The 64,650-nt window shown below is 33.9% G+C and overlaps 1 protein-coding gene and 1 long non-coding RNA gene across 2 annotated transcripts in view; one reads left to right on the top strand and one right to left on the bottom strand.

Annotated features, from left to right (window-relative positions):
• The window catches only part of LOC143238197 (uncharacterized), a 1,332-nt gene extending 2 nt beyond the window's left edge, over positions 1–1,330 (bottom strand). Inside the window, exons 1-2 of the long non-coding RNA XR_013020452.1 lie at positions 865–1,330; positions 1–269 (exon numbers count right to left, since the gene is read on the bottom strand). The exon at positions 1–269 is cut by the window's left edge and continues 2 nt beyond it. This is a non-coding gene — a long non-coding RNA (uncharacterized LOC143238197). The remainder of the gene's footprint in view (positions 270–864) is intronic.
• Positions 1,331–21,262: 19,932 nt separating this feature from the next.
• On the top strand, positions 21,263–46,159 carry LOC143240454 (leucine carboxyl methyltransferase 1-like). The gene is given in 7 exon segments (XM_076482896.1): positions 21,263–21,890; positions 27,461–27,539; positions 27,542–27,640; positions 37,590–37,834; positions 40,194–40,303; positions 42,785–42,868; positions 45,001–46,159. Coding segments are annotated over 7 exon segments (939 nt in total). The 5' UTR covers positions 21,263–21,692; the 3' UTR covers positions 45,125–46,159.
• Positions 46,160–64,650: the final 18,491 nt, after the last annotated feature.

The raw sequence follows: 64,650 nt of genomic DNA, 5'->3' as shown, positions 1-64,650 counted from the left end.
GATGATATATTACGTTTATTAAATCAGCATAACCAGGAAATACAAAAAGGCAGAGTTAAAATTAGATGTAATTAAAGTGAAGGTTTTCGAAAGTGTACAATTCAAAGTTAAATGAATGTTCATATTGAAAGCCCCAAAAACTATAAGGAACTAGTCGAGTAGGGTATCAACAAAACTTCACAATGCCCAAGTCCTCGCCATTCATTACTTTTCCAGCAGTTCTGAAGTTAGGTAAGTGGTGGTGGTGCTTACGATGGTGGCTACCTCTTCTGAAAATTAAAAATAAGAGCTCAGAAGATTTTATTTGTGGCGTTATCTCTAATACTTCATATTTTTATACTGCTTTGATATTACTTAATGTGCTACACGTTTCCGTTATAAATTCAACCCTAAATGGAACAGTTTCAAGTAGATTTCATAGAAGCATTACGCTTATCAAACAATACATTCATTAATAGGTGATAATTATTTAATTATTTAAAAAATATAAGATTTCTTGAAGTACAATGATTGAGTAGTACCTTTATTATTAATTTGGTTCTCCCACAGTTCGTATTTACGTATATACATTACGTTAAGTTGATATTTTACCTTTATAACAATAACTCCTTTCCGTTATTAAATATATTATTGAAAACGTTATTTCAAAAAGAGCCTTATTCTTTATAATTTCTAATGAATTTTATTTTATTAATCATCAGGTTTCTTAAATCAGAGTACTAAATGATATCCGCTTCCTTAGCGGATAATGAGAACGACGAAATTATTGGCTGTATGTTGTTCACATTCAATAAATATTCTTATCCTAAATACATCGACTATTATTTCTACACTAGGTCTAATGGCTCAAAAGTAAAATTTTACCTGTAACCATGATGTTTGCCTCTACGATAATGTCCACCATGTCCAGTACCACAATGGTGAGATCTGATTGTTTCCACTTCGGGAACAACCATTGCACCAAGCAAAAAGCACATGCACAGAAACACGAGGAAGGCTTTCCTCATAAATACTGATAAATATAAACCAGGAAATATAAAATAAGTCTGAAAATATATTCAAATGGTTATTATTCTGGAATATACAGAAATCAAGATCATTCAATCAAGACTATAAGACTATAATTTGAGAACTTCCTTTTACCCGTTAAATTCTTGTAAATGACAAATGCCAACCTTGTTTGGCTTTGAAACGACGTTATAAAAATCACATTGCCCTAACGGATAATCTCAAAATTCATTTTGCTTATGTTTTTGTCCTGAAACTAAAATTTACGTATATCTTAATCTAAAACTGAATAAGCACTAAATAGAATTAATGCCAGCACTACGATGTTTATTAATTGTACTTATTTACTGAACTACAATTATTTATACAGCACAGAAGTTTTTTTTGTTTAATTTAGCAGTGTAAGTAAGACTAGAGGGAAAGCAGCTAGTCATCACCACCTACCGACAACTCTTGGGCTATTTTTTTACCAACGAATAGTAAGACTGACGGAAACATTATAACGCTTCAACGGCTGAAAGGGTGAGCATGTTGGGTGTGACGGGGATTCGAAGCCGCGACCTTCGGAGAATTTTGTGTTTGTTTTATGGTCAACAATCAAAGTTAAAGTTTAGAAATTTACGCGTATTTATCATATTATGGGAACTACTGCTGAAAATTAAAATGAAAATGTTATTTGTAATTTTATTTCCATAAATATGAACAAGTGGAAGTATATTGAAGCAAATGTGAAGGAAGAAGTAAACAAACTAACGTTATCGTTACGTGAACTGGACTTGGCCTTGTTTTTACCAAAATAATCTACCAAGCGATAGAATTTGTTACAACAATAACTTGTGATTAATGTCTAGGAAGAACTGCATGGGGCCCGGCATGGCCAAGCGTGTTAAGGCGTGCGACTCGTTATCTGAGGGTCGCGGGTTCGCATCCCCTGTCGCGCCAAACATGCTCGCCCTTTCAGCCGTGGGGGCGTTATAATGTACGGTCAATCCCACTATTCGTTGGTAAAAGAGTAGCCCAAGAGTTGGCGGTGGTTGGTGATGACTACCTGCCTTCCCTCTAGTCTTACACTACTAAATTAGGAACGGCTAGCGCAGATAATTCTCGAGTAGCTTTGTGCAAAATTCAAAAAACAAAATCAAACAAACATAACTGCATGGTTTTCATAACTTTACGGAATATAGACGTTATGAATTACTTCAGTTTTACAACAATTAAAAAAATTATAACCTGTATGTTTCAAGAGGTGGACCCATAATTGATTGTTTTAACCCTTGTGTTTTTTTAATATTTTTAAAGTCAGTTTAGTAATTTAGAGTATGTCATGTTAATGTTATGTTTCAAGTAAAATGGTGACGAGACTATTAATTAATATATAAAAATATCATAAATAATTTCAATAATCTGAAATAACAAAAGATAATAGAACTGTTCAAAGTTAAAGAACTGAAACAAAAAACAGATTTGGAATTGCAGGTTTTTCTTTGTGTCATATTATAATGGAACTTTTGCTTACATGATACTGGAAAGCACTTTCATTATTACGATGGGAAACCCCCAACTTTGCGAATTTTTTATTCTGTGTACATGTAAATTTCCAATAGGGGTAACGATTTTTCCGTTTCCTGTCACGGAGAACTTTATTTTTCTCCATTCCCAGATTGCAGATATGACATTATGAATACGTCACACGCGGATCTAATGCATTGGCGCCATCTATATAAATGTATTTGTTTGTTTGTTTGTTTTGAATTTCGCACAAAGCTACTCGAGGGCTATCTGTGCTAGCCGTCCCTAATTTAGTAGTGTAAGACTAGAGGGAAGGCAGCTAGTCATCACCACCTACCGCCAACTCTTGGGCTACTCTTTTACCAACAAATAGTGGTATTGACCGTAACATTATAACGCCCCCACGGCTGGGAGGGCGAGCATGTTTGGCGCGACGCGGATGCGAACCCGCGACCCTCAGATTACGAGTCGCACGCCTTAACACGCTTGATCATGCCGGGCCGTATAAATGTAATAATACTGTCTGTTGTATGTCCATATAGATACTTCGCAGGGTGTGGATGGATCTTCACCCAAATTTCACATGAAGGTATGTTGGGTCCATGATGAGATACATGCAAAGTTACAGTTTCACATTTTCTCTTTTGCTGTTTTTATGGACGTTTTGAGTGTGTTTTTTTTAAATTACACATAAAGAAAACAAATTTTCATGACCTAAGATAACCTTTCATCAATCATGAATTTACATAACTTTCTTCCAGTGTACGGATACCCCAGCTAGTACGTGATAATAAAATTATAAAATAATTCTATGCACATAAAGACCATTGCAACATTTTAAACATGCTAGTATATTTAAGTATACATGTATATTTTGTGGTACGACTGATTTAGAGACTTGATGATTGCATCAATGATGTTAGTATATGATTGTTGCTTGTTGGTGTTTCAGCACAAAACTACACAACCGGCCGGATTAATTGCGCTTAGTTAATCGTGAACTCTTGAACTTTGGACTCTGCGTTGTAATACAGTAAACTTACTGTTAGTATACCGGCGGACCTACAGTTGCTGTCTGTCAGTGTGGCAACACATGATGGGTGAAGTACTACTGTTTCGGGTAAACACACGAGCATACTACACACGCCTCTTGGACCTATTGTCGTATATTTGATATCGACGTAGGTATGCAATAATACCCAGTCGGGATAAATTTATGTTTAACAAAACGTATGTGTTTGTTTATTTTGTTTGTGAATTTCGCGCAAAGCTACACGAGAGATATCTATGGTAGCCATCCCTAAATTACCATTGTAAGGCTAGAGAGAAAGCAGCTGGTCATCACAACCCATCGCCAACTACCATTTAATCAAAGAGTAGTGGGATTGATCATGACATATATAACGCCCCCACAGCCGGAAGGTCAAACATGTTTGGTGTGATGGGGATTCGAACTGGCAACTCTCAATTACTAGTTGAGTGCCCTAACCATTAGCCATGGAGGGCCTCAAACCTATATATAATACATTTTGGAAAAAAAAATGTAATTCAAAATAGACTTGAGTTCTGTTAGGTAACCACAAAACGATTTAAACTGGATACCAGATAAGCCTTTCACAGCGCCACTATAATGCAAATTTAATGCTCGGACTACTTACTATTTTACAGTTCTTCAGCTGAATGATCATTGCTGTTATAACGCAAGTTTAATTTCTTTCACCATGTTACCAACGATTATTAGAACAACTAATAAATATTTATGAACTCTAATGGAATGTTAATGTCAAATTTCGGGTTCGCTTTATTGAAATCGTTGCGAAAGCGTTTTCGTAGAAATTTTACCTGTTTTAAACTTCGGAACCGAGATTATTCGTTTGACACCATTTAAAAGTCGATGCGACAACCGGTATGGTACGTTACATACATACTAAGCCTTATTAAAAAGCAACAGCGACAAAGTCGTGCAATATTTTGTGCAGTCAAAGCAGCGTTCGCTTTCATATCACTATACGTTGCACAATTTTCTGTCATCCAAAGCTGACTAATAACACTTGAATTCTAGGAATCAAGATATGATATTTTGTTTATTTGCTAAGTAACTGCTGTAAAATAGCTTCGTCCAAAAGAAAAGTTTCTGTTAACTTATAATAACACAGCACATAAAAAATCCCTTGCTCGAACGCTGTCATAAAATAATCCCTAAGGGCTAAGTCATCAATACAACTTTCACCGAGTGAGTTTGTTTTTGTCTAAATTTTGCACAAAGCTACTATATCCCTAATTTTGAAATGAAGAATTAGAGAAATCGTTCTCAACTGGATGAATGGTTCACTCCGAAGTTTTGTTTATTTTATGTTGCATTTATTCTAGTTGTAGTTTGACGAATACATTTTTTGTTTCGTTATTTTGCTTTCTACTCATTCTAGTTATAGGTTGATGTATATTTAAGTCACAATAAAAAAATACTGCATCGGGCTATCTGCTGAGTCCACCGAAGAGAATCGAAACCCTGATTTTAGCGTTGTAAATCCGTAGGCTTGCCGCTGCACCAGAGAGGGACTTTGTGGCTGTAATAGGGGCGAACTTCGGAGCCAATCTATTTTCCTACACGCACATCAACCGGCAGCATTATGTCTTATTCGCCGAATTTTACTTATTTTTGTTTAGAACTCATCAAAATGGAAAATATTTCAACCATCATTACAGAAGGGCTCAATATAAGATAACTCTGGACCACAAAAATAAAGTATTTCTCTATTTATTGTCTGTTAATTTTTTCTACCTATTATTATTTGTTTCTTTTTGCTTTTGGTTTGGTTTGTTTATTTGTTATTAAAAGCAGAGCAATATAATGGGCTATCTATGCTGTGCTCACCACGGATATTGAAACGTATTACAGCGTTTTGATTCTTCAGCCTTACCACTGAGCCACTGATTTTTATAATTCTTCGTTTAAAATACAAAAAAAATTATTTTCAACTCAAGTTGAGATTATTTTTTTTTAATTTTATTTAGTTAGAATATTTATTCATATTAATTTTATTCCTTTCAAGTAAGCTATTATTTTCCACTAATTTTGATAATTAATTATTTTTCCCAAGGCAAAATAAATCTTCTATTGTTATCGAATTGTTACTGTCTTAAGGCACAACGATAAACAATGGACTGTCTGTGTTATATCTACAACAGGTATCAAAACCGGATTTTTTACATTATGAAGGTTCATACTTGCCGCTAAATCACGAGGAGATAAGAAAACGTTTTATTTGTTTTGTGAATTTCGCACAATGCTAGATAGATACAAAGATAGTCAAAAACAACAAGTATCGTGTTACTATTTTCAAATCGAATAGTGGAAATTCACTGTCACTCTTATAACGCATCCCAAACATCAAAGAGCGATTTATTTTTGGTAATATAGTGCAAATCACTGGACTTTACATCAACAGTCTGGATTTCTGACCACGGGACTATGTTATGCCCCAACTCAAGAAGAAAAGTGCTCCAAGTAATTTCTGTTTTTGTCTTAATTAAGTAGCTACTAATTTAACTTAGACAAAAAGAAATAATCAATACACGCAAAATACTCAAGTAAATAAACAGAATGGAAAAGTAATTGAAAACCATCAAAGTAAGAATCAATGAAAACAACAGGGCTATTATGTAAAAACAACCTCACACAAAAATATATTAATTCTATAATCAACTTAAAACAAGACAACATCAAAATTCTAAAAGCAGATAAGGGCAATGCTATAGTTATAATGAGCACAAATGAATAATTCAAAAAATGAACAACATCTTGTCAGATAAAAACAAATTTAAGCTACTAAAAATAAATCCAACAAAAACACATGAAAACCAGTTAAACAAAATACTACTACAAATAAAAACAACAACACAGTCTCAAAAAACATTTATTCTTACCCACGAAAGACCGAGGAAAGGCAGTTAGTCATCACCGCCCACCGCCAACTCTTGGGATACTCTTTTACCAAGGAATAGTGGGATTGACTGTCACATTATAACGCCCCCACGGTTGAAAGGGCAAGCATGTTTGGTGCAACCGAGATTCGAACTCGTGAGCCTCGGATTTCGAGTCGAACGCCTTAACACGCTTGGCCATACCGGGCCCTTTATTTATTGAAAATAACATTTAAGAATGTTAAAAGCAATACACAATAGCGTGTGTGTTTTCTTATAGCAAAGCCACGTTGGGCTATCTGCTGAGCCCACCGAGGGGAATCGAACCCCTGATTTTAGCGTTGTAAATCCGTAGACATAACACAATAGCAATATCAGTTTAAAATACGATAAGTATAATCACATTATATGCTGAAAATGTGTGTCGATGCTATGTTCTAAAATTTCATCATGATATTAACTTTTGTTACAAAACTCATGCTTGACTTGTACAATTTCTGTATGTTTTCAGTTTCACGCTCTATGAACCAACAGTAATCTCCCATCATCGTAGGATTCCATCTTACTTAATAGAGCCATTCCATTTCAGAAATACCTTCTTGTAAGCGCACATCACGGTCATCGTTCATTGGACTTACATAATTCAGAAAGAAGTATAAATGAGCGAGTGACATTCTACATCTCAGTTTCCTGTAGTTCTTGAGCGTATTATCAATCATCACAGCCTAGGTTTCAGTTCTGTAATTTCCTATGAAAGTTTTGGCAACCAGTTTGAATGAATTTCACGTAATAAATTCTTTCTAACTGAGTACAGTTAAATACTTATCATCCATCAGCACTTCCTAAATCTGTGGCGTAAAAGAGATAGGCCTGGCATGGCACGTACGACTCGTAATCCGAGGGTCGCGGGTTCGCGCGCGCGTCGCGCTAAACATGCTCGCCCTCCCAGCCGTGGGGGCGTTATAATGTTACTGTCAATCCCACTATTCGTTGGTAAAAGAGTAGCCCGAGAGTTGGCGGTGGGTGGTGATGACTAGCTGCCTTCCCTCTAGTCTTAGACTACTAAATTAGGGACGGCTCGGTGCAGTGGGCTAACAACCTACTCACTTAAATACCTTTTGAAGAATCCGCAAGTGATTGCGGCCCTATGTTCCTTGATGGAATCTAATGGTGATAACTAACTAAAAGAAACACTTACTTTCATTTTTGTTGCAAAATTTTTTTAAAACTTGTCAGACAGATATTTACAACTATTGTCATCTTTGTTCATTCGTTTTACAAAATTCTTCATGAGTCCCACTTTAATATAAAATAGATGCAGAAATACATTTTGAGAATTCGCTAAAGAGATACGCGATAACCTGTTTTCCTGGCATGTTATTCTCTCACACTGGCTATTCTTTCTTTCATATAATTTTTATGTCAGCTGTACTAATGACACAAAATACAACAGTGTTTGGTATACCGACTTTACAGGCCTAGTAAAGTTATGAGAGCTATAACTTTTAGATCATCACGTACAGTCATGTGAAAAAGTTAGGACACACTATGAAAGCCTGTGTATATTTGTAATATTTTTGGATATATTGATATTTAATCTCAATTTTAACAATACTGACAGATTATAGGAATATAACTAAACAATTAAAACTGAAGAAAAGACTTTTTAAGATCTTCTGTAAATGTAATTCTTCAAAAATGCATATTATGAGGAAAAAGTTATGACACCCCCACATTTATTCCCACTTAAAATGGCTCAACTCACACACAGGTGTATATACACCAGGTGCACATAATTAGAATGTCGTTACTCAGCATTGTGAATTAGGCTTGCCCTATTTAAACTTCAGACATTTAGTTTGGTGTACTCCTGACTCTTGAAGTGAGAGTGATCAGCATGGTGAAAGCAAAAGAGCTGTCTGAGGCCTTCAGAAAGAAAATTGTAGCAGTTTATAAGTCTGGTAAGGGATTTAAAAAGATCCCAAGAGATTTTGAAATCAGCTATTCCACTGTCCGGAAAATAATCAACAAGTGGAGGGTTTTCAAAACAACTGCCAACATGCCCACCCCGAGAGCAGACCGCAAGATGCTAAAAGAGGTCTCCAAACACCCTAACGTGTCATCACGGAACCTACGGCAAGCTCTAGCTACTGTTGATGTGAAAGTGCATGTCTCTACAATCAGAAAGAGACTGCACAAGTTTAACTTACATGGGAGGTGCGCAAGGAGGAAAGCTTTGCTCTCTAAGAGGAACATCAAGTCGAAATTGAAGTTTGCCAGAGTGAACGTAGACAAAGACCAGGACTTCTGGAATAACGTTCTTTGGACAGATGAGTCCAAGTTTGAATTATTTGGATACCAGAACAGAGGACATGTTTGGCGTAAACCAAATACAGTATTCCAGGAAAAGAACCTCATATCAACTGTGAAGCATGGAAGTGGAAGTGTCATGGTTTGGGGCTGCTTTGCTGCAGCAGGACCTGGACAGCTCACGATCATAGAATCCACCATGCATTCTACTGTGTATCAGAAGGTACTTGAGGAACATGTGAGTCCATCTGTAAGAAAATTAAAGCTGAAGCGGAACCTGTCCCTGCAACACGACAATGACCCAAAACATACCAGTAAATCCACCAAGGACTGGCTGAAAACTAAGAAATGGTGAGTCCTGGAATGGCCGAGTCAAAGCCCAGATCTTAATCCCATTGAGATGTTGTGGGGTGACTTGAAACGGGCTGTACATGCAAGAAACCCCTCAAACATCTCACAGCTGACAGAATTCTGCATTGAGGAGTGGGGCAAACTTTCTTTAGACCGATGTCAGAGACTGGTAGATGGCTACAAGAAGCGTCTCACTGCAGTTATTTCAGCCAAAGGGGTAACACTAGCTATTAAGGGGTTGGGTGTCTTAACGTTTTCCTCAGTTAGAATATGCATTTTTGTAGAATTACATTTACGGAAGATCTTAAAAGTCTTTTCTTCAGTTTTTTTTTGTATAGGTATATTTCTATAATCTCTCAGTATTGTTAAAATTGAGATTAAATATCTATATATCCAAAAATTTTACAAAAATACATAGGCTTTCATAGGGTGTCCTAACTTTTTCACATGACTGTATGTACGTGTGGTGATCATATTTTATCACTTCAAGCATAATCTGCATATTTTAAAAAGTTTCCTTCATGTTTATAACATGAAAAACAGGAAATGATTTAGTGTTCCAACTGTGCAAAAGTACAGCTTTCAGACTGGCTTTGATCAGTTGACAAAAAGTCTCCATTATTGAAGATAATGTTCAGTACTTCATTCTTCAATTAGAATATCAACATTTGTACAAAAATTCCATGTATCTTTCAAGCTGTAGTGAGAAGGAATACTTTGAGGGAGACTTCAGTAAATCGAAACTCTTGTTACTAGAGCTTATAAATGTCATTGCTGCAAACGAAAGTCAAGAAGTTTTCCGTATTGCTTTGACAAGTCATGAGTCAGATCATATGAGGCAGATTATGTCGAGGTGTCACAAAAATAGAATTACTGAATGAAGAGGTTGAAGGTGCTTCATTGTCTTCTTTGCAGGATAACTCTTCTGTTTCCCAGATCTCTGGTGGATGTGGCAATGAAGGCCATGTCCATGAGATACTGGTTTTGTTACAAATGTAGTATTTGGATATTTAATGTATTGTTTAATTTTGCTTAAATATTCAGAAATATTGGTATTGTAAAAGTAATTGTCACTTAGATTATCTCTCGGATCACGCTATATCATGGGAATTGCAAATGGCATACTTGTTCTTTTCTTATTTTGTGTCAAACGAGATGTGCAAACTGTGCAGCAAACATGTGGAACTTAATGTTTTTCTTGGTCTCCAGATTTAACACAACATAGTGGTAGTAAGCTACCTTTAAATTGTGTATGTTTTTCCTTCGTGAAACTGTAAAATATTTTCAATATCTGTAGTAGAAACTATTTGAATGATATTTGCACTTTTGGACATTACCTGAACTGAAGGCAGCCACCATTTCAAATTATTTTCTAAAAAAATATATAAAATAATTTATGTTTAAAGAACTAGGGTTTAAACTATTTTAAAAACAAAGTTTTGCAGAAGTTTTATTTATATAACGGGTCTTCAACAAGGAAGAATATCGGACTCTTTCAGTTTTGACTGGGTCTCGGACGAGGCTAAGTGACCAATTGAGTCAGTGAGTGTGTGTTTTCTTACAGCAAAGCAATATCAGGCTATTTGCTATGTGTCCACTAAACCTCTGATTTTATAGTTGTGAATCAAAATACTTTTGTCTTGAAAAGCATTTCGATTTAAATCATTTGGTTCTGAACTCATGAACAATTTAAACAAAGGAAACCGGGGATGTTCAGAGAATTATTTCTCTTTATCCCACTCTTGTGTGAAAATTACAGAAAGGGGCCTTGTAAGGAAGACAGAGGAACTGAAAGTACGTTTTAATGAGAATAATAATAGTGGTTTTAAGCTCAACGGGAGGAAAGTTTCGTCAAACAAAACCTATAAAACCACAGAAAGATAGATAACAAGCTTTTCTTTCATGTTACATTTGACTGGAGAGTATGGCAAAAACATTGGGTGGGAATCTGTAGATCCAATATCCGTAATTTTGATGTGGGAGTAAAACGGGAGTACCCCGAGAAAAACTCACTATTTACTTTTTTTGTCCTCGTTGTTTTCCATTACTATTTGTACTTGATATGTAATAAACAGCGCATACAGATGCACTTTGACAATATTTCCATTTATAACGGTACACATACATTCATTACAAATACAAATAATTATTTTTAGAATAAAAATTAGAATATTGAATTTTTATTTTTTGTTATTATTGTTAATTATACAGAGAAAACTGAAGCTGCTATGACTATTTAAATGTCTTCTAATTCGAACTTAACTAGTCCAGCAAAGCAATGTAGACTTTATTAGAACCTACTTCACGATAATGGGATGATCACTAGTTGTGTGTTAGTTTTGCTTGTAGTAATTTAACTTTTTTTTATTCCAACCGAAGTAAAGGGTTAATCAAACAGAGCGATTAAATTACTTAGCTTTTTATAATATTGGATTTGTAGATTGTTTAACTATTTTCTCATCCATAATTTCTGCTGTACAAGTAAATCTAATGACTCAACTTATTAGACGATGCTGGATTTATGTATTGTTTTATACTCTTCTCATTGCAAATTTCTTCTGGCCAAGTAAACCTAATTACTCAATTTGTTAGACGATGCTGGATTTCGTCATTTTTAATTTTTTCTCAGATCGATATTTTTTCCTGGACGATTTAAATCTAATGACTCAAGTTGTTTACGATGTTTGCTTTTGCAAACTGTTTAATACCTACCCTAACTGGCTCAGCATGGTCGCGGATTCGAATCCCAGTTGCAACAGACATGCTTGTTCTTTCAATCGTGGGGGTGTTATAACCTCCCGGCCAACCTCACTATTCGTTGGTATAGTAGTAGCCCAAGAGTTGGCAGTGAGTGGTGATGACTAGCTGCCTTCCCTCTCGTTTTACACTGCTAATTTAGAGACGGCTAGCTTAAATAGCCCTCTTGTAATCTTTCGCGAAATTCAAAACAATTTAAAATGCCGTAAGCACAACGATTTTGATGTGTTCAATATGTACATTTTATAATCCTTTTTCTACGAAGACATATTTATGTACAGATGGTTTTTAAGATGCTTATTTTAGACAAATAAAATCTTTTACGACAAACAACTAAAGTCTTTTATATCCCGGATATATGTTCGAATTCTAGAGGTGTAAGCGATTATCATTCAAATAGAGAACATTCGTTATACAATGCCTAATCAAGAACATCTTAGGTGCGAAAAAAGGTGCGGCCATTAAAAGGCCCGAGAGTATTGCTTCTAGATACCATTAATAAGAACCTTATAGTAAATACTCATTCATTAGTTAAATATGTATTCTGTTGTACCCACTATCATACCCAGGTTGAACACCTTTTCTTCACACTGCCAAGTATGAAAGTGGCACTCGATAGTAACCAACAACAGATTTAGGATTGCAACCCTGTTATTCGAAACAGATCTACAGTTTATAGAACTAACCAGATTCTTTAAAAAATATAGTGGTAATTTTTACTCTTAAAAATAGTGTTAATAACTTCCTTTAATGTAAACGCCATGGAATTTAGACTAACAGTTTCTTGTCATTATCTACATGCACTCGGCACAGCCGTATTAAGAATCATTATTTTTGCCGATTGCTTAAGCTAATGTCAGGTGACGCTAAACGCTCTTTAAGTAGACGAATTTCATAATATTTAGCAAGTTTGTGCTTAAACGTTGGTAGTGAATAACAACCATTCGCTCGTACAATTATTTTGAAAACTTGATGTAGAAACAGCTACTCTAGTTTGTTTGGCCTTAATCAATACTTGTGTATCTGCAGGTGCTTTCACCCAATAGGTTTTCTGCTCTAAATCAGCCGTTGTTGATCTGAAGGATTAAAACTAACAATGAACCATATTTACTCTTAGATAAAGGTGTAATAATAACTTCAGCTCACGTAACGTTTTGTCTAGGCGGACTTAAAAGTTTCCGAAGGATTAAAACTAACAATGAACCATATTTACTATCAGGTAAAGGTGTAATAATAACTTCAGCTCACGTAATGTCTAGGCGGACTTAAAAGTTTCCGAAGGATTAAAACTGACAATGAACCATATTTACTCTTAGATAAAGGTGTAATAATAACTTCAGCTCACTTAACTTTTTGTCTAGTCGGGCTTAAAAGTTTCAGCAAAAGCAAATTTTGTTGAGTAACTATACTCATGTGGCTTATATCTAGACTTACTCCTCTTTGGGCGCTTCACAGCGACTCTTCCGCCAAATTTTCTTTAACAAAAGAAATGGCCAAGTTTCTGGACAACTAGTGTGTCAAAAAAAAGAAATGGTGTCTCTCTGTCTTCTGAAAAGGCCCGGCATGGCCAAGCGCGTAAGGCGCGCAACTCGTAATCCGTGGGTTCGCGCCCGCGTCGCGCTAAACATGCTCGCCCTCCCAGCCGTGGAGGCGTTATAATGTGACGGTCAATCCCACTATTCGTTGGTAAAAGAGTAGCCCAAGAGTTGGCGGTGGGTGGTGATGACTAGCTGCCTTCCCTCTAGTCTTACACTGCTAAATTAGGGACGGCTATCACAGATAGCCCTCGAGTAGCTTTGTGCGAAATTCAAAAAAAAAAAAAAGTCTTCTGAAAAAAAAACGTTATATCATTTCTGCTGGAGTTCAGTCACATATTTATTGGTTTTAAACTTTGCCCGGTATGGCCAGGTGGTTAAGGCACTCGACTCGTAATTCCCGCAATTTTACGCAAAGCCTACACGAGGGCTATCTGCGCTAGCCGTCCCTAATTTAGCAGTGTAAGACGAGAGGGAAGGCAGCTAGTCATCACCACTTCAACTCTGTGAAGCTCTAGATAGCTGAAAAGTAACAAATACACCAGATATACAGCAACTATTCCAGGTAGTTTTTCATATCTAGCTTCTGAAGTCCTATAGAGAAAAAATCCAAATGTCTTTGTACTCCTTTGATACGGGTGTTTGTGCTATCCTCACAAAGAGAGGGTTAACGAACTATACGATCTAAATGAGAAATATATTGCGTATTTCATTCGTGAGTAACTATTAATAGAACATAAATTTATTTTTTAATGTATAAGAACATTAAGAAACAGGCATCGAGCAATAACTACACTAAATTACGTGAGCTGTACTAAGCTTATGGACAACGTCACTGGTCCAGTTGTCAGTATGAATTCACTGACAATGTTAGTTTGTATGTTTTTAGCAAAAATCTACGTAATGGGTTACATTATCTGTACTTTGTCCATCGAGGAGGATCTAAACCTTTGATTTTGCATTGTAAGTTCATAAACTTACTGCTAACTTACCGAGGAACCAATAATTGTTCTTTCAGGTAAATAATCGACTTGCCAATCTGATTTATCGATGTTGCATTTCATATCTCTTTGTGACAGTCAGTATACTACAATAACATATTTAAACTTACGTATAACGTATTTTCGCCACAAGTAAGATATACAACAGTCTGAAAAATTCAGACATGTACAATTTTCATAATGCAGGATTTTGCTTTTTAAAACCATATTGCATATGTTAAACAATCAAAGTCTTTCGAACCTAAGAATGTGACTAAACTACACTTTGTTTGTTTGTTTGTTTGTTTTGAATTTCGCACAAAGCTACTCGAGGGCTATCTGTGCTAGCCGTCCCTAATTTAGCAATGTAAGACTAGAGGGAAGGCAACTAGTCATCACCACCCACCGCTAACTCTTGGGCTACTCTTTTACCAATGAATAGTGGGATTGACCGTCACATTATACGCCCCCACGGCTGGGAGGGCGAGAATGTTTAGCGCGACGCGGGCGCGAACCCGCGACCTTCGGATTACGAGTCGCACGCCTTACGCGCTTGGCCATGCCAGGCCTAACTGCACTGTGAGAGGGACAAAAATAATAGTATTAAATATTAATAGACTATCATGTTTTGATACACGTGAAGGACACTAAGCACATTGTATACCTTTGTGAATAATTAAAAACAAACATATGAGTCTAATTTAAAGGGAATTAATAGGAAATTGTCTAAGAACACTAATAATAAGTTGAATTTGTTTCCGAAATAAGTTTGAGCGTTAAATAAAAGCTAACCATATTACACGCAGAAGGCGAATATAAATAAAAGTAAACTTAAATAAAAAAAACACTTCAAACCGAAAAATCAGTCAAAGTAACACATCTGTGATACTCAAATGACACACTCACAGTTGTTGGTGGTGTTTCTGAAATTATACTATCCAGTGTAAATTGTTATTAAATGAAGTTATCTTAATGCAAATTAAATTTGAATATAATAATTAACTGTACTTTAAAAGAAAACTGGAACTGTATTTAAATAAACGTACTTTTTATACGATAATAATATATTCGAATTTAAAACTTAGGAACTGCGTTAGCCGTCCCTAGTTTAGCAATGCTATATTATAGGGAACAAAAATTGTCTTTTGTTTTTTGTTTGTTTTTGAATTTCGCACAAAGCTACTCGAGGGCTATCTGTGCTAGCCGCCCCTAAGTTAGCAGTGTAAGACTAGAGAGAAGGCAGCTAGTCATCACCACCCACCGCCAACTCTTAGGCTGCTCTTTTTACCAACGAATAGTGGGATTGACCATCACATTATAACGCCCCCACGGCTGGGAGGGCGAGCATGTTTGGCGCAGCAGGGATGCGAACCCGCGACCCTCAGATTACGAGTCGCACGCCTTAACACGTTTGGCCATGCTGGGCCACACAAATTGTCAACATCAGTCATCGCCCACTCTTGGGTTACTCTTTTAACAACAAAGAGAGATATTGACCGTCACGTACAGCATTCCCACTGTTAAAAGGGTGAGCTTGTTCAGTGATAGAGATTCTAACCAGTGAGTGCCACCAAATGGAAAAAAATCGAAACAGTATGACTCGGAAAGTAAAAAAAAAAGAAGCAAAAAACAGTTATTTGTGCGAGGTTTTAGTAAAGTCAAATCAACATTTTCTCTCAGTCCACCAAAACTCATTAACAGTTTACATTCTTTGTAAATCTGACTAGGAATCGAGAGTCTTTTTTTTTTTTTTCATATGCCTGCTATGAAAGTAGCCTTGCTACTGAGACAACTATTTCATGACACAACAGACTTTTGCTATCAAGTGAACCCTTAGGACTAATTCGCGAACCGGATTTTTCTTCTTCCTGTTTTTTTACCTTCAATTCTGGCAGTTATTTTGAAATTAGACTGCTTTCTAAACAACTATTGACGCTAAGGATGTTCGAAGATTAACCAGTCTTCCTCCACATGCCTTGTTTTTATCTAGAACTCTTCAGAACTTAAAGTTAATCAGTGATGTCGAGAAAACCCACTTGTAGAGAAATATATATGCAAAAACGGCTCGTTTGGATTGAGAAAATATTTTACATAGAAGAGCGAACAACGTTTCGATCTTCTTTGGTCATCGTGAACCTTCTATGTAAAAACCTTCTCTTCTATGTAAAATATTTTCTCAACCCAAACGAGCTGTTTTTGCATATATAGAACTTAAAGTTGTTTTACTTAACTCAACTATTCTCTGCTGTAAAAGCAGAAAATGCACGGCATCTCCCTTACGTGCTACAGAAACAAAGTTTTGAGTCATTTGTTATCTTGAAGTTTTTTATTCTGTTGTTTTTCTTGTTTTTTTAATTGTCACTTATTTGGTAATGTCTTCGATGAAAAGATTTATTTTGAATTAAATTCAAATTAATTTCATTTTTATTAATATTCTTAATGTATTTTTAATTAATGCGTTACTTTGAAATAAACTATAATTTTACACTAAATGTGAGAAATAAGTACTTTTTCAATTCAAAATAATTATTCTGTTATTCATTGTACTGTTTGGTTGTTGTTGTTTTTTAAAGCACAAAGCTGACCAATGGGTAATCTGTACTCTAACCGCGGGTATCAAAACTGTTATTTTGGTCTTATCAACTTTTATAATTACCACTGAACTATGGAAAAACAAGAAGAAAATTTATTTGATTGCAGGTTACAGCTTTTATAGTAAGTAAGATTAGTTTTTAGAACAGATATGACATTTCGATTAGTTTTTCTCGGTATCAACAGATGACAAAGATACTTTTACAAATTGGTATGAGTTTAGGTTTCTCTCCTCTGTACATGCTATTGAATTACCTGATCCGCTTCGGATAAGTATGTGTTTGTTCCTAAAATTACTTGCTGAAATTTACGAAAACCACTCGATGATATCTGCGCTAGTCATCCCCAGTTTTGAAGTGATAAGCTAGATGGAAGACAACTGGTCAACAACACCCACCGTTAACTCTTAGATTATTGTATAACAACGAACACTGGGACGACCAGAACCTTAGAACACCCCATGGCTGAAGGGCAAAGATGTTTTGTGAAAAGGTTCGATCCTATATATTGTGAGTTGAGTGCTGTAACGGATTTACTATTATATATTCATTATAATATCAACGTTTGTGTAAGTTAAATTTATATCCAGAAATACGTGTAACTTATATTGTTAAATATGTACTGTGAAATTCTCGCCTACTCACTAAATTTGTAGAAAATTCTCGAGCGGAGCGTAAGAATCAATAATGTACAATGTGTTTATGAAAATACAAGTATCATTGCCAATTGAAATTTCGAGAACTTCTCTTCATATTTATAAATTGACGCACAAAGAGAAAGTTTTCACAATACTGTTGATTTGCTGCAGTCAGTGTACGATAAACCTCGAAAGCTATAACTGTGATTAACCCTTATGAATTGGACAGCTACAAATATTTGACCAGGAACATTTATAGATTGCGAATGATAGAAACCGCTTAACTCCAGTGAATTAAATTCGGACGTTATTATTTGTATGAGAACACTAAATATTTTTATTGTTGTTATTTCGGCGAAAAAGCTCACATGTGAAGAAGCTAGCTAGCCTCCCGTCAAATGAAGTATACCTATGTATCAAAATAGATTTAATTCGCTCATCTTGAACTGTCGATAAAATATTCAGTTCCAGAGCAGATAGAAGAACCAGCAATGTTTGTAAATTCGTGAAACATTTGTGTATATAAATCATTATTTGTAACAACCAGTATTATAAATTGAATTGTTATTTTTATATAAAAAATATTGGTGTTAAGAAAGAAAATTGTGTGTATCAATCTTTTTGACGAGCATCGCAAATGTGATGTATAACTACATTCAATTAACTTCTAAATTAAAATTTTCCGGCTCTTTGAAATCGTAACACGTAGCCAGGCCTGACGAGAGGGTGGGGGTCAGGGGGTTTACAGTCCTGTGGCCCGGGGTCAATTAGGGAAATATGGGATAAAGAATAATGTATTTTCATTTTCATAATATGCTTAAGTAAAAATTGCAGTACTGCGGGAAAATACCTTTTTGTCAAAAAAATTTAAATTTTCAACACATTTGACTTCCGCCCACCAGAAAAATTCTTCATACGCTCATGAATGTACCATGAATTTATGAATACTTCAAAAAGGAGCCCGATGACATAACTGTCCCCGAGGCCCGACCTGCCTATCGACGCCCCTGTACATAACATAATAAATAGAAACCTGTCCGGGATAAATTATAATACTTAACAGTGCCCTATCCACTAGGCCATGCTAGGGCTAATTATTTTAGCATATATTGCACTCTTTATTTAGACTCGTCCAGGAATTCTTGAATTTAGGCTTATAATTCCTTGCATGATCAATAATTTTTCAACACTAGCATTAGGAATTATAAAATATTAAATTCATAATCTGAGGGCTGCGGGTTCGAATCCCGTCGCACTACACATGCTCGCCCTTTCAGCCGTGGGGGCGTTATAATGTGACGATTAATCTCACTGTTCGTTGGTAAAAGAGTAGCCCAAGAGTTGGTGGTAGGTGGTGATGACTAGCTATCTTCCCTCTAGTCTTTCACTGCTAAATTTGGGACAGTTAGCGCAGATAGCCCTCGAGAAGCTTTGCGCGAAAATTCAAAAATAAAACAAAAAACAGTAAGTTGCAAATTTTATTTTTCAATTAATGCGTATCAATAAAACCCTGTTTTTTGTGGGGTTTTTTTAAATGGTGGAAAGTGAAGAACTCAGAGTAGTCCTTCAGGGCGAAAAAGCGAAGGCGCTTGAATTAATTTTAAAACCATCGTATTAGTATTTTATTTCCCCGTCGCGCCAAACATGCTCGCCTTTTCAGCTGTGGGGGCGTTATAATGTGACGGTCAATCCCACTATTCGTTGGTAAAAGAGTAGCCCAAGAGTTGGCGGTGGGTGGTGATGACTAGCTGCCTTCCCTCTGGCCTTACACTGCTAAATTAGGGACGGCTAGCACAGATAGCCCTCGAGTAGCTTTGTGAGAAATTCAAAAAATAACAAACCAACAATATTTTATTCATTTCTATTGTCCAGCTTTCAGTAAAATATTCTTAGCTGTTTTCTCTATAGCGGCTTGTAAAACTATAATAAATAATAATAAGGCTTGAGAGATTGTTATAAGCATGCACATTGTTTACTCTGATAAAAGCAAGTGTTTCTAACTGGTATGAATCTGCTTACATTTTTTCTAAATTTCTGTGTTAGTTGAAATGTTTCGAAGAGCTTATGTGTGTAATAAAGAAGAACTTCGAAAATTTTAGAGGGTGGAAATCTCTACTTTAAAGAATTAAATAAAAATGGCTCTTCACTTTTTCACAAAGTTCATGTAGTAGCTGTAAGTAAAATTTGGCGCACATACCTAGCCGTTTTTGCTTTAGGCTTCAGTGGTTGAATCGTTTTGAAGAAATATTTGTCTAGTAGCGATGAAGAAACTTCTAAAATCAATACTTAATTCCTTTTCAAGTTTGATTGTTTTTTAAATTTCGCGTAAACCTAATCGATGGCTATCTGCGCTAACCGTCTCTAATTTAGCGGTGTAAGACTAAAGAGAAGGCAGCTAGTCATCACCACCCACCGCCAACTCTTGGGCTTACTCTTTTACCAACGAATAGCGGGATTGACTGTAACATTATAACGCCCCCCACGGCTGAAAGGGTGAGTATGTTTGGTGCAATCGGGATTCGAACCCGCGACTCTCGGCTTACGGGTTGGACGCCTTAACACACTTGGCCATGCCGGGCCGACCTTTTCAACAATCAACATAAAAATAGTTCTGTGACCTGTGCAGGAGTTGTGTTAGTAGATTTACCTAGATTTGAATGAAATTTTCATAGCTGTTTTTCTGTAGCTTGTGAAACAATAATAATATGAATAATAATGATATGAAGAACAAATGGATGAATTTAGAATTTTATCTAACAATCGGAAAATCAACTTTTTCTATCATCAATATCTTAGCAGCCTTAGCCATTGAAATGGATGGTTTTAAGTACTATTTCAAGAATAAGTCTGTTTTTCAGATGTTTTTTTTTACCTATGTTTTATTAGAATTTTTTTGAAATTCCTAGACGAACCCTGTTATGAACCATTATCATGGTTCCTGATTATATTTAAACTCAAATCGTTTTATTTTTTAATTAGGATTTGGTTTGAATTTCGCACAAAACTAAACAATGGTTGTCTGTGCTAGCCATCCCTAATTTAGCAGTGATAGACTAGACGGAAGACACTGCCAACTCTTAGACTACTCTTTTACTAACGACCTATCGGATTAACTGTCACATTATAACGTCCCATAGTTGTAAAAGCGAACATATTCGGTGAAGGAGATTCGAACATGCAACCCTTAGATTACGAGTCAAGTACCCTAATCACCAAGCTATATCAAATTAGGGGATTTTTTGTTGCCACAAGTTTAGTTTAGAGGGACTTCAATCATAATATTTAAAATTCATAGTTAAAGGATCTTATTCAACAGTTGGGATATTTGCTGTAAATATTTACCAAAGTTTATAAGTTTCAATTTGTTTTAATCATGCAAATAATTTAGTTTATTACTAGTTTAACCTTGATGATTTTTTCGATAAACCAAATGTTACTGTTAAAAGTTTTAATTAAAGTCTTTTGTTAAAGTCCCTGATATATTTGTTGATTAATTGGTATGTTGTGAAACGTATGTAACGCATTGAGCTATCAGTATTCAATCTACCACAAGTGTTGAAACTAGATTTTTAACACTGTAAGCACGAAGACATACCGCTTAACCACTGTGAAGCGAATACATTTATAAATATTATTACAAAGCATGAATAGAAATGCACAGCAATATAGTAACCTGTTTTCGATTATTTAAACTTTTTAGCAACAAAACATTTCTTTTTTATGTGAATGTTTTATTATGATCGGTAGAGGGAGTTTATTTTGTTGTAATTTTTTAATAGTGAAGAGTTCTAAAACTTAAGCAAAAGAAAAGTGTGGAAGAGAAATATGAAGTTAAACTTATTGCGTAGTTCACCACTTTTAAGTATTAAGACCCTGTTATAAGAATAATATTGATTTCCAAAAATAATTATAAAAAATGAGCAATTTATTGCAAAAATGTAAATGTATCACTAAGCACAGACTTTAAAGGCCAATGAAAGAAAAATAGTGAACGGGTAAACCAGTAAAGTCTAAACTAAAGGCGAAAGCTAGGCTGTAAATTACATTGAACCCGGTCGGTGTTGAAATCGATAGTTTCAAATCTTCACGATGCTTCAAGATGATGCCGTTATGGGAACCAATGACGATGCGTCAATATGTAAAAGGTTTGCTGTACAGATGGGATATTGGAAAGACAAATATCTTCAATATTTTATGCGCTCTCCGGAGAGAAAGGCACCAGAAATAAGTCGAGGTTACTTTGCACGAGTTGCTGGCATGAAAGCCATTTTAGACCAGGCTGTGAAGGTTTAGTATACATACCCATAAAATGTATGAGATTGATCAAGGTTTATTTTTGGCAGAAGCACTGGGCACTGTATAATTTTTCCATTTCTGGAATTTTACCTATATATTTGTATTTTTTTATAGTATTACAATTTACATTTATAACCTACAAGATTCATAATTGGATTGTGATAGTGTTAATGCTATGTACTAGTGGAAAAGTACAATAAAAAAATCCAGTGTCTTGCATTGCTTACTTAAGGTTCATATTTATTTTTATCATTAATATTGTAATAAATTAATATGCACGTTTTTGAAGTGTGAGTAATGTTAATTTATGTGTTGTTGAATTTTGGTCAGTTGTGTGAAATGTATAGTTACTGCTATTTCTTTCCTCTAGGCTGCTCTAGGTCTTTACAAGCTAAAATTGCCCAATTTTTCTAGAATAAGACTTATAGATAACAGTTTTTAACATTCAGTAGAACTAGATTGTAATATTTTGCTAAACTAAGAAGTATTACCTGGAGATTATGCACTAATTAGATAAGTGAAACAGGTTTTAAATGCAAGTTTCATGCTATGGTAATTCAGCAGTGATAAGTTGTAGAATAAATATATTTATTGAAATTTAATAAAAAAAGACATTAGAAAAGGCAAGGTAACAAAATTTCACCTATCACTGAACAAAAGAAAAAAAATCCAACTTAAAAAATAACAATTGAATGTAGTGTTTTTTTGTTTTTTTTTCAAATATAAGGTACATGGGTATTTATATGTTACATTTCTCCATACTGAGTGACTGACTGACTAGGGTTCATGCATCTTACAATATAACTATAAAGTCTATTATTAAGGAACTTTGGGAACACACAAGATCCATTGTAGATGTCATACATGTGTGCTGATCATGTTTTCATGTTTAGAATAGATAAATGAAAGATGAAGCCCACTACTGTAATCCAAATTATTGGTGTTTTTGGAAAGTATAACTGGAATTTACTCATACATTTTTATTTTACTGAATCATCAATTAGTAATTGAAGATAAAGACAGTTTGGAAGTATAAAATTATTACATGGCTCTTTTTACACTTATACACACATCCATGTTCTTTACATGCAGGAAATGTGACAACCTTTACACATTGAAACATCATACATTCAAACATGAGTTAAATTATAAGAAACTAATTACACAGACACATCACTAGGCAAACTGTTTCATAAAATTTTAACAGTAGCTATAAAGTTAATTATTTGAAAACAGGTGTGCATATAGATTTCTAGAGCTTAAGCATATTACCTGTAATGCTCATGTTGATAGTTTGAACACTCTCATTACAGTTTACAAACAGACAGGTTGTAGGAAGACTTTATTTAAATCTGGACTGCAATGTTGCCCAGTTACAGAATTATCTCAAATTTAAGGCAACTTCCATTTTTATATGATCTAGAAAAGAAAAAAAATTGAGTGTCAGAACATCCTTTTTTAGGTCCACAGAATTAGCAATGACCATTGAGCAAACATCTGGTGCATATATGGATGCTGTCTGAACATTCAGGAATTTAACAGGCTAGTGTAGGGGAAAGGGGCCTGTGATTGGCCACAATTGTAAGGTTATTGTGAATTTTACAGCCTAATTATTTATATAAAACATTGCCTTATGTTTGGGCCAATATGATATTTCAAATATATGAAGGCCCAGCATGGCCAAGCGTGTTATGGTGTGCGACTCGTAATCTGAAGGTCACGGGTTTGCATCCCTGTCGTGCCAAACATGCTTGCTCTTTCAGCCATGGGGGTGTTATAATGTCACGGTCAATCCCACTGTTCATTGATGAAAGAGTAGCCTAAGAGTTGGTGGTGGGTGGTGATGACTAGCTGCCTTCCCTCTAGTCTTACACTACTAAATTAGGGACGGCTAGCACAGATAGCTCTCGAGTAGCTTTGTGCAAAATTCAAACACAACCAACAACCAAAACAAATATGTGAAATAAGTTTCTTCCCCATTCCTTTGCATTTTAAAGAAAACAAATATAATTTAATGACTTAAACAGGTATCATTTTAGCACTCTTTACATGAATTTGATAATATTATAATAGTAAGAAGAAAACTATAAATTATCACAATTTCTTTTTATTTAACTAAAATGATATTATAATTGATCTGAAAATACACAGGATAATTTAAGTGTTTGAGTTTTCACATCTATATCCTTCTTTCTTTCTCTCTTTTTTTTTAACCACATTACAAATTAGGTTTTTACAAGGATTTTAGCCCTTTCTAGATAGTTTTAACTCTAATATTGAATCATTATTGATCTCTTTTCAAACGATAGTGCATTCAACTCTTACTAGCATCTTAATACTGTTAGCAAATTTAAGATATCAAATAATCTGGCAAGATGTGTATGTATAATTTAAAATATGTTCCACATAAATTTCAGAATTACCTAACATTTCTAATGTTATTCCTGTCAGTAGCTAATAGGAAAAACTAGAGAATTATTATAAATGGAGTGTGGTCACTGGTTTAATTTCACAAGTAGGATTCTTTGGGGCTCAGTGTTAAAACCTTTGCTCTTTTTTAATTTACATCAATGATATAACTAAAGGAACAATCAGTAGATTATTTAAATTTGCTGATGAGAAAGGTTTGGATGTTGCTACTTTACAAAAAAGATTTGTATTTGGTGATGTTGGTGAATAAATGTAATGTAGCTTTTAATTATAATATATGCAAAGTAATGTATGTGGGTTATCATATATAGTAAGATTTTGATGGGAATAACCTGTGTTAGGGAAGAAAATGATCTAGGTTGTGTGCATGCTTGATCAGTCTCTTAAGCCATCCAAGCAATGTGCTGTTGCTAGTGGTAAAACAAACATGGTTTTAGACAAAAATAATTTATATAATTTAAGGAAATTATAATTTAATTGTATATGTTACTAATTAGGTCACATTTGGAGCACTGTGTCTAGCCTTAGCTATTTTACTTTAGAAAGGACATGTAATTGTTGGAAAGAGCTGAGAGGAGGGCTACTAGTAGTAGGATAATTTATGGGATATAAATGTTGTATGAGGACAGGATTTTTTTTTTAATGTGTATGTACCTAGTTTGAGTATCATTGTACCACTTAATTAATCAAATGCAATCAGTTAATGGGGTCATCAATTAAGTTGGTTTGCAAATACCATATTGCTAAGTTCTATTTATTAATTCTTATAAATTTTGATATTTTCATTGGTTTACTGGTAAAGAGCAACTCGGCCAATTTTAACTACTGGAAAGCCTTTGATAGTGTGTTCCAAATAAAATTATTTAGTGAGTTGGATATTCATGTATAAGAAATTGAACATTTTTCCAGCTGAGAGTGTGTATTTATTGTGGTTTGTCGTAAGTGTATTTTGAAATCTTTGTGGGTTTTTTTTATTATTATTTATATCGATGATTTGTGTAATATTTTGGACAGAAACAGTTCCAAATATACTGATGACAACAAGATTCTGGAAAGAGCTAAATCTGTTGAAAATTATTTTCTTATTTAAAAGGGCCTTTCCAAATGTACTGTCATAATACTAAACTAAAAAATGGAAAATTAGTTTTTGTTTTTTAGGAATGTAAAGTTGTACACTTAGGTTATGGAAATTTCAAAAATAACTTTTATTCTGAATGTATCATTGATGTGCAAAAATAAAAGTGGATTTAGCTGAGATTGTAAATAACACTATAAAGCCCTGTGTATTTAGTTATAAGGAAAAGAAGAAATAATGTCTTAGTTTTTTTTTATTTTGTTTTTTAAGAAAGGAGTTTATTGTAACCTTGTATAGGATTATTGTGTAAGGTTTGTAATCCCGAAGATGTTTCTAAATTCTGGGATTTCTAGCTTTTAGTAGCTTAGATTTTATTATCCTAGCAGGAGTTTTATATTTTTTATTGGAGAATATATTAGCACTATGTATGGATGGCACAGGTGCCTGTATTAAAGCGATACAAAAGTCATCTGGATTTTTTTCTCTATAGGTCATCAGAAACTAGATATGAAGAGCTACTTAGCATAATCATACTGTCTTGCTTCTTTTCAATTGTACAGTGTGTCCCAAAGTTGAAAAACCAGCAAATAACCAAAGCTGGGATTTATTATTATCATTCATCATCAGTCTTCTTCAACAAGTCTTGTGCATACCTAGTTCTGATAATAACTATAATTTTATCATAACTTGATAGAGCAAAACAATCTTCACAATCTTTGAGTACCTGTTTGATTAGTATCCTATGCAAAATTTAGGGAAGGGGAATCAGTTCTGGTGTAAATGATGTTATAACCCTCAAAATTAACTTTCTTATAGTAATCTGATGTTCCTTTAAAAGGCTTAAGTACCGAGTGTAATAGGAATTACCAGCTATTAATAGACAAACATTGAATGACTAGCATGTAGAACACCCAGTGCTTTGTACACTATACAATCAATGTTTTAAGGGATTTGACTCTCCATATAAAGCTGAGACAGCTCAGTCTGGTATGTGTTTATTAGCTAGATCAATTGATATGTTTATTTCCATCCCAGGCTTGTTTATTTATTTCTTTTTTTTTCAAATTCAATATCCAGTCCTACATAATTTTGTTTAGCAATAAATGTTTTTCATAATACTTGATTAATTACATTCCATTTTGTCTTAATCAAAAGTAATTAAACTATCTATGTATTTCTTATTTAACTTATGATAAATGTTTGCTATATTTTTAACAATTTATAGTTGGAAGTTATTGTAATTGGCTAAAGTATCAAAAGAAGTATGTTGATTAAAACCAGTTGAGTTGAAACTGACTCGATATGTAAAATGAAATTTTCTGATCATCAATAAAAAAAAACTTCCAAAATGAAAATAAGTATTTAAATGTTTTAGAAAGCATGGTCTTAGAACAACATTTTTGAATTTCATAATCTAAAAATATTATAATACTGAATTAAATTATACAGTTTATTAAGCACAAACTAAGTACTATTTAGTACGTTTGTCAGAAATTTTATGTAATTTGATTTATTATCACCACTGTGAAAAGAAAAATTCTGGAAATATGTTTGACACCCATCCAGTCTGAAAAGGTTACTATTGCCATGGAATCATCTATACATCTCAGGATTAGGATTGCAACCCTTTATTTTATGGAATAACTTTTGTTAAATAAAGTTTAGAAACAAAATTTTCGGAATTCAATCCAATTAATTTCAGCTGTCATTTTTCAAATGTTTCTTGGTACAGTAGGGTGATTGAATAAAAGTTGTAATTTGCTCCAAAATCAAACTTAACAGTATCTTATAAGAAGGCAACTAAGACTGAAAATGATAATTTAGATGAGGCTTAACCAAATTATTGTTTCATAAATTAATAAATTTTGTAATTATTTTTTGAATTTGAGACTTTGTAAATCACATCATTTTATTATAGTTTTACAAGCAACTATTTGTAATTCAGCAAAAAAAAATTAAATTAAAAAAGAGCTCTTCTATTCCAGATTGAAGGTTAATATGTTTTCAGTATATAAAGTATGGAAACATGTCAGTTTTATTTACTTGTTATGGCTAGTTGTTTGCAGACTGTCAGATTGTTAACCTGGGTGCAGGGTTTGACACACTCTACTGGAGATTGGAGGATGAGGGGATTCATGTTCAAGTTTTACAGAGGTAGATCTTCCTGGTGTAACTTCTAAAAAATGTCATGCTATCAGAAGTAGGAAACCACTTTTAGAGCAACTAGCTGCAAATGGTAAATACTTTAAATGATGTCTGTGTGTTTGTGTATATGTATATATAATATTACTTAGGCAAAATATTAAGCAACTTGCTCTCTTCTTTTAAGTTTTAAGAAGAAAGTAGAACATATTTGGTTATTAAAAATATTTATGTATTGACATCAGAAACCTTTTTTATTAGAATTTTTGTATTATTTATATTATTGTTAAATACAGCTGATATTTTGTTTTTGTTGCTAAGATTTAATTAAATGATCTAATGCAGATGCTGCAGCTTTAGTTTGATTAGCAATATTAATACCCATGATAGTTTAAATACTGTTTACCTTTGTGGTATGAGAAAACATTAAACATTGAGGTCTTTTAACAAGTCATATGTAAAGAGTTTTCTCCCATGGTAATACCGTGTTTCTCCGATAATAAGACCTAGTGTGATTTTTGGGGATAATTTTAATATAAGCCCTACCCTTAAAATAAGCCCTAGTTAAGAGTGGCAGGAAGAGAAAGAAATAAAAAAAAATTAATTTATTAATTAGTTTAATAGTTAGTTAATTAGTTTGTTTAAGTATTAATCAGTTAGTTTAATAGTTTAATAATAGTTTATTTTAAATGGTTAGTTTAATAGTTTGCAACATTAAATAGAATATAACTTTTTTAGTCATTTTCACTCTAGAACAAGATGAATGTAAGAAAAAGTTATTCGATCGAGTATAAAAGAAGCATAGTGGAGGAATCACAGGGCAAGAATCTTACTGCTTTCTGTAAAGAAATGTTTTTCGTAATTTCTATTTATTTAGAGGTCTTATAATTTTTACTTTGAAACTTCATTTTTTTAATATATCAAAATAAGACATCCCCCGAAAATAAGCCCTAGTGTCATATTTTGGAGTGAAAATTAATATAAGCCCTGTCTTATTTTCGGAGAAACACGGTATGGAGCTTGAACCTGATTTAGCTTTTTTGATGACATATAGCAATGTAAAATTACAAAGGAAAATAAGAAACAATGAAACTAACTTCTTTTGACTAATGTGTATTTCTGACATGGTCTTACATCCACTCTCACAAAGGTATCTGTCTTTTTTTCCCACTAAGCATTACTAAAAAGTTTGATGCTCAGTACACCCACTGGTCTGTATAACCTCAAAATTTTGTGTAACTTTTGAACATGAAAGCATGTTACCATCCTCCATTAATAGTATTGTACCACTTATTTTGGCACAGATAGCTTCATTTGTTTCTCCCATTCAATCCTCATTTTCTCAGTTGGCAGAGCATTATTTATGTGTGTGTTTTTTGGACGTTACTATTATTTGTGATTGTACTTCACTGATATTTCATTACCTTTTTCAACAGATTCTTGTATTGTGTTTACATTCAATTCCTTCTTGTTTTGTTTTTTTAATTCATTTATTGTTACTAAATTAGTAACTTAGAATTACTTTGTGATTTAATATATCGACACTGGATGTTCTTATTATGGTAGACAGTGCTTCTGGTAAAACTACCCAGACATTGGGTCCAACTTTATTTGCTGAGGTGGTGCAGACCTATATTTCTACATTTGGCTGGTTATTTCTTTTTATTTTCAACTTAAGAATGTTTGTGAGGATGAGTACAGTAAAGGAGAATAAAAATGGATTTTTTCTGCCATTTTCTTATATTTGGTCTGTAACATTCTTCATCTTCAAAGAATATCTCACCTTCCATTCCTTTTTTATTTTACAGTTGGTTAATCAGGTGTATGGTATATCACATGCCTTTTCCTCCTAGCTTATGGAGGTCCTTCATAAAATATTTATACTGCTAATGTACCAGAATCCTCTACCATTCAACTTATGTTATCCTATATCCACTCCGTTTCTCACTCCCTGAGACCTCTATTCCTTGAGAAGGCTATTTGGCTTTCACACTCATTTCTTCAACTTCAATCTCCCATCTATTCTCCCATTCTAATTCTGATCACCTTTTTCGTAAGTTTCATTAAAGTGTTACATGTGTGCACTTACTACCTTCTTTTGAGGTTCATGTTCCCAACCTTTTATTTCCTGGAACCCTTGTTTTCCGTTATCTATCTCCTGTAATACTAACACTAAATGATTGGGTTTGTCAACTTTTTAGGATGGTGTATTCAGTTTTATCCATGGAAGGTCACCATTTCCTCAGTATTTCTTTTCATCAAATTTTTCATAGCACTATAACTTTGGCTGCTTGTCAGTGCTGTTTGTTAGAAGAAATCTTTCAGGTCAGAATGTGGACTACTCCATATTCCTTCATAACTCATTATCTATCTAGCTGTATCTGTCTCAGATGGATGTCATCTTTCTTCCAGCAGTTATTTTACAAATTTTCATTCACCTTTGACTTGAGTATGTCTTTTCATATCATTTATGTTTTTTTTTAGAGACCCTTTTTACCATTACTAATAAGATCCACTTTGTGGGGAATGTTGCCTAGTCAGATAGGGCAGCCCTCCCAATAGCACATTGGTACATCTGAGGACTTGTGCTGCTAGAAATATAACAAACAAACAGATTGGGTGTTCCACAAGACCACTAGTGGCATTCCTTGTGGTATATATTTATGTGTCTCTAAGTATCTGTAAGTTTAACTAATTGGTTGACCTTCACTCATGAACTATCATGAGTAAAGCAAAAATGGATTTCTACTGACTCTTTGAATGGATAAATCAGGGATGATCTGTTTATCAAAATAAGGAATCACAGACACTGATTGCATTTTCTCCAGTATGACAGTCCATTAGAATCCACACAACATTTCCTTCTCTCCTTTTTTTCTCTTAAGTGGAGTATGGGATCTCTTACCAGTTCTCATTCACTGGAGTGGTGGTTCCAGGAGGCTTCCTCCTGCATGTGAAGTAGAAATTTACCTTACAGTACAACTGCACATTTATCCACTCACTGAGAAGAAGACAAAGCTGGGTTATTTCCTAGCCTTATCTTTGCAGGCTTGTTCTCAGGTGGACCAATGTTTCATAATACTGCTCATTCTGAAGGTATTTTTGATTTGTATTTCATCAATTTTCTAACACTACTTTCCTTAGTTGTCCTTATCTACACTCCAGTATAGAGCCTGACCATCTGATAGGGATGCTTCTTACACTAGTTTCATCATTTACTTTTACTCCCACTTTAATATCCCACAGTTACAGGTAAACTTATGAATTAGGTGGATTATTTATTAGAAAATAAGATCAGCATATTAACATTATTATTATTGTATTTGTTTTTAATTAAACTCTGATTTTATAACTTGTGATGCAACAGAAAGTACCTTCAGACAATTTATAGTATTTTATTAATAAAGATTCAATAAAATAATAATGTCTTACTTCCACAAATGTTGAGTTACCTTAAATGTTGCTTTAAAATTCTTTAATCCCCAATATAATCTACAAAACAAAACATTAAGAATTTCCACTGGATACGTTAATAAAAACTGTGTCAGTATTGAAAAGCTTTTATATTTTTACATCCTATTATGTAGTATGGAAACACATTTCACTTATGTCACTTAGTTCACTCTATAAAAACTGTAAACTGCCATACTCATTTACAACTTGCTGCTAATGTTACATGTGCCTACCCTGTGGCATTGTGGTTAAAGTATGTGTTTATAATTCACAAGCTGCTACTTTAAAGTATTCTTAGTAGTAAGTGTTCATGATATCTTTAAAAACAGTGAATTGCTTTCTTATTCACACACAGCAGTAGTAATAAAGAGTAGATCTGAATGTTATGAAATAAAATAACTTGATTAGATTTTCCAATAGAATGTGTTTGTTTTGTTAAACCATCTGTAAAAGGTATTGCCTCCTCTCACATAAATAGCTATTCTCATTCATTGCTGTCCTCTGTATGCAAAATATTTTTGAACATGTCACAAACCGATTATCTCCCTTGCATTAGAATTAACTGATTCCAATACATCTCTCATACAAATCGTCATTTATCAACCTTCCACCAATGAGAGTGTAATATACTCTCATGATGCATGTAGCTTCCTCTGTTCAATTCTACTGAAATATCATTTCTTATGCTGTAGTACTTGTGTTCAGATGTTTTTTATTTTAAGACTCTGTGTGTGAATCATAATTTTGAAAGTTTAATTGTTCCAATGTTCATTATTATATTTGTCTTTTACATTGAATAAATCTTTTAATTTAACTTAATTTTTCAGTTTTTACTTTTTTCTCACACTTGCACATTTTCAGTCAAACACCTGTTTGATTTATATATTTCTATAATGGATTCTGAGGTTCATGTCCCAAATTCAGATTTATACCTCTAGCACTATTTTTGCAGGCTGCACTTTGGGAGACCTATTGTTGAATGTTTCTGCTGTTATCCATCATGTGATTGTTTGTTATCTGGGTAGACCACCAATCCTCCAGAACAAGATGAACCTGCTTGGGCTGATGAAGATTTTAGTCTTTTTACAACCAGATATGTCACATTTTTCTCTACTCATTCTGCAGAATCATCTAGGCCTAATATAGCATTTTTGTACATGATTTCTCAGATATGTTTTTCCAATTCTACATTATTCTAGGGTCGATTATTACCTCCATGTTGACTCTTTGTTGTTTACAGCTCATACTTTACATACATGGTTTCATTGTAGTTGAGATTTTCTGGGTTGGGATATGACCTTGTCCTGGTTACTTTCACTGCTTCTTTCTTTTTGAGATTTATGTATTTTTCCTTAATGATATGTTTTCGGTTGTGTATCTGTGAGTTCCAGTGGGAGCTTGACTATATTATATTGTTACCCTTTGGTATTCTTTCACTCATGTCCATGGGTTCTTTGAATTTTATCAGAGGGACTTCTCATCCAATTCCTCCCCCCCCTCCTTTCTCCCTGACACTTTTCCTGTCCCATAACTTGGGACCCTGCCATCAGCCTGTATCTATCTAAGGTGGTACAAAGTTTTCTGCCTCTACAGGTCAATGCACCTTTGGATCATCTTTCTCCAAGCTTTTATTCCAGGCTATTTTGTTATTCTCACACCAAACCAGAAACTGGCACCCTATATTAGGTTTCTTCCACCACATTCTAATTCTCAATTTGTCCCATTTTGCCTTGAAGTTGTTTCTCACCCTTAAGTGGACTTTTCACCAGATTTATTGATGACAAAGAGGAATGTTGGAAATGCTTATATCGATATTTTGTCACTTGTGATCCTGTGGTGTGGTTTTTCTGTATTGTGCACTGCTCTTTGGACTTGCTTTGGCTCTATATGGTTTGTCAAGTGTTCAAAACATTTGGTCATCACTTATATACTCTCAGGTTTTGCTTTTTTTTTTCTCTTTGGTTGACTGGTTACTGTTTGATCATTCTGAATATGAGTCTGCTTGTTACCTTTATCAGCTTCTTCTGAAGGCAGCTGTAATGGACTTTTAATGGAGTTGAAATCCTTACTGCAACCTATCCAATATCTTGTTCATTTGAGTGTGTTTTTTCCTTTTATGCACAGCATGATTACAGCTCATGAAGTTCTGTTGCTTTTGGGGATGTGATCTTTCATGGTAGTCTTATCCTCATGGGTCAGGCTCATGTATGGACTTTTCACAACCAATGGAATTTAACAACAATCATTTGTTGGCTCTTATTACTCTTCCTCCTACCCTTGTTATCAGTTGGATTTGATAGTTAGATATGTTTCTTATTTGGGTTAATTTTCTGTATTTCATGAATGTATCTCTTTTGGGTGAGGGTTGATTAACTGTAAAATTCAAGGTTTTTGGTTTACTGCTGAGAGATCTTATCGTATTATTGTCCTGGAGCTTCTTGCTTTAAGTTATGGTTTGGCTCATTTTGTGGCCAGAAATTATTAGGTAATGATCTGTTCTGACTTCCATAGTTGCTTATCTCCATCACCAGGGTGGCACCTGTTCTCCATCCCTCTGTATTCATACATTGGATCTTGTATTTGAGCATACACACTTAATATTCCAATCATTGCATGTTATGTTACAAATGCTTTTGCTCTTGTTGTAGATCAAATTCCTGTCCATACAACATTTATTCAACAGGGTGGTCTCTCAATTCTTTTGTCTTCCAGTCACTTTGACTTCAATGGGGTACTCACATTGAGGTTTTTACTCTGTTCCTTAAATACAAATTACCTTAGTTTTGGCCTCATGTTCCTCATCTTCTTGTTCTGGATATCAGTGTTTTCAGCAAAGATTGAACTTACACATTGTCTGTCCACCCATTCTCTTTCTTTTTCCAGATTTTGTTCTTTCTTGACATTCCATGTTAAGTTCTTCTGATAGCTCTTTCTTGACCATTTCAGCTGTGGTTTCTGCAGCTTCACTGGCTCCCATTCCCTCCCCTGTTACTTCTCCCATGTTTCCATCCCTTCTCCAACCTTCATCCAGACTTACTTTTCATCGATATTTCATGTATGTTTTATACTTTTACATGTTTTTCTCATTCTTTGGATCATTTTTCCTCTCCCACACTTTGGTGGCTCATGATGACAGCTCTTCCCTTTTTGTCATTATATTGCCTGCACAGCTTCCTTCTGTGGTGTCTATTTCTACCTCTTACTTCCCCTGTTCATTTTCTTTTCCTTTTTTTCTTCTCCAGTTAGGTTTGGCTCTTAAATCGATTGACTTCTTTCTCATGTACTTTTTTTACCGAGTGTATTCTCACCCAATTCAACACCTTACCTTTTCATTGTCCTTTGGAGGTAATTCTTCAGTCTGGCATGTGGACTACTCATGATACATTCATCTCTCACTGTTTGCATGTTTTTTTGTCCTCAGGTTATCACTTTTTGGTGCAGATTTCTGTATGTTGAAGGGACCTCCCAGAGAAGGTTCTGTTCTTTCATTTTACCTCCTCTGGAACCTAAACATCCACCTATGTGTTTGCTATGTGTGACAACCCATGAAGGGAGAGAGAGGGTTCTGGTGGTTGAGGGATCCAACTGTAACACACCACTTTGGCCTTGAATTCCTGTTGATGGGTGGCCCCCACAGGGTCAGTTGGCTGGTCCACTTAGGCTAGGGTAAACCAAGTACTAGTGTTTAGTGTTGGACATTTTCAGCAGGTGTTGTGGACATTGTGTCTGGTACTGGTGTTTGGGAATAGTGTTTATGAAACTCTAGCATTGCTGCAGTGTCCTTCTTTGGTATTGTAGTGCATCCCCTTCTTGGACTCAATGGTGGGTGGGGTCAGTAGGCACCAAAATATTCTTCCTTTATTATGAACCCCCCAAATAAAAATAAAATGGTGAAAAAAACAGACCATAGGTAAACAACCACATCTTGAAGATTCTGGATTTTCGTAAGGATCAGAAATAAGTTGTTCTAACTAGATTGTGCATTAATCAGTGTTTTAACTCATCATTTTATTTTATCTGGGATTGATGCACCAATTTGTGGTCTGTGTGACACTCAAGTTACAATAGTCCACATTTTACTGTCATGCCATCATTTCAACTGTCAACGACAGCACCATTTTAGACTCATTTTGTCCACAGGTTTACCCCTGTGCTGGACAGTATCATTGGCAATGGTGACTGTCAAATGTTTATAGTTTTTTTGAGGACCACTGGCCTTTTTAATACCATTTAAATTTTAATTCAAAAATTGGACTTTGTTTTGTTTTAACAGGATTTCTTTTTATGAATTTTAATAATTTTTATTCATTTTTAATTTTTTTTACTGGTTGTTTGGCAGAGATAGCCTTGTTGCTTTGCACCATAAAACACCAAACAACCAACCAGTTCTCAGGTTATCTTCCCCTGTAGTCATTCAAGAATATCAAAATTCAGTGATACTTTGGCTGGGTAAGATTTTTGTTTCTTTTTTTCAGGGGCACTTTCCTCTTTTATTAATGTTCATTGTTTGGATCCTGCTTTCTGGTGAGTTGTGCTTAACCAGGTTTTTTTTTAAGTGTTCAAATCCACACTGTCAAGCCATGTCAACTTCCATATTATAATTCCATGGCCGTGCAATGCACACTGCAGAAATGGACTACATGAATAAAGCAGAAGAGGCTAGCTGTCCATCCCTGCTATTACTTGTATTGAATAATTCAGTGTGGTCTGCTTTTGAACATTGGGTTTCATGGTCACCTAGTGCACTGTCTCAGATGCTGTCATTCCTCTGGACTCTCCACTACATTTTACCCCCCTTTTCTTTTAGTGGAGTGTAAAAGTCCTTACCACTTTCCAGTTTCAAGCTGCTTAGGTGGTGGACTATGAAGGCATCCTGCTGAATGGGTTATTGAAATACAAACAAAATATAAAAATTATTATAAAAACTATTCAGTTGAGAGTAGGACAATAGTGTTCTGCTGGTGTAGTTAATAATATCTCCAATATGAAACAAAAACAACTGGGAATGAGATATCAAAATTGTGGTTCACACCTTGTATTAGGATCCATAATCTTTCCCCCACGTGTATATCTGTTTCCATTTGCTGGTTTGTGGATTTAGAGTAGAACCAATCAACATAATACCTCACACATACATATTCCTACCTCATTTATACTTCATTAATGTTGTGTGTCATGGTGGTGATTATTGCAATGGTTCTTTCCCTTCTGCTGTTAATTGGGGTTTCTTATTCTGAGGATTTTAATGGATTTGGGGTGGTTCTGATCAATTTCACTTTTAAGGGAAATTGTTTAACTTATGTTGACATCTTTTTTATACTGGATGTTGGGCTCCTTGATTGATTTATCAGCTTATCATATTCACATGTATGTGAGTTAGGGAATACTAGGTTTCCTGCAGTCTCATAAACTTTAAGTGAACATAGTTCTTTTTACTACCCGTGCCAGATGACTAGAATTTGTATTGTAGTTGACTTGCCACCTATATGATCCTCCTTCCTACACCCACATGGATGTTGACACTTGGCATCTGGGTTGTAGTTGTAGTTGGCATACTGATGGTATGATCTCATTCTACCCATGCACAGATGTTGGTTCCCAACAGCATTGGTTTTGGATGTAGTTGACTTGATATGTATGGTCCATCATTTCTTAGCCACTCTACATCTAGTGGCACATCCTTTACATTTTTACCAATTTTTGTAATTTCTGGGAGTGAGTTTTATAAATATTGAGTGGTTCAAATCACTTTCCAGCCATAATTCTCTCTTGGTTGTGCTACTCTGTTTTCTGCCCATATATGCAACATCTTTCTCTTATGGGTGAAATGTATACCTGGCTTAGAAGTGGTGAGGTTCCAGCATATCAGATCTTTGAATCTAACTGTCTCATTGTAGAGAGTCTTAGAGATGCTTTTGAAGGACGCTTGTTTCTATCCCTTGCAAAGTTCCCTCTACCTATTGATTGTGAGAATTCTGTTTAATTATGTGAGTGGAGGTAATGTACTGTATCGGAGGTTATAATTTACCTACACTGAAAATATATTTCTAATAAGTATTTACCATCTCTCACACTTCCTACCTTTCCTCCCCACTGAAAACCAGTGCTTCCATCTTCTGCCAAAACTTGAAGTAGTAGTTTGGTAGAAATGAATAGATGGAGTCATGTCATGAGAACGTGTTGCACTTTCGTTAGTGGAGGGTTGATGCATGATGGTTTGCATGGAAATCAGTCAATTCCAATAGAAGGGAGATAGAAGAGGTAAGTACTTATCAGAAAACATTTTCAGTACAGGCAAATTGTAACTGCTTGTTCCTTATGGTGACTGTCTGCAAGTTTTCCAGGTATTTTTGAATTGCTGATTTTTTAACATGATTTCTCTATATTTTCATCTCTTTGTTGCATCACAAGTAACATCTTCGTGTGGAAAGAGCATAATTATAAATACTACAGTTTGAATAACTTTGTTACATGTGTATTGATTTAAGCTACTTATGATTATAGATGAGAAAACAAAATGTATTTGTGTTTTACTTCCACATTGTGTTTGATGTTTTGTTATATTACTCAAGTGTTTTATTCTGTCATAGACAATGAAGTGAAGTTTTCAACCAATGATCTACATGCTGGAAATTATCACTTAGTAGGAGTTGATATGAAGCAGCTTTCAAATCTACAAAGGAAATTACTTCAAGAAAGTGGTTTGAACCCTTCCATCCCAACTATTGTGTTGTCAGAATGTGTGTTGGTGTATGTTGATTTAGCTGCTTCTGCAGCATTACTTCGATGGTTTGCAGAAGCATTTCAGGTTGCAGTATTCATAAATTATGAACAGGTATAATTCCTACCAGTTTTTCTTGTTTAGTCACTTGAGGTTAAGTTGTGTATGTGAATACATATTCAGCAACTGCTTGCAATATTTTACTTATGTATATACTTATATTATACAATTAGACAGTAAAATGCATATTAAACTCATTAAGTGTGTTTAGTTAGCTTGGAAATTGTTTTATTTATTTATTTTTTATACTTTAAAAACCAAACTTCACAATAGGAATACAATTATATTAATAAATGTTATCCAACTTAGGCCAAGTATTGAAATTTATATGTAATTGTAATATCTTAATGAAATTTTTTTTCTTCCATTATTGTACATGTAAGTCTGCAGAATTCAATTATTCAGTACTTCCTGCATTGTCTTTTTGTCTGGTGGCATCACATGGTTATAATTTCTGTTAAGGTATGAAGAAAGTTAAAATAATCCTAAATTTTGTCAAAGTATTATGTTTTCATTAAAAAGAAAGTATTATTTTAGTCCAGTGACACATTTACACTTGACAGCATTGTAATTAATCATTGTAGACTGAAGTACAGTAAACTTTACAGAAAGTGTATTTTTCAGCGCATGGAAATAAATTTATAGATAATACACACACAAACAATGCTGTCAAGTGTAGATGTTGTGTCATGGGGCTAAAAGAATACTAATCAGTCATGAGCAGTTGTTAGACATGAATAATATGGCATTCATGTCTAATTTATTTGTTGTGGAATGATGTGTGTGAAAGTAATTTTCCTTGAAAATTGCATAAAAGTTGGTGACTAAAGATAAGCAGTGTTCATGATACAAAAAATCATACAACCTATCAATCTATATTTCTTACATAAAAGAGCAATAATAATGTTTGTATAATTAATATTATGGAAGGTTATAATGAAAATGAATATGAGAAGAAAATCAATTTTGTAGAACATTAAAAGATAAGTTGAACTTGTTTCTTTAATGTGTCGTCATTATTAGTGTAGTCATATTAACAATTAAATAATAAAATCAGTTTTTAAATCTGTATTATTTATTTGTTAAGCAAGCTTTTGATTTTTCTCTAATGACAGTTTTGAAGGAAGAGTTGAAATATTTATCAGTAAGTACTGAACTTGGAGATTGAAACCTGTAAAAATTATTTTTAATCATTAGCCAAATTTACAAAGTTCTAACATAATATAAACAGCCCATGCAGTCATGTATTACATTTAATCAATGTATTATTCATAACATAAAGACAGAATCCTGAACAAAGTTGATTTTTAAGTTTATTAATTTTCATGATTTCGTTATAGTATTAACTTTATTATATCACATGACGTTTACACATCAACTACCAAAAGTAACAGGAAACATTATTCAAAACTAAACCAACATGAGACTTTTTAATGAATAAGAGATCTTAGATTTGTTCTTGATTGTAATGTAATTTTATAAATGCTGTGAATGAAAGCTGCTAAAATATTGGACTTGCAATTGTACTATAAATGTTACCTACACAATATTTAACTTCCTTCTGTATGCTAATTGTTCTTGGTAATTATATCCTTTTTTATTTGGTACCTGGAAGGATAGAGGTTTCTAGCAAACTAACAAGAAAGACTACTAAATAAATTACTCAAAATTTAAATGTTTGTTCAGAAAAAGAGGAGTGAATCACTGTTTATTAATTACTAGTAAATAAATTAATTTTTAATTATGAGTAGCCCTTCAAAGCTGAATAACTATCTTTTGTCGGTACACATTAGCTTTTACATTTCTGGACACAAAGGTATATTCCTGGAGCAACTTGAAAACCTGGGAATTTTGCAGTTTACACCTTGTTTAATAAGAAATGCTTCACTCTTTCTTGATATACAATCATCAGAATCTATAATCTGTATTTTACTAATGTGAAGAAACACAACATGAAAACCAGAACATTAAACCTTTTTATCAAAATTTTAACCTGTTTTCCCAGAAAACTCAAAATTCTGTTCAACTTTAAAGTGTTTAGATGTAAATTTATTTTTGAAAAGTGCATAATAATTTGTACCTTTATCTAAAACTACTGATCTAACAGGTCAACTTATTTTATGCACTTTAAGGAATACCTAAGATATTTTTAGATGATAACATGATGGGTTTGTGCTCGGTTATTATCATGTTATCTTTGAAAAAGAACCATGTATTTTGTAAAATGGATGTCCTCCTGAAGTGTTAAACATTTAATTAAAAGTTGCTCAAATATTTTATATTTAAAAGGTATTTTAAGTAACTAATTGTATGAATTATAACCTAAAACATTTTTTTCATTAATATTTTAGAGTTGCTATGCCTATAAAATAAAATTTGGAAAGTATATATTATCTGTGCTCCTTTATTATAGGTTAATATGAAAGATAAGTTTGGACAAGTTATGGTTGAAAACTTGAAGAAAAGAGGATGTGACTTAGCTGGAGTGAGTGTTTGTACTAATCTTCAAGCTCAAGAACACAGGTATGTATGCACTTATAAGCATATATCTTGATTACTTAGGAAATACTGGACAATTTGAGTCTGTATTAAGGAGTGCAATATAATGTATAAGCAGAGACATGTTTTGTGAGTGCAGTGTTATATACAAGTAGAGATGTGATTTGTGAGTGCAATGTAATATATAAGTAGAGATGTGATTTGTGAGTGCAATGTAATATACGTAGAGATGTGATTAGTGAGTGCAGTTTAACATGTAAGTACAGATGTGACTAGTGAGTGCAATGCAATATATAAGTAGAGATGTGACTAGTGAGTGCAATGCAATATATAAGTAGAGATGTGACTAGTGAGTGCAATTTAACATGTAAGAACAGATGTGACTAGTGAGTGCAATTTAACATGTAAGAACAGATGTGACTAGTGAGTGCAATTTAACATGTAAGAACAGATGTGACTAGTGAGTGCAATATAATGTGTAAGTACAGATGTGACTAGTGAGTGCAATGTAATGTATAAGTAGAGATGTGACTAGTAAGTGCAATTTAATATGTAAGAACAGATGTGATTAGTGAATGTAACATAATGTATAAGTACAGATGTGATTTATGGGTGCTGTAATTTTTATATCCTTCAATTTTTTTTGGTTACAGAGTTTTAAGTAAAACATTAGACCCATTCTGCTACACCCACCTGTAATGTCCTCTATTTCAGAATATGTTAACAGTTCTCTTGTATGTTTTATTACATATAACTGATATAAATTTAAAATTTTCTTCTGTCAAATCACATATTGCATAATGACGTGTTCTGAACAGATAATAGTCATCACATATTGCATAATGACGTGTTCTGAACAGATAATAGTCATCACATATTGCATAATGACGTGTTCTGAACAGATAATAGTCATCACATATTGCATAATGACGTGTTCTGAACAGATAATAGTCATCACATATTGCATAATGATGTGTTCTGAACAGATAATAGTCATCACATATTGCATAATGACGTGTTCTGAACAGATAATAGTCATCACATATTGCATAATGATGTGTTCTGAACAGATAATAGTCATCACATATTGCATAATGACGTGTCCTGAACAGATAATAGTCATCACATATTGCATAATGACGTGTCCTGAACAGATAATAGTCATCACATATTGCATAATGATGTGTTCTGAACAGATAATAGTCATCACATATTGCATAATGATGTGTTCTGAACAGATAATAGTCATCACATATTGCATAATGATGTGTTCTGAACAGATAATAGTCATCACATATTGCATAATGATGTGTTCTGAACAGATAATAGTCAGTTTCACTCGGAGTGCAAGCAAGACTTTAGACACAAGAGGATATAGTGGTCAGTCAAATTGATCAAGTCTATGTTGAAAGAGTTAACAACCTTTTAGTAAATAATATAATATTATTTGTACCTAGTAATATTTTGTAATGTCAGAAGTATTAATACAACTTACCTTAAGAGACTGGGAGTCATATTTACTATGGATTCCCAATTTAACTGGTAGAATAGACTGCCACTACCACCATTGGTAACTCCATGTGTATTGAGATTTCAGGATGTATCATTCATGTATTATTTCAAAACCTTGTAGAGAAGTTCATTTGGACATTTGTTGGGGCTCTGAGTGGCCAAAGGAACTTTTAAGCATTATTTGTTAAAAAAAATCATGCTATACACACCTTATTCAATATCATAATGTATTATCTCTCTCTGTTATAGGAAGTTTACTAGTTATTCCCAGTAGAATTCTAGAGAGGCATTCATAGCTTACTGACACACTGAGGGAGTAGTCTAAACCAGTTAAAACTATAATTCTACTTTGTAGATCTTTGCCGTCAGGAACAAACACTCATGTCCATAACAGTCTCAAGGCCACCATGTAACTTAAACCAAAGTAAACAGTGACTAAGAAGGTTCACCAATCCACATGATGTGTAGGCTTAGAGTTTTAAACTCTCATTAAGGCTTTATATTATGGAATTATTTATGGGTATGTGATTTCATATCACATGTCTCAAATATTGTGAGGACCAAATAATGGTTAACTTCTGCTGACTGAATTAATATATTGTACTCCAATACATAGAGTGACCTGTGATTTCTTTAATACATTACCAATACAAGACTTGATATTGAATTCAGTGAACTGAAATGTTGGTAACACTTACATTTTTTAATGTTGGTTTAAACAACAAGTCATTTTTTAACTTCTTTTCACATAACATCTAGGCTCACTCAATCTGACTGAGTCTGGCATCTACTGAACCCTATGAATCCTGCAGAGTGTATCAGTAGGTTAATTTGGAATTTCAGTGGAAGAATATTTGGAGTGTATTCATCATTGGATAAACCTGAGAAGAATAAATTTATTTTACATATTATTCTCAATGTTTATAGTTTTCAGTTTGATTAAACCTACAGAAAAAATGTTAAACATACAAACTGTTAAACTACATTCTGCAGATTTACAGATCTTGGCTGGGAAACATCAAAGGCATGGGACATGAATGAAGTGTACCACAGTCTTCCTCGAGAAGAGATAACAAGGTGAGTTTTTTATAGACTCCTTTTGATGTTTTGTGTGTGTGTGTATTTAATTCTTTGGATGTAACATTGTTAGACTGTTTACAGCATTAAAACTAAATTAGATGAAATTTTACTATTAACTTCCTTCAGGAAGAATAATTATGAGAATATTACAGAATGATACTGACTTGTAATATTTTTTCATCACTATTCATACATTTTATAATCAGTTTATTTTAAGTAATTATTTGTTGAGACTTATTGTTAATTTTAATATTTTTTACTGTTTTCGTATGATAATGTTCAAATGTATGTGTGTATGTTTAAGTTAAAGTGTGTTTGAGTTATACTGATAATTTGTAACTACTGTAAGCAGTTTCTCATTTTAAATATAATTTCTTTCTTCATTTCAAATATGTGCTTTCTAATCACAGATGACAGTACATCAATAATCTTAAGTTTGGACACTAAAATTATGGTAGTTACATGTAGGTTACGTGTGACGTTACAAAAAATATTCATGAAGCTAATACATACAGTGAATTTATTTTATTATTTCTTTAACATATTACCAGTATTACATTTGGGTTTGAGTTTGTTAGACTGAAGTGTCTATCAAATATCTATTAATATTATCACTTCAAATAACCAGGCATCTTTAAAGAACTTTGGGTTTCTTTTTCGTGTGACATTTGTGCTCAATAAGAATGATTGAAATTTCATTACCTCGCTTAAGATTATGTAAAAGGCGACAAAACTACAATTTTTATGCACTTACAAAGTACATTAAAACATCTGAATCTTTAATAGGAAGAAATTCTCTGTTATTTTTTGTGAGTTTTCTTTACATTCAGTATTTATTAAGGTACTGAAGGTTTATTTTTATATAACATAAGCTGAAACACTTAACTGACAGGGAACATTTAAACTTAATCTCAAAATTTTAAAATTACAATAAAGCTTCTTCATAAACAATGTATGCAGTTCTCTTTCCATCTACCAACAAGTAAAGAGTTTTGAAGTTATTCCACCCTTAAACACCCTATATCTTATCAACCATGATAAAAACATGGTTGTTTGAGAACCAATTCAGTAACTTTTGCATTTTGACCATGAATTGCCTTAGAATATTCAACGTTGTCTGAAGCTTCATCCTGACACGATTGTTTGAGATTAATTTAATTTTCTGGGAGTGATTAAGTAAGAGGCTTTACAAAATATAAAAAGGGTTAAGTTCAATTTTAACCCCCTTAAGACTTTCCCCATAGTGTTTACCTGCAAATTGTGGTTGAGATTGACTCAGTAGGCTTGGGAGAATTAGGGTGCAAACAAACACATATTTTGTGTTTATGTATTTATCAATTTGTCACCTTTATGCAAATGACTTGTTCAGTGGTTTATTTATACATTCATAGCTAAACTTTGAAAAACCGAGGTTTTTTTTCTATTACCTTAATATTTTTATATTAGTTCATTATTTTTACAAACTATCTGTAACAAAAATACCAACCAAGTTGATGATAACAAGAATTAAACAGAAGCTTTGTCAAGAACATATTTACAGGAATAGAAATAGCTATTAAAAGGTTGATTTGTTTGTATACATTCAGTATTTCAATATGCATTATATACTTAGAAATTTTACATTAAACAAATAGTATCCATGATATTCCTGTCGGTCTTTCCATTGAGCAGGAAATATTAACAGATGTGGAACTACAATGAAACAATCTTTTTTTGAAAAACTCAAGTAAATTACAGAACATTTGAGATTTCATTCATGTCACTATGATTTTTGTAATAGTATTTTTGATACAATTTAATTTAGAAAACTCACTCCTAGTGACTTAGCAGTGAGTCTAAAAGCTTATAATGCTAAAAACAAGATTCTGATACTCATTGTGGGCACAGTACAGATAGCCCATTGTGTAGCTTTGCATTTAACAACAAACAAACTCTAAATCGTTTTTTTTAATTTCCCCAATCATTTATTTAAATTGCCTGTTGCCCAAAAGTAAAGTTTTTCACATTTTTAATTTTTGAGTACTTGTATATATTTCTCAATTTAAACAGTTTATTAATTTTTCAGCATTTATAATTTTTATGAAACATAAAACTAAACTTTACATATGCACATTATTTTTACTTTTTAGGATTGAAAGATTAGAATTTTTGGATGAAACTGAGCTATTAGAGCAACTTTTACAGCATTACTGTATCACAGTATCAACCAAAGGGATTAAGGAAGAAGAACTAAAAGCTCTAGGCTTCACTTAGAGCTCTGAATGGAATGATTACAAAGTCTGAAATGTATAAATAAAAAACGTGAAGTGTGAAGTAAATGACACTGCATGTTGCTGTCAATGTAAACTTATTGTTAAGCATAGTTATTTAATTATATATGTATAGAAATTGGTAAAGCCAATAGACAGTCATTCTGAAGATACACAAAGTTGCTACTAAGAAAAAAAGAGTTGAATGTGGATGTAAGCAACAAAAAGTTTCAAAATAACTTTGTTTGTTTCACAACATTTATCTGTTTTGAAAAGCTTGTTGATATATGAATGTAGAGGAAACATTAATGGTAATCCTTCTGTAACTGTGGACACAAGTTTCTTTTTTAATTTCACCACTTTAACATAATATTATCAGGAGATTTATGTGATGTTGGGGTAACGTGGTGAAATATTCTGGAATCAAAAACATTTAAAAAAAATAACATTGAATTTTAGTTGTTTTTTAACATTGATGAAATGCTTTAACAAAATTTTGGAATTGAGCTTTGTAGAATTACGTGAACTGTTTTGTATGAAATGTTAATTTGCTACAAGTCAAACTTCAACTTTACACCACAAAATAAGGGTATTGCATTTATACATATAATTTCGAAATACTATCTTATTCCCTGGCTGGAAACAAAACATTATAACCTCTAATTTCTTGGAAGCTCTTTTTGTTTTTTTCATTTATGGATTCACTATATGATTTCCAGTGAGTTTTGTGGTAAAAAGTTTTAATCTTTTACTTAAGTTTAAAACAACATCAGAGGTTTGATACATTTTAATTTTGATGTGCCATTCATCTCGTGTGTGCTCAGTTATAAGAAAAAAATCTTGACATTATCAGTTTGGAGTGTACAGTTGTTCATGGCATTGAATTAAACTTAATATAATAAGATTCTACTCTCAGTACTCTGAGTTATAATGAAACAAAAAGGTTTTCTTGTTTTCACTGTTTCATACATGTATGTTTGAAGGAATACATAATGTTGTAAAATGATTATATAAATAAAAACAAAACATTCTAAACATATTTGTTGATCTTATAATTATTGTCCTTATTCTCTTAAAGTATTACTTGGCCCAGCTTAATAAATGTGTGACAATACTGAAGAAAAACATCTTATTTTAGGCCTACAAAAATATATTAAAGAAATTATATTTTCAGAAAAATATTGTGGAAACTGTTAAGCTGTCTTAAGTGAAAGCATACACTTGCTTTCAGTACGTGTCATATCAATCTGCTTAGCATGATTTATTATGTACATGTGATTTTAGCATTTGAGATGTGTGTTTAATACTTGGCTACTAGCTAACTGAACTTAAGTTCACAATGATTTGCTGTATCTACTGACTATTTGATCACATTAAGCTTCAGTTGGAGATTATCATGGAGATTTGCTTGAGAATATAGCAAACATTTATAGAATCTGTATAACTAAATTCTCTCTCATATAGATATAAAATGCATAGTAGTGGGCAGATATGTGCATATAAACTTTTACCAGGAGAAAAGCAGCCTCTTCAAATAAACAAAAGCATGCAACCAAATCATTGCTTTTAAATAAACCTCCGTGTCCTTTAAAGTAATTATATGAGTGTATGTTATAAATTTAATATTTTAATATTGATTTTTTTTTCACTTCATACATATGTGGATCAGCTCCCTTAAGATACAGATTGTATAGCTTTCAAAGCATTGAGAATGATATGTTACAGTCATCTAATGCTAATCTGTTATAAACTGGTAATTCTTGTTTCACCCTGTACTGAAGGTTTTGAAGGATTACCAGACAATAGTGTGAAGCTAACTTCAAGGGGTAATGTTAACTTTGCACTAGAATTATAATGTTCTTTGGCTCATATAAAATATAGAAGAAACAAGTAGACTTTTTAATATCCTTACGACCTTTGGAGTACCTTGTTTAGTATTCTATCAAAGGTATGTGTGCAATATAATAAGTAATGTTTAATAACAATTACAAACAGGCTTTGTGAATTTTTGTGTGTACAGCCTTAACAGTCAATAGTAAAGATTTTAAAGTGGCGTTTAAACTGAAACTTTACTGTTTAAGGCATTTTTCACTGAAATGTTCTATTAGGGTTTTGTGCAATTCCTTACTATTCTTATTGTGAATGATAATTATATTTGTACAGCTAGATAAAAATTGATGCATTAATTATTCATAATCATAATAAAATATTAAACTCAATCCTGCATAATTTTTGTATTAGTACTTTTAAATAAGAAACTTGGACACTTATTCAGAATAAAATATATAGATTTATAATTTCACCATTTGTGACAATGACATGTGTAAACTATTTTATAATTTTTAAAACTTTCTTGCTGCCATCTTTCTGTTTTTCTTTTATTAATCTTGACAGATTAGTAGAAGGTTATTGTTTTAGTTGATTGTAACTTTACCTTGAAGTAACAACAAAGCAAATAATTGCTGATATTTATACAATTTATGATTTTATGAGTAGCAAAAGTTGGTATATTTGTTCTTTGTGAAAGATGCATTTTATAGTAATATTCATTTTGTAAGTTGTCTTTTTATAGGATTTTGATTTTTAAGGCTTGATACAGGATTTTTCAGTTTGGTCGAAGGGGGCCATTTTAAGATGAGTTACTCAGTATAAACACATTTTCCATTAACTCAAACATTTTGGTTACAAAAACTTGTTTAAGAAGCCAGCTCTCAGATGACCCACCAGTGGGTTGTGTCAGTCTTTCAGTAAAACCACTATTGAGTCGTGCTCTGTTTCCTTTTTAAAGGACCACTTATTGGCTGAGGCACAACAGTTACATATACACACTTCCTAAAAAATATGTAATTGCAAGATGACTAGTGGGACCCTGGAAAGTATTGGCAAAATAGGCTTGGGAGCCAACATCTTATAAAATTTTCTGGTATTCATTTAATTTTCAAATCCTGTTACCTTTATAACACCTTTTAAGTTTCCCATATTTATAATAAAACATTGTGGAAATTGGAGATGGAAGTCTTGAATCCATCTTGAGAGCTAATTTTGTCTTTTGATCTAAAATGCATGAACTATAAGCACTTGCAGCTTTTCTATTTGGAATATAAGTTAACTAAAGGTAAAAATATTTTGATGATATAAGTAGCTAAGATTGCCTGCTTATTATCTTTGATTTCTGAAGATACAAAACTGAAAATAGTGACTTAAAATAATTATAAGGAACTTGTTATAAGCATCTTTGTAATTTATTATTGAAATACAAAGGACAGTGTGTTCTGTTAAGGTTTTTCAGATCTCTGCTGATTTTAAGAACTTTTTTTTTTAATGGCTAATCTAGTATCTAGTTGTATACTTAAATATAATGTATCCATTATAAACAGTAAACCAGATTTTAGTATTTCACATAACAAAATTTAAAATATATGAAAATGGGAATTGAATTCCTTTAAAGTACTCATGGTAATTGTTTGTTGTTGAAAACTTTAAAATGTTCAACTTTTTAAATGATTTTTTCTTTTCCTACAAAATGAGATTGGACTTGGCAGATAGCCCGATGTGGCTTTGCTATAAGAAAACACACACACAAAATTAGCTAATAGCAATACCCCTGATACTTATGAAACTGTACAGCTTCACGAAGAAGCTATTTCATTTCTTCCACTTAAACATTCTTCATAATGATTTATAATTACAAACAATTACAATAACATTTAATAGGGAACAATCAATATCCATGGTTGAAATTAGCTCTCAAATCGGTCAAGAGATAGGGTATCAGCTACAAATTTTATTTGAAAAAAACAAACTCAGAGCCATTCTATGACTTGCTATGAAAGTTAATAACACCAAGTGCTACATATTGTATAAAAGTGTTTGTATTCAAATGGTAACACAATCATCATAATACCATACCGATCCTTTCTCAAATATAAACTATCTCAGGGAAAGGAATAAATGCAGTTCCTAGGTGATCGAAGCTTATTTTATACACACTGTATGTGGAAAAGTGCAAGAGTAAGAATAAGCTTTCTACTCTGTCTATACGAGTTATTGTGATAAACTCATATAATACACAATATTCTATTTAGAAACAGTATATGTATATAAGGCAAAGTTTTATGAGTAGTTAAGCTCATTCACTATCTGCCAACTTGCAAGCTCCTTCCAGGATATTGGCACGCTTTAATTAAAATAAAAATTAACTGTGAAATTTGTGTCAATATTCTGCGTGAAGCATATGAGTTCTCTGTTCTATAAAAGATACACTTTATAACATGGTCAGGTGGTTAAGGCACCCGACTCGTAATTTGAGGACGCGGGTTCGAATCTGTTACACCAAATATGCTCGCCCCTTTTAGCCGTGGGGTCGTTATAATATCACGGTCAATCCCACTATTAGGTAAAAGAGTTGGCGGTAGGTTGTGATGACTAGCTGCCTTTTCGTCTCGTCTTACACTGTAAAATTAGGGACTGGTAGCGTAGATTGCCCTCGTGCAGCTTTGCGCGAAATTCTAAACAAACCTTATAACACCAAGTGTGCATTTTCTCTTTGTGTGATTCACTTTATTTTTTGTATATATGAATATATACTTTGTTTATAGCAAAACGTTACTTTAAATCAAAGTTTGTAAAGTAGGGGCATTATAAATATATTTTACCACTATTCGTTGGTAAAAGAGTAGCCCGAGACTTTGTGGTGGGTGGTGGTGACCAGCTGCATTCCCTCTAGTCTCACACTGCAAAATTAGGGACAGCTAGCGCAGCTACCTCTCGTGTAGCTTTGTGCGAAATTCAAAACAAACAAACAAACCAAAGACAAGGAGTTGATTAAATGAATAAACTACCCAACTGAAACCAGCTAAACGTCGCGTTCCAAGATCATAAACTGACTAATTGGATCAACTTACTAGTTATATAGGGGCTGCTTGAGTAAGGAAGCTCATTATCGTGGTATTATGATAAGTAGGCAAACAAAGATTTATAAGCGTAAGGAACGATTTTATTAATGATAGAACATACTTACTATATTGTTTTCAGGTGTGATCAGTACTGAGCAATAAAATATTTAAACATTGTTACAAAGACACAGCGATTAAATGTGACGGAGGTGTTGCCAGTAGGTGGCAGATTATAGGTATAGGCCAGTTCTGGTCAAGTGTATAAACGGTGAATAGGCATTGCCAACTACGACTTATGTTGCTAAGGCCATTATCACGAGCTAAGGGCCATTTTGTAAAGTCAGAAATACATTACTTGAATCGCTTAATCAACTACAACCAACTAAATGATTTTTTCTAAGATAAGAAATTGATTAGATTAATTTTCATATAACTAATTGCGATTTAAACCCGACTCTAAGAAGTCAGAGTTTTGTGAAAGAATAGCTAGTGTATAAAATGCTTTTCAGGTTTTATTGGTTTCAATTCACACGTTAGGCCTCTGATGAAATCACAAACTGAAGTAAAATCAAATAATATAAAACTTCACTGGAGTAAGAAAAACAATAACAGGTATTTATTTGTTTGTTTGTTTCAAATTTCGCGTAAAGCAACTCGAGGGCGATCTGCGCTAGCTGTTCCTAATTGGAAAATTAGGGGCATTATAAATATATTTCATATTGCTCCGTCTTGTAGGAATATAATACTTTACTGCTACAGTTCTTTCCTTTTCAACAGGTTCAGTTGAAACGTTGTGGCATTCGAGTAATTCATTTCCAACAAGTTAATTACAAGTAATCTATAATAATAAAAGGAGTGTGTGACCACCATAACTCCAGGAAGAAAGAACCTAGAAAACAGAACGTTTTCACACATATTAAGTGGACCCTGTGAGTGTGAAACTGGGTATTATTACTTATCGATGTGCGTGCACATATTTTCGTGAGGTAAGTATGCGAAAAACACATAGAAAAGAATATGTAACCACCATAGCTCCAAGATCAAAGAACCTAGAAACCTGAACTTTACACTCATACTAGGTGGCCCCTGAGATTGTGCAGCAAGATATTATTACATATCTACGTGCATGCGCATTTTTTTATTCAATGAAGCAAGCCAGCCAAAAACCATATAAAAAGTAAACGTGACCTCCATGGAATATTGGTGTTTTAACTATTATGGGATATTATAGAGTAGTTTTAATTGTTACAGGAAGCTGTAGATTGTTTTTAACTATTATTGGACGTTATAGAGTATTTTCTGATTATTATATTGTAGTTTTTATAAACCTATTGTGGGTTATTATTGTTTGTTTTTTCTAGCTATAACTACCAAATGGCTTTTGCGATCTTCTTTTTTTATTGGGAGGGATGTTATTATCAACAATAGGTATTGTTCACCAACAAAACTATATGGGATGTTATTATCAACAATAGGTATTGTTCACCAACAAAACTATATGGGATGTTATAGAATGTTTTAACTATTATGGGTTGTTTATATAGTAGTTTGTAACTATTACTGGATGTTCTAGTATAGTTTTGATTATTATGAAACTAGCCTATAGCCAGTCAAAAATGACGGGACAGGTACTGTCATCTCCATCACATAGTATACCCTAACCTCACATTTGATAGCTAACTGAAATAAGTAAATTAAATTCTGCGAAATCAAGCTTGACCAAAGAAACAGAAAAGTGCAGTTGAGGGAGTCAAGCAATGATTAATTCTATTTTAATGAAGTAAGTCAGAGAAATACCATATAGAAAAGAAGTGGTTCCCTATGTAACAATTTCTAATATATGGAAAAGTCAATGCCTTTTGGTAACAATGTGTTCCATTAATGGCTTTTAAGTCAAGTTGCTCAGCAACAAAAGTATAAAAATTATACTTTCATGATAAATACACACAATGTTCACAATGCACACTATCAGCCTAATAACCCGAGCGAAGCCGGGTACTTTCACTAGCCTATAATAAGAAAGATTTAGATGGTGTTTCGCAAAAAAAAAAAAAATACATTGAACCTGGGACAGCAAGAAAAAAGACTAAGTTATATATATATATTTAAAAAAATAAAGAAAAGTAGTTATTCACAAACAAACAAAAATAAGGCAGTGGAGTCTTACTATACTGATGGGGTTCAAAATTCGTTTTATGACTTCTGGCTGCGAGAAAATGAGGTATGTGCGTTTACTTAAGACAGGGAATGAAACAAGAATAACTGGTGGATCACCATTAAGTCAGACCAACGTCCTAGTACAATATACCAATTTATTATTACTAATTTACATATTTAAGGGAAACAACATCTCCATCTCGCACTAACCATCACAGATCTCTTCCGCCTCCAGACTTCATCGTGGCAACACTCTAATGGAGCTGTGGTACAGAAACATGGTCAAGCAAGTATAAACTTGATTGAACAATCGTTGTGAATTGTAACGTTTGTCGCAGACAGAAGATTAGCATGATTTTTTTATCTTTTTTTAAGAGGATGCAAAGTAATTAAATGTAGAACATCTACACGAACTATTTTTTCACCTCACTACGCCTAAATACAAATACACTTTTCTGGGATGTTAAATGTATTAGTTATTTTAACTGTGACAACTCCTCCCTTCTAAAACTCTAGGCATTCGTAGGGCCCTAATCTTTAGTACAAAATATCAAGTAATGAATTTACTTAAGCAAGGTCACAATTTCCAGAAACAATCTTTAGCTATGTACACCAGTCAAGACACTTCACCCGCCGCTAATACAGCGGTACGTCTACAGATTTACAAGCTAAAATCAGGGGGTTGATTCCCCTCGGTGGGCTCGGCAGATAGCCCGAAGTGGCTTTGCTATAAGAAAAACACACACAAGACACTTATACACAAACATCAGAGAAACGTTATTTAAACACGCCAACAGCTAATTTAAATGAACCAAATAAAACATAACTAAATCGGAATTTTATAGACAAAGAGATTTGGAAAATTCAAATGTGTTTGACCACAAATTCTCTACCCAATTATAAATAAAAGTTTAAAAGTGAGTTTTAACAACAATCACAATAAAAATATTTTATTATTGGTTTTTTTTTTATTTCGCGCAAAGCTTCTCGAGGGCTATCTGCGCTAGCCGTCCCGAATTTTGCAGCTAGTCATCACCACCCACCGCCAACTCTTGGGCTACTCTTTTACCAACGAATAGTGGGATTGACCGTAACATTATAACGCCCCCACGGCTGAAAGGGCGAGCATTTTTGGTGCGACCGGGATTCAAACCAACGACCCTCGGATTACGAGGTATTTATTTGATAAACTGAAAGTGGTTAGGCTAAATTATAATAATATTTTACTACCCAAGTTTTAGCAAGCATTTTATATTAAGATCGAATGGTTCAGGTTATAGAGTTAGGGTATTTTTGTCACAATTACGTAAGAATACTAACGAAGATCGGAATGTGCTGTTCAGAAAATTAAAACTAAAGGACTCAATGGTAAGCTGTCTATGTTCTTATAGCAAGCTATCTATCTGTGTTTGTCATGGCAAACCATCATTTTTAATTAACTTACCCTTTTCATTCTATATCCAGTTCATGGGGCAATATTAACTAGTATATTTTCACTACCTTCGTTTTAAGTCCGTGTTCACAATACAGTTCCAGTCCGACATGGCCAGCTGGTTAAGACGTTCCACTCGTAATCTGAGAGCCGCGGGTTCGAATCCCCGTCGCACCAAACATGCTCGCCCTCTCAGCCGTGGTGGCGCTATAACGTGACGGTCATTTCCACTATTCGTTGGTAAAAGAGTAGCCCAAGAGTTGGCGGTGGGTGGTGATGACTAGCTGCCTTCCCTCTAGTCTTACACTGCTAAATTAGGGACGGCTAGCACAGATAGCCCTCGAGTAGCTTTGCGCGAAATTCCAAACAAACAAACAACCACATAGTGGTTCTGGTCGTTCATAGGTATCGTATGTCCCTTAGAAACAAAAATATTATGAGTGGTCAGTCTTTTGGCAGACTTTATCTCTGATAAATCTTGTTTTTTGGGTATGTAATGACAAGCCTATTTTGTATAAAATAAAAGAGTTTAATCAGAATAAGCAAAAAAAAAGATGTGTCGTTTGAAAATATACTACTTTAAAGAAAGTAGAAAGTGTGATGGATGGCGTTCAGACATTAATTTTTATAAGCAGTATGAATTTAACCATAAATTATCAGTAACGAGAGAAACAGACCATGCTTATCAGTTTCTAATGTATGAAAAACGTTAATGATTTAGAAAATATTTGGAACTTTAATTCATGCCAATGAGCACGCTAGTGTTTAGTTTTGTCTAATGACATCGCATAGTTCTCATTGGCTAAGTTTCAGCTGTTTCAACATCTAACTGCCGTGTCCTTCAACGCTACTACCAGACAAACTGCCTTACAAGCCGCTTAGACGGGTTAAACGTGCTATTTGATATTCCACCTTATTCGTAAAGCTAATGGGGTCATTCTGTATACTGCTTTCACTAAAGCTCGCCGTCTTTCGCCTCGCCATAATGACATGTTTAACTACTTACCGAGAAGAAACGGTAGCAGACCGGCTGTGCTTTCATTGTCCAAGATTTGCCATTGCTAAGCTCTTATCAATAATTAACGAGATTGAGTGGCGCTAGAGCTGGATGAAAAACTGCCAGCAAAACGTTGAAAGTACTCTGTTACTTCGAGAGCTCCACCTACTTCTGAACATTCTGAAACCTTACGCTGTCAATTCGACCCAGATTGTATAACGCATGCCTCCTGGTTACCAGGAGATCGCAGCCGCACGTGGTGCAGGTGCGCGTGTAGATTCACCCGAAAGTGGAAGCAACTTTTATAGACTTGCCTGTTTCTGACACGCAATTCTACCTTTTAGCCTTTGATAACATAGAATTACTTCTTTTTGCCCGTCAGATGAAAACTCGGGTAATCTAAGAAGTGACTGAATGAAAGGTTAAAATTTTAAATTGAGTGTCCATATTTGAATAATTCCGAGAAATAAACGTGTGCTCGAATAAGTAAGTGTGATTTAAGTTTTACGTTTGGTTTGTTTTGAATTTCGCGCAAAGCTACACGAAGACTAGCTGCGCTAGCCGTCCCTAATTAAGCAGTGTAAGACTAGAGGAAAGACAGCTAATTATCACCACCCACTGTCAACTCTTGGGCTACTTTTTCACCCAAGAATAGTAGGATTGACCGAACATTATAATGCCCCCACGATTGAAAGGACGGGCATGCTTGGTGTGACGGGGGCGTATAAAAGACACTTGTAGTTTCCACATGTGATTCTTAATAAAGTTGAACGACTAAGCCACATAATCCAGTGAACTACAATATTTTCCTGTAGTCAGGATGTTTTGAGCCCCTTCAACATGATCACATTTTATACGGCTACATTGAGAACTTCCTTTTTATTTTATTCTTTCAATTCCAAATACAAATAAATATAATTATTACATTATCCAGAAACACATTATTGAGAAGAACTGCATTATTATCATTTTCATAGAGAAATTTTATTATTTACCTAAACAACCTAAACTATCTACTAATAAAACACTACCTACTTAAATTTCACTTTCATTATAAACAAAATATATGTTTAAAATTTCTTATACAATATATGCTTTACTTAATATTTCCCTGTCTTGGTATGATTATATAAAGGGTTGAAGATGATATTTTAAAACGATTTTAAATGTGTAAGTCACTAAGCCATATAGCAACCATAACTTAATATAAAGTCGCGGTGAAACGGATGTATAAGAACTACATTTTGCCATTATTTATGTTTTTCAATGATTAATTTTCGGTGAACTTATATAAAAACCCTTTCCAGCGCAAAATACTCATATGTTCACTTCATAAATATGTATTCAGATCAGGTATTTAGAACTTTTAAGGCATTAATATTGAACTTGGTGATATTGGACAACCAAGATAATACGGATCAACTTAAGGCATCAGAACAACCTGGTGAGATACCTGCAACACATCGTTCCTCAACAATGGTAGGTAAAGAGAGCCCACGAATAAAAAAGTCAGTGGCAAAAGCCGTCCCCGTGTTTCAGGGGAACTAACATCACGCAACATAACTAAAAAAGATCTCTGTCTGGAAAAGTGACATACGTTACATGTACACCAGTTACTTCCGCAACATGTCAGTTCAAATGTCGAACACTTCAAGCAGCTGTAGAATATATATAAAAAAAGGTAATAATGGTATTCCTTATGACGACATACCCGTTGTAGCATCTATGATTTCCTTGGATTTTAGTATATTTAACTAGCTATACTCAATCTCAGGTTGATTTTAATTCTTGCGCAAAGTAAGTAGCTTGTTTAGATCTGAACGTAATATTGCTGTACTACTGTATCGTGGGGCCTGGCATGGCCGAGCGCGTTAAGGCGTGCGCTTCGTAATCTGAGGGTCGCGGGTTCGCGCCCGAGTCGCGCCAAACATGCTCGCCCTCCCAGCCGTGGGGGCGTTATAATGTTCGGTCAATCACACTTTTCGTTGGCAAAAGAGTAGCCCAAGAGTTGGCGGTGGGTGGTGATGACTAGCTGCCTTCCCTCTAGTCTTACACTGCTAAATTAGGGACGGCTAGCACAGATAGCCCTCGAGTAGCTTTGTGCGAAATTCCAAAAAAACAAACAAAACAAAAACTGTATCGTGAACTTATGTAAGTTTTTCATAAAGACGTACTGTGAACCGAATTTATGCAAACTGCTTTTTAGGAAGTTGTAGTGTGAGTTGATTTCACTTGATACTGATATTTGATTCAGGGTCATTTAATTTAAGATATAGTAATACTGTTGTTTTCTAATATTATATATTTGATACAGACTTTGTGCAGTTGTTGCTTCGTAAACCTTGTTTGATTTACGATGTTTTATTTGAAAGTAAGTATGAATGCTTATTTTTTTAATACTTTGCGTGTGTGCTGATGTAACATATGTATGATTTATACTCTTATTTGTATATTCAGTGATTTTGGTTCATTTGTTTTATATCTTATAGGTAGTGTTATTTCTATTAATTATTTGAAGTAATCTCTAACGTTTAAAATGTGGGACTTTGTATTCAGTTTTTGATTCGGGATATTCACGTTGGAGATGTTCTATGTACTGTTGTTTTATAATCTGTATTTAACTTCACTGCGTTTGCTTCAGAATTTGCACTTTTAATATTGGGTTTGTATCTTTTTAACACTTTGCGTTTGGTCAAAGGCCTTAACCTTGAAATTATTTACTATTTTTGTTATGGAGTGATATTTGATCCAAAGCCTTTAATTTGAAACTTTGGTATAACTGCTACGTCTTAATAATTATTTTTGACTATAAAGTTTAAGGTGTTATTTCCCAGGAAGGGAGGCCAAACACTGTCTGGAAGAATCACATATTTTAATCACTCGCGCCATTATACAGTAGTGTGTTGTCTGTCAGTCAGTATATACTAAAATGACATCACACAATTGACACCTAAATTGCTGTTTGTATTATCGTCATGTCAGCAAAATGTGCGCATGCCGTGCATTACGAAAAAAAATATGCACTTTGTAGACTACAAAGACAGCATGGCATATTAACCTCAAAAATAAGAAATAAAAATATTTGTCACTCTTAATATTAATTTTGTTTACTCTTGAAACATAAAAATTTCGAGAAACTTTGCAGAAGTAGATGTAGTATATATATATATGTTTAAATATATTTGTTTAAGAAGTGTATTACAATGTGTTATTTTTCTTGTTTGATCTATAGGCACCTTAGTTTGATAATATGGTGTGCAGCAGTAGTGGTAATTTATACTCCACCTTTAATTTAAGTTATTTATTTTTAACATGACCTCTTAAGAGTCTTGTGACCCTCAAAGTTACATTACGGATCTTTGGTCCGGGCCTCACGTGGGTATAAAGAATAGTCGGTGATCCATCACACTGTCTATCTTCAGTAAAGTTGTCATCTAGTTCTTTGCAGCTTCAAAGCGTCTTGCCTCGGTTTTTGAAGTTGGTAAACGTGTCAGTTTAATCTGAAGACGTTAGCCTAAAGTTTAGTTATTGCACTGAAGTAGTCAAAGTATGTAAAAAGTGAAGGACAAAGCAGCTAAAGAACCAACAGATAGAAGTTGTTAATATGATACTTATATTATTCTGTCTTTCATAAGCATTTAATAGCATTTATCGTTTTAAATGCGGATCAAACGTGAAACTACAAAAACAACAGTACACACCATATAATCAAACGAGAGTGGTATTAGTCGTTAGTAAACGGATACAAAAATAGGTTACTCCTACGACAATAGAGAGGACCTGGTGAGTTACGACGACAGCCACATTTTTCAAAGTTAGGATCGAAAAATACCGAAAAAAAAAGAAAGCAAATTTAGAATAACACGAACACAGTTTGTTTTGAACACGTAATAATCATGTTGGCTAATAATGATGCTGTGATGCACCCTCATGCACACCAAATGTAACCTTACAATTTAATCTGCAAAGTAAGAAATGACGTGCAGTCAACCAGCAATATCATATATTGCACGAGATGTGTTCATGTATTAAATGTAACATATAGTAGCGTATGTTTAATAAACCTCTATGAAGATTTACTGTATAAACATATAGGTTGTTTTACAAAAGTGTCGATACAATCAATCGAGGCATAGATTTACTATATAAACATGCAAATATAATAAATTCGTATATGTATTTAATATGTACTATTTAAAATGTACTGAATAGCACTGTTTTCCAGCGGTAACAAATACGTAATACAGATTTTGTCTACGCTTATGAGGGATATGGAAAGTAATTTCAAGTGGTTTCCACACACAGCCATGTTTTGCTTATTTTCGAACATGTGAATAACAGAACAATCCAAGAAAGAGGTTTTTCTTATTCCTGTGCTAATTCCAATAACACACTGTCCTGTTCATTCCTCCTTTAATAGTATTTATAGACTTTTCAATGTACAATCTACTGGAGAAATCCTCAAGCTTGTGCCAATACATTTAACACTATTGTGTATAGGATAATAAATATATGAAAATCTGTCATCTCCTCTTTTTACTAACTGGATGACTACGTGACGTGGGTCACACAGCACTGTGTGTAGAGTCTTTACATATATATATATATATAAATACACAATGGTTGATTTTCTCGGTTTTATCCAGAACTTATTCTGGCAGTGCTCTTTGAAAACTTAGGACTACAAATAGGGTACCTTTTATTCAATACATTTGTAAATTTGTTGATTTCAATTGTGTCCTCTTATTATTCATATGTCAGTAAATTATTTTTCTTCTTTTTTTGACAGATATGTTATCCAGTCCAGTGAGGTCAGCGGCATTGCAATGACTTCTCAGATGGAGAGACTACTTAGAAAGTCCAGAAATGTAGAGAAGGAACAGAAACCATTGACCACTATGTGAGGGTAACTACATACTCCCGCAGTGAGAGAAAACACCAACTATGTAACAGAAGTAGGAAATTCGATTCCCTGATAAGAGCGCAGTAATTCTCAAAGGACAGTTTTTTTAACCATATTACATGAGTCAAATCAACCAGGAAGTCTCCATGGTTGCATCGTTCCCCGCTGGTACAGCGATAAGTCTACGGATTTACAACGCTAAAGTAAGGGGTTCGATTCCCATCAGTGGACTCAACAGATAGCCCGATGTGGTTTTGCTGTATGAAAACACACCACACCACCCACACATGGTTGTATATTGTATCAATAACCTCAGAAGCTGATTGGAAACGCTGCCACCTACAGAGCATGAAAAGAGTTATGGGTTATAGTTTAGAATGTACTCTTGTGGAAAAGAGGACGAATGACAGAAGAAGCAAACAAACCTCGAAGACCAAACAGCATTGGAGTCCCAAGCTCTTGAGAAGGTAGTGTTATAGAATCAGGAGTAAACAGCAACAGGGTTGTAAACTGGTCAGAACCGTGTTCTCCTGCAAAAGGAAGTTTGCTGCCACTATGCACTGTGACCCTTTTTTGCAGACACTTAATGGTAGTAGAATGATTGACAGTTTTATTTTACATACATCACAATATTGAACATTTTCTGAATCTCATACGTTATTGTATAATTTATCATCACTTGTGATATAAAGAGAGACTTTATTAAAAGTCTGGAGAAGAATTGTCCTTAATTATGTAACTATCCAAATATTATATTTTTGTTTAATGCTGAACCCTTTGTTATATCATCAGTGAGTTATGTAACTATCCAAATATCATATTTTTGTTTAATGCTGAACCCTTTGTTATATCATCAGTGAATTATGTAACTATCCAAATATCATATTTTTGTTTAATGCTGAACCCTTTGTTATATCATCAGTGAATTATGTAACTATCCAAATATTATATTTCTGTTTAATGTTGAACTCTTTATTATATTTTTGTTTAATGCTGCACTATTTATTATATCATCATGTCTGTTCAAATATTAGTAACAGATTCAATAGCATATTTCTGAGTTGTTAGTGCTAGAATCTTTTCAGAAATTATTAAAGCGAAAGTGAATAAGAAATGAATAAAGTGAAAACTTTAAATTACGTATAAAGATGTATGAACAATGGAAACTATGTATAACTTTTATGATTATTGCAGTCCTCTTCTATATTTATTTAACGTGATGTTACCGTGCATTTTTATGATTAATGTTTATTAACAAAATCTATTTTGTTTCATCTTGTTACAGAAACGTTAGTAATTTTGTTTTCGCTTACAAAAAGCAATAAAATGAGATGGTAATTTATGATCAGATAATGAACACGTCTAACTCATGATACACATCTGCTTTAGGATCAAACTGGGAACATGTCTAACTCATGATACACATCTGCTTTAGGATCAGATTGGGAACATGTCTAACTCATGATACACATCTGCTTTAGGATCAGATTGGGAACATGTCTAACTCATGATACACATCTGCTTTAGGATCAGATTGGGAACATGTCTAACTCATGATACACATCTGCTTTAGGATCAGATTGGGGACATATCTAACTCATGATACACGTCTGCTTTAGGATCAGATAGTGAACATGTCTAACTCATGATACATATCTGCTTTAGGATCAGATTGGGAACATGTCTAACTCATGATACATATCTGCTTTAGGATCAGATTGGGGACATATCTAACTCATGATACATATCTGCTTTAGGATCAGATTGGGAACATGTCTAACTCATGATACATATCTGCTTTAGGATCAGATTGGGAACATGTCTAACTCAAGATACACATCTGCTTTAGGATCAGATAGTGAACATGTCTAACTCATGACATACGTCTCCTTTAGGGTCAGATAGTGAACATGTCTAACTCATAATACACCTCTCCTTTAGGATCAGATAGTGAAAATGTCTAACTCATGATACTCTTTTAATTTTTATCTAAGATGTTAATGTTCTAATTTTTCTATCACTCTTCACTGAGGCCTTGCATGAACAGGTGTTTAGGGTGCTTGCCTCACAATCATCTGAGAGTCGTGGGTTCGAATCCCCGTCCCACCTAACATGCTCGCCCTTTCAGCCATGAAGGCGTTATACTTTGACGCTTAATCCTACTATTCATTGGTAAAAGAGTAGCCCAAGAGATAGAGGTGAGTGATAATGACTGTCTTCCCTCTAGTCTTGCACTACTAAATTAGGGACGGCCAGCGCAGAAAGCTCTCGTGTCGCTTTGCTCGAAATTCAAAACAAATAGCATTGACTGCCATTATAGCTTTTAGTTTTTACAGATAACATTAATTTTGTTACACTTTGTATTTAAAATTGTGCTATTGAGTTACAGAGAGAGAATGCCTTAATTAATGTACGCTGTAGCCAGGAAATGATAGACTAGTATTATTTTATGAATTAGCCTATATATTAGACATAAGAAATTGTAACTATTTAATGTTATTTTAATAGTTCAGGGACTCTGGGTTTAATTACTGTGTAGTTCATACTACAATTACTGTGACAGGATTCTTCTGTTGATTCCGATATATAACTATTGTGAATTTTAAGTGCTCCGAGCTTGTGTTTTTAGTCAAACTTGTGGAGAGTAAATTGATTTCGCTGCTTTGTTCGGTGTTGTCTGTGATGAATTGTTGGAGTTAAGTCAAAGGTAATTAACTCGCAAATCCTGGAAGTTCCAGTTGTGTGTTGTATTAATAAACTATGTCACCGTAATGTTACATACTGTGTACGATATTTGTCGTATTTCCGATTATTAGAATAGCGTAGACAAAATTCACGATTGCGATGTAAAAATTTATACTGACATTTATACGTAAATATGTAAGTAAATCTCCAGTGCAAAAGTGATTAACTGAAGGAGGAGTTATTGTGTCGTCCATCATCACATTAAAACTTAGTGTGTTTGGGTAAGTATGGACTAAAAGTAAGTAAAAAACAACAACTATTTAAACGATTTTTTTTAATGTTATGACTAATGCCTGTGTCTGAAGGAACAAATCTTACATTTTAGCAACTCTGGAAAATGAAAACTGTATTCCTTGCACGCTGTTCTCTTGTGATTAGAATAATATAGTTTAAGTGATAAGATGTCCCGAGTCTGATTGATTGTGTTTAAGACACTTACTCCGCTTCCTCTCTGTGTGTAATGTTTTGTTTTTTTTATGTTAGAGAAAGATTATTCTCAACAGCGGAGAAGTTACGTGCGTGAGAGAGCTCTCTGGCCAGTTTAATGTCTTGCACAGTTTTCTTTGTACTGGGTTCGTAACTATATGTATAGTGAATTCCCATGCAGATAACAACTACTTAACCCATACGTAGAATATTATAAGTTTTATTCTACGTGACTTTGTCAAGGCCTTGTCGAACAAAAGTAATCATAATATATCCACATATCGTTTTGTCCTTTAAAAGCAACAAATAAGTAATGTAACGTTTCCTGAATTTAGTTAAAAGACGATAAATAAATATATATCATAAACTGACCAATACCCCAGAATTCTCGACACCTTCACTATTCAGAAAATTGCTTATTACGCAGTGTACTTACTCTATGATTAACTATGCCTTATAATAATGTTCTTCAACACCAGCGTACAAAAACACAAAACACAAATCACATGCTGCAACATATCACACACAACAATAAAATCGCAAGGACGGACGAAGAGAAAGCTGACTTATTAGCTGACTATTACAAATCCTCTTTTAGCGATTTAAACTCAGCAGATTTCGACACACAACACCAACATCATGTCAACAACTACATAAATACAAACCAAGCTTCATTCTCACCAGGATTTCCCGGCGAGACACTAGAAGCATACTCAAATTCAATCAATAGAAAAATAACCATAACCGAACTAAAGATTAATATCAAAAACTTGAAGAACACTTCCCTCGGACATGACCAAATACCAAATATTATTCTCAAAAAAAGTTCCACTCTCCTACTGCAACACCTCACAAACATCATGAACATTTCACTAGCGACCGGGTATTACCCTGACACGTGGAAAAAAGCCATCATAACAACCATCCCCAAGAAACAAACTAACAGAACAAATCCAGATAATTTCCGCCCCATCAGTCTGTTAAGCTGTCTTGGCAAACTGATGGAGAGAATTATCTCCAACCGTCTCCTCCATTTTTGCGAATCAAACAACATCCTTCCAGAATCTCAAAATGCCTCCAGAAAAAATAGACAAACAACAGATCACCTCACACGACTCACCGAATCAATCTACAAAGCTTACAACAACAATCAAGTAACCATCGGGGTATTCCTAGATGTCAAAAAAGCATTCGACAGCGTTTGGCACAACGCCATCATATACAAACTAAATCACCTACAAATAAATCCCACGATAGTCAAATGGATTTCAAATTTCTTAACCAATAGAACAGCACAAGTAAAAGTCAATAAAACCATATCCAAGTATTATTTTATTTAATATAACGGCAGGAGTGCCCCAAGGATCAGTCCTCTCTCCACTTCTACACATAATTTTCGTCAGTGACATACCTTTTCCAAATCTAACATACACACACAATTCACAATACGCAGACGACATCGCAATCTGGAGCACCTCCAGAAACCCAGTAATGGCCATGTCTCGCGTACAAGAATCACTAAACAACGTCTCAACATGGAGCAACAAGTGGAGGGTCGTGTTAAATCCAACAAAAACACAAGCAATCACCTTCTATAGAAAACTAAAGAAGCAAAGAAAAAATCTAGAAAAAATAAAACTATCACTTGGAAACACAACCATTAACATGAGCAAAAACATCACATTCCTTGGCGTCACTTTCAACACAAAACTAACATGGAAAAAACACATAAACAATATACACTCATCAATCAGAAAAAGGATTTCATATCTAAAGACTATAACTGGTAAACAATCGAAATGCGCACCGAACACCATTATACAAATATACAAGGCTTACATCCGTCCACTAATAGAGTACGGATGTCAAGTAACATACAATATGTCAAACAACACACTCCAAAAAATCCAAGTGCAACAAAACAGAATATTAAAATCCGCATTCAGTTTACCATCATTTACGCCAACAAATTATC

This window comes from Tachypleus tridentatus, chromosome 13 (assembly GCF_004210375.1).
Source record: "Tachypleus tridentatus isolate NWPU-2018 chromosome 13, ASM421037v1, whole genome shotgun sequence".
Lineage (NCBI taxonomy): Eukaryota > Metazoa > Arthropoda > Merostomata > Xiphosura > Limulidae > Tachypleus > Tachypleus tridentatus.
This window is presented reverse-complemented; position numbering and strand designations above follow the sequence as displayed.